General features: G+C 32.2%; 4 protein-coding genes and 1 pseudogene across 4 annotated transcripts in view; 4 read left to right on the plus strand and 1 right to left on the minus strand.

Annotated features, from left to right (window-relative positions):
• Positions 1–1,547, plus strand: part of LOC18053797 (coumarin 8-geranyltransferase 1b, chloroplastic) — a 3,879-nt gene extending 2,332 nt beyond the window's left edge. Inside the window, exons 7-12 of the mRNA XM_006450258.2 lie at positions 79–180; positions 368–466; positions 566–637; positions 919–1,014; positions 1,109–1,213; positions 1,314–1,547. Of these exons, the coding sequence (XP_006450321.1) occupies positions 79–180; positions 368–466; positions 566–637; positions 919–1,014; positions 1,109–1,213; positions 1,314–1,355 (516 nt within the window). The 3' untranslated portion in view covers positions 1,356–1,547. The remainder of the gene's footprint in view (positions 1–78; positions 181–367; positions 467–565; positions 638–918; positions 1,015–1,108; positions 1,214–1,313) is intronic.
• A 1,268-nt stretch (positions 1,548–2,815) lies between these two features.
• On the minus strand, positions 2,816–7,940 carry LOC18053798 (monogalactosyldiacylglycerol synthase 2, chloroplastic). Its single transcript, XM_024192444.1, has 7 exons — positions 7,656–7,940; positions 7,299–7,471; positions 6,846–7,007; positions 5,391–5,495; positions 3,339–3,368; positions 3,132–3,194; positions 2,816–2,885 (listed from the first exon to the last, which is right to left on the minus strand). The coding sequence occupies exons 1-7, from the start codon at positions 7,938–7,940 to the stop codon at positions 2,816–2,818; spliced, it is 888 nt and encodes a 295-aa protein (XP_024048212.1).
• A 19,835-nt stretch (positions 7,941–27,775) lies between these two features.
• LOC112101641 lies at positions 27,776–33,805 on the plus strand (annotated as a pseudogene).
• Positions 33,806–38,686: 4,881 nt separating this feature from the next.
• Positions 38,687–45,202, plus strand: LOC18053799 (coumarin 8-geranyltransferase 1b, chloroplastic). Its single transcript, XM_006450262.2, has 12 exons — positions 38,687–38,763; positions 39,708–40,021; positions 40,176–40,259; positions 40,337–40,411; positions 42,190–42,273; positions 42,403–42,492; positions 42,677–42,778; positions 44,103–44,198; positions 44,277–44,348; positions 44,558–44,653; positions 44,751–44,855; positions 44,965–45,202. The coding sequence occupies exons 1-12, from the start codon at positions 38,697–38,699 to the stop codon at positions 45,004–45,006; spliced, it is 1,227 nt and encodes a 408-aa protein (XP_006450325.1). The 5' UTR covers positions 38,687–38,696; the 3' UTR covers positions 45,007–45,202.
• Positions 45,203–53,422: 8,220 nt separating this feature from the next.
• On the plus strand, positions 53,423–58,298 carry LOC18053800 (coumarin 8-geranyltransferase 1b, chloroplastic). The gene is made up of 12 exons (XM_024192281.1): positions 53,423–53,474; positions 54,265–54,575; positions 55,264–55,347; positions 55,586–55,660; positions 55,749–55,832; positions 56,137–56,232; positions 56,406–56,507; positions 57,058–57,153; positions 57,694–57,765; positions 57,866–57,961; positions 58,054–58,158; positions 58,257–58,298. Exons 1-12 carry the CDS (start codon positions 53,423–53,425, stop codon positions 58,296–58,298), a joined length of 1,215 nt encoding a protein of 404 aa, XP_024048049.1.
• The last annotated feature ends 13,791 nt before the right edge of the window (positions 58,299–72,089 follow it).

Below are 72,089 nucleotides of genomic sequence, written 5' to 3' on the forward strand. Positions count from 1 at the left end.
CTTTGCATTTCTAATAGAAAGCTCGTCACAAAATTGGTTACTTCAAGTTCGTCTAATTGGTTCTTTTCAATATTGCAGCTTCCCCTTCTCAGATGGAAGGGAAATTCATTTCTAGCTGCTTTCTGCATGGTGTCACTAAACGGACTTCTAACACAATTTCCTGTCTACGTACACATCCAGGTACATTAAAATTGTTCATGTTGTTAATGCAGTGCATTATAATGACATAATTTGGTCCTATTAGGCATACTCTCTATAATGAAATCGATAATTATTATATAAATAGAACTGTAAAATAAAATTTATATTATAGTATCTTTTGATTTCTGTGTTTTCCTAATGAGGTGGATTTGAAACATGTTCACAGAAATACGTGCTTGGTAGACCTCTAGAAATATTTACAAGACCACTGATGTTTGCAACTGCTTTCATTTCCTGCTTCTGCGTTGTGATTGCATTTATCAAGGTAATTTAGAAATTTACATATATAACGTACTTGGGAAAGCTAATATAGCTAAAATTTATAAGTTATTTCATAGACTTGCTTGTTTTTGGCTTTTTGTAGGATTTACACGATGTGGATGGCGATAAAAAATTTGGCATTAAAACCCTCAGTGTCATGCTTGGGAAAGAACGAGTGAGTAAATTAGTATAAATTTCATCCCATCATTTTTTACATTTGCCGCAAAGTTGGAGGAAATTAAGTCATAAATCATTTGAATTAAGACTAAAGGAATTTTTTCCCTTGAGTTAATACCAGTAGTAATTGTATTCCAAATTTTCTTCTTTGTTATTTTTTAAAATTTTGTTTCTTCTATTAAAAAAAAAATTGTTTCTTTTTATATGCGTCTCAAATCTCTTAGAGAATCAATTACAATATTAAATTGACTTACAAACAAGCTATTCTTTCCTCAAAAGGTATTTCGGCTTAGTGTTTCTATGCTTTCAATTGCTTATGGCGCTGCGGTAGTAGTTGGAGCTTCTTCACCTTTACTGGCAAACAAGCTTATCACGGTAGGGTTTGTATTGATTTTCTCAAGATTTTTAGCCTCCTATATATATGCTCAAATGTGATCTTTATCACTTCAAAATAAAAAAATTCATGCAGATAATAGGCCACTGCATACTTGCTTCCATTTTTTGGCTTCGAGTCCGAGCTGTTGATCTCTCTGATAATGCATCAATACTTTCTTTCTACATGTTCATTTGGAAGGCAAGTGATTCTACTTAATTTGATTGTTAAATAATGAATCAAATTCATGCAAGTTCTATTATTTAGTTACAAACTGACTTTTTTGTTATCGCATCTGCAGTTATACTATGCTGAATACCTCCTTATCCCATTTGTACGCTGAGAGTGAAAGAAGGGCACGGTTTTCTGCACCTGCATTCCTTGCTTTTAGCAATGATGGTCGTGCTTTTTTAGTTTTATGATTTACTGGAGAATTACCAATTACATATTTAATGGTGTTGTTTTTGTATCGTTTGGCTAATCTCGCTCTAGATTATTCCTCTTTCTTAGTGGGATTCTACGCCTTCTGAGATTTAATAAAGCTCATCTCTCATGATACTAATGGTTTTTGTTGTTATCTATTTGCTGAACTTTTCTTGGTTGTTTTTTCTTAGTTTGTTAAGCTATTATTTTTTCACGTTGTTTCAATATTTCGTCTAACTTGAGCATTAAGGCTCACTCTGCTCCTCCTAATCAGTTTATCATCACTAGCATGGGGTTGTTCGGTGATTTTTGTAATACTCTGTTATGAAGCGCAAAAAACAATTTATGATGTAATGTTCAAAGCTCTATTCCACAGACAAACTATTTGTTGATCATATGCGAACTCAAACTGATTGAACAACATTATTGTTGTTTGATGTTTTGAGAATTAACTGATCAATCGCACTAAAGCAGATAACATAACATATGCGCCAAAGAATGATTATAACGACATATGTATATATAAGCAAACTCGCAAGACAAGCATTAACTTTATAAGGGACAAAAAGAAAAGAAATACAGTCCAAATGACATATCATGTGCGTTTGAGAATGATTACAATGATATATGTATATATAAGTAAACTCACAAGAGAAAAATTCGTTAGAGAAAAAAAAAACAAGGAAAGAATTACGGTCTAGGGAAATACAATGAGCTTTACCCCATAAGATATGCATAGACTAGAGTATCATCATCCAACTAAAGAAAATACTGTCCCAAAAGGCAGGACAGCAAAAACAATGGACAAAATATCTAACCAAAGCCGTATTTTAGAAAATTATTGGCATCAAGAGAAATAAAAAGCCGTACATTGCAATACTGAACGGTCCAACACTCATCTATTTAAGCAACGTGGTCTTATTCTCCGAGAAACCAGTTAAGTTGATAGACCTTTCAGCTTGACGATTTATCACAACAATTTGATGGGGTGGTGGCAATACAAAACAAGTCTGGTAAGTAGATTGCAAAACTTAAGTTTGATGTCCAATTAGTATTAATTATTTAGCGAAAATCCCATTCATTGGGTGAACTCCATTGTTTTCAAAGAACCAAAGATGTTTATTTTTTCCATAGTGGGTGGGGATGTTTCCACCCCACAATTTGTGCAAATTCACCCATTCTAAAAAGTTATCGACAAAGAGTTCACATTATTTTTTAAAATGCAAAATCAGAAATTTTTTAATTAATCAATTAGATTGTTCTCATAACCAATATATTTCAAGATATATAAATACTATAAATTTCATAACCAATATAAATAGTATAAATTTTTTGGTAGAACAAAGCATGCAACCCATCAACTCCAGGTGCCTTCAAAGGCTACATGCTAAATATAGTACTTCGAATCTCTTCATCATCAACCGAAAGATCAATCTCACAAAGCACACTGCTGTCAACAGATAGAAATATACCAGAACACGTATAATTTATAAAGTCCCCACCTTCAGCCTTGAACAAAACGGTGAAAAATTTCACAACATGCTTCTTTATTTCTTCTTTATCATACAACCATTGACCTTCATTATTTTTTATGGCTTCCACCTTGTTGTATCTCCTTCTGCTAATAGTTTTCTTGTGGAAAAACATTGTATTCCTATCCCCGCATGAAATCTAATCCCATCTTGATTTTTGAAACCATAATAATTCCTCCTGGGCAAGGACAACTTCCAACTCCTTCCTTAGCGTGGACTCAAGATTCGTAAGCCCATCAGAGAGTGGACAATGCAATTTTAGTAAACTAAATAAAACAAAATTAATGATGAGATTAATGATGAGCTAATGAAATTAACAAAGCAATAAACAAAATATAATAAAGGGAATCTAAGGTCAAATGCAAAGATATATAATGGTAAAGGGGTAGTTGGGTTCTAAACTCACTTACTGGTTATTGACTATCTTTCAATTGAGGCGCAGTTGTTGCAGCATTTACTACAGCGCTAGACAGAATCTCTAATGCATCCTCAGCTGTCGTATTTTAATTATCTTATATCTACATGCAATTTAAGTGTGACTAGTTGTTAAACTAACATTAGATATAACATTATACATTTTAGACTCTATTTGCCTTACATGGTGAATTTCTAAGTGTAGTTTTTCACTAATTTTAAATTAAACACAACCCTATTCAAATTGAGATTAACTCAACTTGGAAAACTCAATCTAAAATCATGTATTGTTTTAATTTGTTCCACTAAATCAGATATTTTTTAACCTCTTTCTTAGCTAGTATCTATTAAATTGGTAGTCAACCAAAATAGGGAATTGTAATAAGTAAAATTAAAACAAAATGTTATAACAGGTTCTAAGCAACATATACATGTCAGTCAAATAACTATTAAGCCTATTTAAAACCCAACTAAATTAAAGTTTAGCTCATAATGAGTTTAAAAAAAGTAATAACACAAGTGTTTGCCATTAAATATATTTCAAAGAGAGAACAAAATAAGCAAACAAAAGAAAAATTTGAGATACAAAAGAACCAAAACGTCACACTTTAGTCTTCAGTTCTCTCTCATTTTCTCCACGAATAACGCCTCTATTGCAGCTCTAAAATCTCTCTTTTTATTCTCTTTACCTCCGTCAACTGTCCTCCTCCTATTTTCTTAAAATGTGCTCTTTTATATCTTGGAATTAAGACAACAAAAAAGTATGAGGACACTTGTCTTTTCTTGGCATCTTAAGACCGCATTCTTTTTTGTGCTGTCTGCCACTGGTTTGTTTGCACATGGCAGTGGTAGCGCAATAACGGCTGCAGTTGAATTTGTCTGTTAGCATGTGAAGTCTGGACAACTTTTGACTGTATTTGACCCTAGATTGCTGCAGCAATTGCTACAACATTCTCTCTGGTTCATACTTGTTTTTGTTCATACGCACATTAGTCTTTTGTCATTTTCTACAGGCCTATGGCTGCAGCAATGCAGTCCTTCTTCTATAGCATTCCAAGGAAAAAATCCCTTTAATCTTAATTCAAATGATTTATGGCTTAGTTTCCTCCAATTTTGTAACAAATGTAAAAAATGATGAGATAAAATTTATAGTAATTTACTCACTCGTTCTTTCCCTAGCATGACACTTATGATATATTTACTTATTCGGAATGAGAATAAGAGTTAGGGAATGAGAATGAATAATGTATTTACTTGCTTAAATAAGAGATAGAATGAGAATTAAAGTAGTAGACCCCATTTAAAATTGAGAATGATTATTAGAGTTCTCATTCCCATGAGAGAGGTGGGAATGAGATTCACATTCCCTAAAGTGACTATATTACCCCAACTTAAATTTTAAAATTCTCATTTTATTCTTTTATTATTATTATTATTATGAAAAATAATTTTTTCATAATAATAATAATAATGATTATTAATATAATGATTATTACTATAATGATTATTATAGCAAACTAAGTAAACACATCATTAGTATTTTAATGCCAAATTTTTTATCGCCATCTACATCATGTAAATCCTGTAAAAACCAAAAACAAGTCTATGCAATAACTTATAAATTTTAGCTATATTAGCTTTCTCAAATACATTATATATGTAAATTTCCAAATTACCTTGATAAATGCAATCACAACACAGAAGCAGGAAATGAAAGCAATTGCAAACGTCAATGGACTTGTAAATATTTCCAGAGGTCTACCAAGCACGTATTTCTGTGTACATCAAACCCACCTCATTAGGAAAATCCAGAAGATCAAAAGATACTATAGTATAAATTTTATTTTACAGTTTTATTTATATAATAATTATCAATTTCATTATAGAGAATATGCCTAATAGGACCAAATTTTGTCATTACAAAAGACCCGTATCAAAAACATGAACAATTTTAATGTACCTGGATGTGTACGTGGACAGGAAATTGTGTTAGAAGTCCGTTTAGTGACACCATGCCAAAAACACGAATTCGTGACTCTTCTAGGCCAAAATATGAAGCCCTCTTGGCTACCTCCTTCGATGGGCAGTAGCATCTGTTTACCCTAGGATGAAACCTGAATACAAATTCAGTGTTAACACATACTCCGTTGTATCATTGATAGAAATGTTAACATAAATATGTTAATAATATTGATTTTGATGATAACAAACCTTAAATGGTTTTTTGATAAAAATGTTGGAGCTATTCCTTAATAAACGAAAGTCTTAATAATCATTCCATTCATTTTTTCATAAAAGATGGACTTTCAAATTAGAAAAAGATTTTCTGTAAAATCTGGTTTAAAATGTAATTCTGGATATAAACGGTGAACCGTTTATTTAAAACGGTTAACCGATTAACACCAGAGAGCAACGCATTGCCTAAGCTCTAACCGTTTATGAAAAACGGAAAACACAAAAGATGAGAAGGCTACTGGAACTTAACGGTGAACCGTTTATTTAAACGGTTAACCGATAACATCCAGAATTGAAGGTTGTCCTCCTTTGGCACTGATTAACAAAACCGGATAAGGCTAAATTGTTTTGCAGGTTACTGGAAACAAACGGCGAACCGTTTATTACAAACGGTCAACCGATAATATCCAGAGAAGTCACTTCATGCAAATCCTTAACTGTTTACTTTAAACGGATAACTGATATTCATCTTGCAGGTCCCTGGAATTTAACGGCGAAAGGGTAATGCTAAACGGCAAACCGTTTATTTGAAATTTGGCCTAACGGCAACTTTTGACCAGCCTAAACGGTGAACCGTTAATGGTTAATGGCGAACCATTTTCGGACCGACAGTTTGCAACATCTAATTTTTCAGCTCCATATATAAATAAGCTCATTCAAATTCAAAGAAGGTTGATCACAACACAATCATTGAGCTTATATTCGAGAATACAATCTTCATAAAGCTTTAAACACATTCTTGCTTCATCTATTCACACATTGGGCATTGATTTGTAATCTTAAATATATTGTGAGAGGCAAAACAAATCTAAAATCTTCTGTTTTGAGTGATTGTAAGTGTTGGGATACACTTGGGTTTAAGAGATTGGGATAATCTCTTGTTGTAAAGGTTATTGACACCTGGAAGTCAAGTGTAAGCATTTGAAGCCTTGGAGGCTTGCTTAGTGGAATCCTCAAGCTCGGAAAGCTTGGAGGCGTGGACGTAGGCAAGGTTGGCCGAACCACGTAAAAATCTCAGTGTTTGAATCTCTCTTCCTTTATCCTTTTTATTTAGGTTAATTCATTTGTTATTGCTTTGAATTTGTTTCATATTTGCGTTGAGTTTTAATTATAAATTGAATAATTTTTTAGAATTCCAATTCACCCCCCTCTTGGGTTGCATAACTAGTATTTCAAGAAAGAGTCACATAGATGAAAAAGCAGAATTCCAAATGACTTTGTTAACTCACCATGTTGGATGGCAGGTGTTGAGCTCTGTGATGACAGTAACAAAAATCACTTTCTTCTGCAGACCTTGCCATTTTAGAACCCTCAAAGGAATGTGCTGCATCAAAGGAAGAACACTAATGATAATGTTCTGCTTGTACTCCATGAGCCCCACCTCCACCTCCCTTCAGTCACAGAATACAACAAATTTAGAAACTTCCACAGCAATAAGAATTCACTTTTCACGTCCCCTCTACATCTTGCGTGCCTAAAATGTGTTTCCTGATCAACTCCAGCTACCGACGTAATTCATTTTTGCTTAAATGAATTTTTGTGCACTTATCACTGGTTTTTGTTGTTTGATTTGTGAATCTTAATCTATATACGTCCCACTTGTAGCTAATTTATCATCAGCAACGAACATGAACACTTTCAAGACTAAAAGTTAAGGTGTTTCGATATGAAGAAGCACATACTTGGCATAGTAAGCAGCCATGGCAGCAAGATAGCAGCTGTGTATCCATTTAGGAGAGGTACTACGAAATCCAACCTTCCATAACTGTAGATGTTTCACCATGAACTTGTAAGATCTCTCCAAATCATTCGACGGCCACCCGGCATACTCTTTGCAAACGTCTTTTACAAATATCTGAAATTAAAAAAAAAATGAAGAATCACATCAGTTGACAAAATCACAAATCAAACAAAAAAATTTCAAACAAGAACCCAGATGGAGATGGGAGGTAAGCTTGGGGATTCGAATTATGCTGAAAGAAAAATTTTAGAAATGTGTTAAAAAAACAAATAAGAAGAGAGAAAAGAAACGAAATGACCCTGTATTCTTCACCAAATTCAATCTTGAAAGCATCACGAATGGCCTCATCAGCAGAAGCTCTGTGACCACCACCGGCATCACTCATAAGAATCAGCACGCTCTTGGTCCTCTCGGCTCCAATCGGCATGAGCTCCACGGTGCTCTCATCATCCTCCTCGTAATTATCATCCCTATCGAACGAAAGATTGCCACTGCTGCTCGTGCTGTGATTCCCGTAAACTCTTTCCAACACCTTCTCTGTTAAAGAAACTGCCTTCTTTGGATACGCCACCGTCATCACCATGACTATTTTTGAGTAACAAGAATCAACAACGAATAGAATTTGAATGAAAAAATGACCAAACCATCAGATTTGCTTTTCCCGCCACCGGATAATAACGGCATTTTTTTTCCCGGCGGAGAGGGTGTGGGACAAAATAGACAGTGGTATGTTGAGTGTATTAAGGTTGTGGCAACACGTAACGTGCTTAGTTCGCAAAAATGCGTGTGTTGGTGTTTTAAAACAAAATGGAACAAAAAGGAAAAAAATAAAAATACGGAATTATGCTTTATGTTGTGCGAATTCGGCTGGAAGTGAATTGGATTTATAACCGTTTCATTTGCATTTTATTTTGGAATGTTCGGATGGGAAGATTCAAACCTTCACTAGAGTTCTGCCGTTTGTCCCAGGTCAAACCCCGAAATCAATAAACGAACGACGCCGTTTTAATCTCTTTTTTTTTTCTCTCATTCAAGCTGAACGACGTCGTTTTGGCAAAATTATTACAGCCGAAAGTGGTTTCTCTTTGTCTTCATCTCACAGCCCTTTTCCCCTTCGTTTCAGCTTGGTTGGGACAAAATCAACAACAGCCCCAATTCTCTTTCTCTTCGTTTTCTCTTCGTCTCACAACAGACCCAAATTACTTTCTCTTTCCCTTCGTCTCACAGCCCCTTTCTCCTTCTATTTCTCTGTGTGTAGGTGATGATCGATCCGATGAGGATATGTTTGAAGTAATCATCAGTTCCAAGGCAGGTCCATCCATTGCTCCTAGGGCAGAAGTTTTTGCATGTACTGTTGGTCGAAAACCCAGCAAAGCCAAGTATGATCTGGATGATACAGTGGAAATCGTCAGATTGATGCAGGGTTTGGCTTTTGTTGCAGATCAAATGGTTCTTGTATAGGCATATCATCAATGAAAAAACAGTCACCACTTTTCTTGTCTCGTGTTTGCAAGTTTAAGGATGTAGGCTGTGATTGGTTCCTCCATTTTGCCCTAGTTTCTTTCGTGATGTAAATTAAAAAAAGTTCCACAACTAGGAAACATTGTTTGGGTGTGTGTTTTATCTTTTTATGGTGAAAGCTGTAAATGCATGTCAGTGAAATCTGAGCACTAAATCTTTTATATAAGTTATTCAAATTATTTTCTTTATCAGCTCCTAGTGTGGTTCGCCTTCGTATTATATTCTTCTCTGACTTCATTTGTGTGAAAGCAACTCTGAAATTGATGTTGGCTGTTGAAACGAAGGAGAAGAGAAAGCAGTGGTTTTATAGAGAAATAGAAGGAGAAAGGCTGTGAGACGAAGAGAAAGAAAAAACAATTTGGGGCCGTTGTTGATTTTGTCTTAACCAAAAAAAAAAAAAAACGACGGCTTTTATTGCTTTCGGGTTTGACCCGGGACTTGACTCGGGATAACTAACATTTTCCATCTTCACTATGTCTGAAGTCTGTACGGCGAGTTATTTATTTATTCTTTTTTTATTGGTTTTGAGTTTTTAGGTTAATTTTCTTGCAATCCCCCTCTACTTTTTGGTTATTTCCTTTTGCGGCTGAGATTTGTACGATAGTTATTTGTTAGATATTTTGTGAAAATACTAACATACCCTTAGAGAGTTGACAGTTAGATGGCTGCAATATGGGGGATTTACAGGGAAAACAAAGACTAAGTTCAGTAATCGTTTATTGTCTGGTAACAAGATTACTCATGCAACTCGGATGTTTAGGCTGGTGTTTTTAGAACTTGCACTTTTGATTGAAAAATTAAAAATATTTTCTAATTTCCAATTTTTTTCATTAAAATTTACATATAAAATCAATAAAACCTCAAGCCGTCGTAGCTCGTCTTTATTATTTCTTTTTATTTGTTTACTTAATTTTCTCTCTTATGCGAAATTTTTTTATACATCTTTATATGAAATATATTTCATCCGAAAATCTTTATACAAATACTAGATTGAACTAACAAGCATTGTGCGTACCAAATTGCATACAATTTGTCGCCAAATTTTCCACTTACGTAACCATTTTCCTAAATAGATAATATTTGAATATTGGCATTTCTCCCGGGATACTTAACAAGTTCCAAGTTGGCAGCCCTGAAGGACAGTCCATTTAACAAGTACAACTACAATGATGGTCCTGCTTTTCTAACTCCAAGTCCCACCCAAAATCAATAGGTTGGACACCAAATTTCTTTTTCTGTTAAAATGTGTGTGGGTATTTATTTGTTCATTTGTTGTTCATAGATGCATGTGAAGATTTTTTTTTTTTTTTTTTTTTTGGGTTCCAGATTTCAAAATATAGAAATGTCATTTATATTAGTTTCTAAAGATAACATTTAATCTTCATTGAAAGTACTCAAGTTGATTAAGATGTACATGAATGTTTTCAGTAATTTTTTTAAATTTCAGCTTTTTTTGTAACAAAAGTTACAGGAGGACGTAAATTTTAAGCTCCAACTGTGAGTTGATATGTTAGTTGTTTAAAATTTTAAATGTTCCTTTCATAAATAAAATCAAATGCGTATAGAAAAAATCAAATGAAAACACGTCCATCGAATCAGTGTTATAATAGGATACCCTTTTATATACTCCAAAAAAATTTAAAATTAAACTTCTGACTATGAATTTCAGCTGGAAGATTGCTGATCACTTAAGTTTCAAATATGACACCAACCACACAGTTGTGTATTGTGAAAAACACCATTTTTATTATTCTTTCTTTAAAGCTAAAACACACTGCAGAAGACGAAGAACGCCTCGAAGGGCCCGAAAATGATGTGTTGGAAAACTGAATGGGAGATATAATTAAACAGTTGAAACTTTGCGAGGGACAAGGGGAGAAACATTGGTTTATGAAGGAACAAAAATGGCGATAATAGAAAATTACAAGGGTATTGGAGCAAAACACTGTTTAATAAATGAATATTATAAAATGTGGGACCCAGGCCTCGCTGGGAGAAAGGTGATAGGCTAATTTTGGATCATGTTGAGCTGGCGGGAAAAAGACCAAGTCAGCAAGTGGTCATTATTCACTCACATACCCATTAAGCGTTCTCATTTTAACATCACTTCCGAATCCGACCAAACAATTAATAAAACATATTCAGAAATAACCGAATACAGTAGGGGTAGGGATGTCAACTATCTAATTATGGATGGATAATATCCATCCAAACACAAATTCATAATTATTCATAATAAATATATCCATATCCATATCCAGTATTTAATATTGGACATAAATATAAATTTTATCCATATAACTATAGAGATCCATGAATATTTTATTTTTATTAGATAAAAATAATAATATAAAATAGTAAAAATTCTAATATTAAATTTGGTTATTAAACTATTTATATTAGTAATAATATATATATACACATATATATATATATATAATAAAATGGCGGTCCGGTGGTCAGTGGCGGCGGTCCGGCAACTTTCCGGCGGAGGTCCGGCGACTTTCTGGCGAATTCTGGTGGAGATCCGACGACTTTCCAGCGAAGCCGACGGTGGTCCGGCACTTTCCGGTGAATTCCGGCGGAGGTCCAGCGACCTTCCGGCGATGTCCGGTGGTGGTCTGGCGACTTTCCGGTGGATGTCCATTTATAATATTAAATTAATAAAATAAAATAAAAATTATTAATAGTATTAAATAAGTTAAAAAATTAAAGGATAATTTTGAAAACTTTAGTTTTTAATATAAGAGGAATTTAAAATTTTCACTAGTTAATATAATATTTTTACAATTGTTTGTTTATTATATTTTTTATTTTTAATTTTATAAAATTAAAATTTTTTAAACTTGTATTGGGTTAAACGGATATCCATTGGATAAAAATAATTATCCATATCCATCTGGATATAATTTTAAAATATCCATTTCAAAATCCAAAAATTTTTGGATGGATATTATCTGATCCAATTGGATGGATATTGTGGATATCCATTATGGAGTGATCCAGTTGCCATCCCTAAGTAGGGGTGTTCGCAAGTTGGATTTTGTAGATTATAAATTTTTAATTCAATTCAATTCACAGTTGGTGAAATTCAATCCAAATTCAATTCATACGTCTGCGGATCGGATGCGGATTTGACTCAATTCATATCCAATCTACTATTTTATGGGTTAAAATTTTTTATTCATGTCCTACCCACAAACTAACTAAATAAAAAATTAATATTATAATACTAGAGGCTAACAACATCAAGAATCTCAATATTTTTTGCTTACAGTAACAACTTAATATATGTCTCTCTAACAAGTGGGCATCTCAAATAACAACCAACAAGATGATAAAATAAAAATAAACACCAGTAGGATTGTAGAGGACGATGACAAGAACTTACTTTCTAAATTTAAGAGAAAACGGAGTTAAAATCACCTTCCGATCATCCAATCAAAGATTGAAATCCTAGCCCCCAAATTTAATATCAGGCCATTGTTCTCTCTCTCTCTCTCTGGTCTTTTCTTCACTTATCTTTTGCAATTATAGTGTCTAGGGTTGCCGCTTTTACTTGCTTTTATTTGTGATTATACTGTCTTAAGTTTGATGTCCAATTAGTACTAATTATTTAGCGAAAGTCCCATTCATCGACGAATTCCATTGCTCTCAAAGAATCAAAGATGTTTATTTTTTTCACAATAATTCTATAGCAGGTGGGGATATTTCCACCCGCAATAAATCAGCCAAAAAATTATCTATAAGGAATTCACATTATTTTTTTAAATCTAAAATGCGAAAATATTTTATACAATTAATCAATTAGATTCTTCTTATAGACAATAAATTTCAAGAGATATAAATAGTATAAATTTCATAACCAATAAATTTCATGGGATATCATTTACAAACACATTTGGTTTATTTTTGTTAAGTTAATTGAAGGTTAACAATCATATAAATGTGGATTTCATTGATTAATTGTTTAAATTTATTATTAATTTGAAATTATTAAAAAAATGTGATTTTTTTGTAATTAATTTTATAAAGTGGGGTGGGTTTAAACAACTTGAAGGGTGGAAATATCAGCAACCTTCTAAAGCTTTTTTTTTTTTAAAATAAAGAAATTTAATTTAATTTATTTGACTAAAAATATTACAAATATCAGATTATTTGATAAGTTTTGTGTACTATATTTATAAATATCATTCTCTTTTATTTTATAATTAGTGATTTACTAAACACTCAATAATAATTGTCGCTTTTTTCGCATGACATCTGTATATAGACCATTCAGTTGCCTAGAGGTTACCAGATCCTGCACAATGATATTTAACAAAAAGTCAAATACCGACGCTTTAATTCTATAATGATAACTAGCTTCAACATGTTTTTAAAGTGCTTAGTATCGTCGTATAAATATGAATAATAGTGAAAAATACATTAAATATACCATGCATACTTTTGTCACTAAATATAACATGCATGTTTTTGTTGATTATTATTATTATTATTATTAACTGTCACCAAGGCAGGCATATGCATGTATTTAAATCGCGAACTTATTATTGTCTTCCCAATCTTGAAGCTCGTTAACTTAAATAGCACAAGTCATCAACAAAAGATCAAGTGTTTAGATTTTTCTTAAACAACTTAAAACTGATTTCACAGAGAGCTAAGGATCGGAGAGAGAGGAAAATATGGTTCATATGCATTCATGTTTAATGTTCTCTCCAAAATATCATTATGGTAAGTTTTTTTTTTTTTTTTTGCCTCCATGGTTATTCTTTCCAATGGTTTTTAGGGAACCTCCCTCTTCATCGTCATTTGAGCAATGTTATCCAATTTCCTCCCCTCATATTTTAAAGTACCACATATTTTTTTATTGTTTTATTAATTATTAATAATCCTCTTAACAACATAATTTTATAGTATTATCATTATTTTCAAATATAATTTTATTGATAGTTATTATAAATTAAACAAATCGTATCAATAGAAATTAAAATAAAAAATTTAAGTACTAAAAATAAGAAAAATATGTCTCAGTGTGAATAAAAAGTTAATAATAAGATTCTTTTATTTTTTTTTATTTTTAAATATTTTCTTATAATGAATATATATTTTATATTTTTAAGATAAATTATCAAACAAATGACCCATTTATCCCTCTTTTCCTTTAAATTTTTCATGCTAAAGGGATTTTTAGATATTATAAAAATTACAGGGGGATAAATGGTATATATTAATTTTAGTATGAAGGAAATTAACAATCTCCCCCTTCAAGATTTTGAGACAGTGTATGATAACTTTTAAAAATAATAATAAAATTTTTAGAATGTTATATCTAACAACTCCATATCAGGCCTAAAATTTTTAAAGATGTAATTTATTTATTTTAAAAAATACATAAATATAAATCGACTCATTATCCCACCCTTGTTTACAAATTGTATGATTTTTTCGCTTTGTCATTAAGAATAATTTTTTATGATGCTATGAGGGTAATTTTGACATTTAACATTCTATCATATGCATAAAGAATACATGATTACGTTGATCCACATAATAATTGCAAAAACAATCAATTTTCCACCAAAATTATAAAAAAGGTATTAATTCTTCAATCATTGTTAAATTTTGATTTAAAGGTAAAATGGTCATTTTATCGAGATTTTCTAATAGGTAGTTAAAAAATTGATACAATTTATTGTTGTGCGCGGAATGCGGAATTAAGTGCACCAAATAATTACAAAAAAATAAAGGACACAAAATTTACGTGGTTCGGCAATATGTCTACGTCCATGGGAGTAAGAGAAAAGTAATTGTATTACTAACAATTATTAGAGTATAAATTTGAGTAACAAATCGCACTTCTCAGAAACCCAAATCTACCTAATACTCTCACACTCTATAAGAGAGATAAATTCCCAAACACACTTCTCTAAAAAACTTAGAAACTTATAAGCTTAACAAATTTTTGGGATGCTAAACAAATGAAAAATGCTTAACTATTTATAAGAAAAATATTGGCACTATTCATGAAACAAATATCAAGAAAATCACGTTCCAAACGTGTCCAAACCGTATGGTTGCCACCGTATGGCTTTGACTTTTCAACAAATCTCCACATCGGTAAAAATTTATCTAAATCTGAACTGATTGACAATGATCCTCCCAACTTCATCCCTCACACGATCCTCAAAAGGATCCACATTGGCTGCATCTATCCGACCCCCAAAGGAAACACCTTAACAGAATCGAAGGATCTGAATCAATTTCAAGCAATGTTGAAACTTAATTCCCGAAATCACCTTTGTCAACATGTCTGATGGGTCGTCCGAGCATGATACGTCTGATTTTTTTGGAAAGAATATCGTACTTTGGTTATCACAAAAGACCTCTATGTTCTTTTGGATCTTTCCAAAATCACCCAACAAGCCTCTCAACCATATAGCCTCCTTGACAGCCTCAGTTGCTGTCATATACTCTGCTTCCGTAGAAGACAGAGCAATTGTCGATTACAAAACCGACCTCCAGCTAATCGGACTTCCACCCAATGTGAACACGTAACCCGTTGTTGATATTCGCTTGTCTAGATCTTCAGCGAAATCAGAATCACAATACCTAACACATTGTTGACCACCATCCTTCTTGAACAATAACCTAACATCAATTGTCCCAAACAAATACCAAAGAATCCACTTCACTGCAACCAATGGTTTTTACCCGGATTGTGCATGTATCTACTAACCATGCTCACTGCTTGAGATATATCGGGCCTTGTACACACTGATAACTCTATGAAATGAGAGTTATTACAGTAATTCTAGACTTAAAACAAGATTACTTAGAGAGTAAATGATGTGTTTTTATTATATTTTGGTTATATTTTGCATAAACATTCATTTTAATGAGTCTTAATAAGTTTTGCTTGAATTAAAGTAATTTGTGCTCAAAACAGGTGCATAATTGTAGGTTTTCAGAAGTTTATAATTCGTGAAGGGATGCTGAGATATTAGACCAGCAAGAGGAGGAAAGAATATTGCCACAAAAGAAGTTAAGCACAACCGAGAACACTACAGTGTTCTAGCCATTTTTAGAGCAACCATTGCTGTAGCAATCCTAGAGCACTGAGGGAGAAAACTTAGTGCGGGTCAACTGCAAAATTGCAATATGAAGTTTTCTAATTTAACTCATGCGCGCCCGAGGCCTTTATTTACCCTAATTTTAAGTTATAAAAGGAGGCACGCATCACATAAGAAAAGGAAAGAAATTATCATTAAAGACTTTAGAGAGAAAAAGAATGAGGAGATCAGAATTCAAGAGGAAGGCTTCAGTAGCATTGAAAAATCCCGCAGAATTATTTGGATTTACTTATTGTTGTTCTCAACTTATATCTTTCTTCTTTCTTCGTCTGATTTAATGAATCTCGTGAACAATATGTTGATGTTTGTTTTTCTCTTTGAGAATATGAACTAAATTTACTTGTAGTTGAGTGACGAACAATCTAATGGGTTCTTGACTGTTCTTATGAGTTGTTATATCATTACTGTAGCATTTTACTCTAGTAACTATTATTATAACTGTTATTTCGGTTGACCACCCATTTAATAGTTCAAATTAAGATAGAGCCGCAAAATGACATGTCTTAGCAGATATTATTAGAGTAATACTTGATCTTAATTTAAGTTTTCTAGATTAAGTTTATCTTGAATCTCATAAGAGCTATACTTGAAGTTAAGATTTGTGACACACTAGATATATGTACTCACCTTGTAAAGCGGAGAGATTAAAAGGTCATAAGGTAATGCCATAGGTAGAATAGCAACTGGTCATTGTTAATATACTTAAGGGTGTGAGAGTTCTAATACACGACAGCTGAGGATGCAGATTAATTCTGCCCGTGCTGTAGCAATTGCTGTAACAACTGGTGTTAACTTGATGAAAAGCAATCAACCCATAAAGAGAGTTTGATCATTCAACTACCATATTCTCAATTGAATCTTAGACACATTTAATTTAGTTTATTTTATTACTGCATTGTTTTATTTCATTCTTTCACAATTATCAACTTCGATAGAACCTACTTTACATTTGTTAACTTCGGACTTAAGTTAGATTGCACTATTGTGATTGTTGTAGCATTTCTAGTGACATCAATCCATATGGAGACGATCTTTAATATCCATCACTTTATTACTTGTTGTGTACACTTGAACATTGGCATCAATAACATTTGATTATAAAACTTTACCAACACACACCATAGCATACATAAAACTATCCACAACACTAGCATATGGAACACGAGCCATGTAATCACGCTCTTCTTGGGAAGAAGGACATGAAGAAGAGCTCAATTTTAAGTGAGGAGATAGAGGTGTACATATCGATTTAGTTTTATCATCCATACCGAATCTTTCTAGCACTTTATTCAAATAAGACTTTTGAGTCAACCATACCCTCATATTCTTCTTATCTCTACAAATCATCATCCCAAGTATTCTCTGTGCATTACCCAAATCTTTCATCTCGAACTTAGAAGCCAGTTGCTTCTTTAGTCTCTCGATCTCATCTTTATTCTTCGAAATTATAAGCATATCGTCGACATAGAGTAACAAATAGATGAAAGCTCTATCTAGTAGTCTTCTAAAGTAAACATAATGATCGTGTTCACTTTTGGTAAATTTCTGCCCTTGTATAAATTGATCAAATCTTTTGTACTACTGCCTTAGCGATTGCTTCAGTCCGTACAAAGATTTAATCAACCTACACACATGATTCTCATTTCCAGCAACTTTGAAACCATAAGGCTGAGTCATATAAATTTTCTCCTCCAAATCTCCATATAAGAACGTTGTCTTAAGATTCAATTGAGCCAACTCTAACTCATATTCTGCAACTAAGGCAAGTAGGATACGATTGGAAGTATGTTTCACAACTGGAGAGAATACTTCATTATAATCAATACCTTCCTTTTGAGCAAACCCTTTTACTATGAGTCTTGCCTTGTATCGAGGAGTTGTTTGATTTGGAGATCCTTACTTCTTGGTGTAGACCCATTTATTGTCAATAGCCATTTTCCCTTTTGGTAACTCTACAAGTTCCTAAATCTAGTTTTGATGGAGAGATTTGGTCTCTTTTTCCATGGCTAACTTTCATTGATCATTTTCACTGATGTGTAATGCTTCACCAAAAGTGTTAGGGATGTCATCATCAATAACTGAAAGTACATATGTTACCACCATGTCTTTAGTAAGCCATCCGTGTTTCTTTATCTCTCTTCTTGGCCTCTTTATTGCTATAGAATCATCATTATCTACACCATCAGTTATTTCTTCATTTTGTGGGACATCAGAAAAAACAATCTCTTCTTCAACTCTAAGTGTCACCTCTATAGTTGAACCATTCTCTGATGTAGCACTAATTGGTATATATGAGTTGCATTAAACTCCACCCGCTGCAATGCCTCAGTGGTCTTGTTCTACACCTGCTGAGAACTTGAATATTTCATCATTGAAGTTTCATCAAACGTGACATCTTTACTACACACAAAATTTTTATCTTTGAGATCCCAAATCTTGAAGCCCTTTACTCTACCTTTGAATCCCGCAAAGATAGCTTTTCTAGTACGGAGATCTAATTTACGTCCTTTGACATGATAATAAGTTGGACACTCGAATATACGAAGGGAATCATCGTCTTATGCATGCTTTCCAGACCACATTTCCATAGGAGTTTTATCTCCAATTGCAGCAGAAGGCAACTGGTTTATTAAGTAATTTGCGTAACTCACAACCTCAGCCCAAAACATTTTATCTAAACCAGTATTAGATAATATACATTGTACTTTCTCCAGCAAAGTACGATTCATACGCTCAGCCACACCGTTCTATTGTGGAGTATGTCTCACCGTGAAATGTCTTTTTATACTCTCACTCTGGCATACTTGCAAGAATCAATTAGAAGTATATTCACCCACATTGTCAAAATGTAATACTTTGATCTTTCTGCCAGTTTGAGTCTACCAATTTCTTCCATTTCACGAAAATCACTAGAACCTCATATTTTGCTCGCATGGTGTACAACCACACACGTCTAGAGAAATCATCAACAAATGTAACAAAATATATGGCTTCCATCAATTGATGCAATCTTAGTTGGTCCCCATACATCATTGTGAATATATTCAAAGATCTCACGAGTATCGTGATTAGCCATACCAAATTTGACCCTTGTTTTCTTGCCTACTACACAATGCTTACAGAACTTTAATTTATAGGTTTTGGTACCTTTTAAGAGTTCATGTCTCATCAGAGTTTACAAAGACCAGGTATGAATAGTTTGTTTTCTATAGATGACCAGGTATGAATATATATTACCATTTCAATTTGTAATTATCAAATGTGAACCTACATAACCAGTTTGAATATCAAAAGATACTTATCAACATATCTCACCATCAACTAATACATCAATCAACAATGCATAACCATGTCATCAATTTCAATCTCAATCAAATATTAATATATAATCATCAAGATACATGAATTGCATATTACTTCTCTCCATTTTTACATCATGAATAAAATAATATATGCACCAATATGCATATCTGAAATTGGGAATCATTCCTAAATTTTGTTTGACATCTAAGCACGTGCTCTCTTGTTAACCTCCTTTCGATTTTTGCTGCTTTGTTACCAAGATAGCTTTTTCAACTGATCAGAGATAGGGTTTATCATTGCAACATGCTTCGTAAACTAAATGTTGGCTTGTTCAAGCAATTTATCTTGATTTTGATTCAATGGGGAATTAGTAGTTAAATGTCTAACCTTCCCTCTGCATATTCCGAATTGTGCTATTCAAATTTAAATATAATAAATTATCTTCATATAATTAACAAGTTTGCAAAAAAACTGAAGTTTACATATAAAAAGCTTGACGAATTAACAAGTTTAGCAAATTTGTACCAAAGTCGATGGCTTCTTCGGGACAAATTGCGGGCTCTCCATAAAGTTTATGACATACACCCTATAATCATATCCATTCATTTGTTTTAAAACTCTCATGCCATGACTAATTGGGAATTAAAGGACCTTCATATGTCCTATATTGCTTGGCATTTTTGGCTGGAGAATTGAATCAAGGAAATAGAACGATCGAAAATATCAAAAAACAGTGCCGATTGATATGAAGTTTAACACAATATAAGCATGTACTAAAATGGAATTGATACTTTAAAATAACATAAGTGACATATGATGCACAACGCTTGATCGTGATGTCTTCTATTACTACGAGGATCCGAAAAAGGATTACATATCTTAGAACTTTGATCTTTCACATTCACAATCAGCAGAAACCAATGCATGATTCATCATTTATTAAATTGTAAATCTATCATAACAATTGCAAATGTTTTATAAGAATAATCCACTTTAGCTTCTACCATTAGAAATGATTGCTACACAAAATAAAGACATAAGCGTGAGAAAATTATCACTTCAGAAAACAAAAAGAAAAAAATTGCATAATTTACAAGAGATACAGAATATATGGTTGGTAAATGCCATTTAGTTGGCACATTTTTCTCTACCTCCTGCTCAATGAGGGTTAGCTAATGTGCTTTCATGGAAATCACCTGAACATAATGAAATTGAGTAAAATATATAACATACGGCAAACATATACCATGACATGACTACATTAACTAGAGACTACAAACATATGACATGACTGCAAACATATACCATGACTACATTATCTGGTTGGTAAATACCTCTCCACATAGACATGTCCCAAGCAAAAGGCTCAATAAAGAATATTGATTTACAAGTTCACCGTAACTAGAGACAATGATTTTACTAAAGACAATACGCAATAATTTTTAGTAATACTTTATAAAAACCATTTGACAAAAATTATTACATAATTCCATGAATACCTTCCATTAGTATCTATGTTAAAAGCATAGTGAATAAGTTTTAATTTAATAGGATCATTAACTTGAAACAAACCATATTTGTACTTGGGATTTGCCCCCTGTGACACTTGATCGTAGGGTGAAAATTGATACTGGCCTAGCCTATAATTTCTAATTGGTTGCGTTGGCAGAACACTGACATTAGTAGATGTTTGAGGTTCTTGTCTGCTTAACTAGTTCGTATATATCCTATATAAAATTAATTTATATGTAAATTCATTCATTAGTGAATTATCATGTAAATAAAATTTACAAAATAAACTATACCTCATCTTGGAGAATAAGTGGTAGAGTAAGGATATAACCTCCAACAAAGTAGGAGGAATATCTACAAATTTCACTTACTGGATGACTTATCCCAACTTAGGCCATCAATTTATCGAGGTTCAAGTTCAATTTGTGCTGCACAAAGTCCTCATCACTGACGATAATCATTTTGTTTTTTCTATCACTAGTTGCCTGGGTTTTCCGAGTGGACTTTTCATGATCGAAGATGGCAACCGATCACATGGTTGTTTTGATGGTGCACTAATCAAGCATTGTGATCTCGATTCCTCTAAAATCTTCTCAACCATTTCCATTCTCACATTGAATGAATCCATTTTCTATCAATTCTTTGTACTGGCTCTATAAGCACCCTAAAAGTTGTCTCCATATTAACAGCGCACAGGCTAGCATCTTGGATATGTTCAAAATGAGGAAAATGACTTTGGAGTTGAAAAAAATTTGATTTACGCATCGGAAACTAAAATAAATGAGAACAACAATCATAAATACTGACAATGAAAATGCACGCAATTTGGTTACCATGCATGAACAAGATAAAGAATAATACAAACCTCTATACTTGTAATGTCCCCATACTTTTTCTTTCATTTCAAGAATTGGCAAATCTCTTCCTCAATCCATACACTAATAGGACACTATTCTATTGATAGAACAACGATCATATAGAACAATAGTGAAGTATAATAGTTGTTCATAACAAACCAATATTTATATCATATTATTTTTCATACCAAAATGTCAAAATTTGGCAAATTGTTTTTCCCAATTGACTTTACATTTTTAAGGGCATGGAGATATATCAAATTAATGTAAGTGGCATTTGTGGGACATAAAGTTCCTATAACAAACAGAGAAAACAAGATCTTAAAGTCATCATTATAGCCCTTGTTGGCTATCAGTTTACCACTAACTATTGATATTTCGATTCCTCTATGTCTGATTTTATACTTAGTACGTAGTTCGGTGATATCACCCACTTCTTCCTATACATCCATGGGTTCACCCCTATCTTTGATCCCTATTATGATGTTGAAGGTAATGGGGTTTAAACAATACTCTTTGCCATGTAAAAATATTGAAAGCCTTTTCAAGTCACATTGTTAGAAAAGTGATTCACAGAACTCATGTCTCAACCGAGCACAATTTAAGTGTAGGATATTTTGAAGCCAATTCATTTAATTGCGTCTTATTGCTCAGATGAGATGATAGAAATAACTTCAGTGAATGCACTCACACAACAGTGAGATATAAGAAAGTGGTCATGTTTATCCTCGAATTTTTAGCCTTTATTAATTTTTATACCATTGTTTTCAGCAACATCCAAAACAGGGTCCTCCGGCATTGTCTAGAATTGACGCTTCTACTCATTCGTTAATTTGTTCTATTTTTCAGCAATCATGGCTCTACGAACCTTTCTGACCTTAGCCTTTTTGCTTTATATTTACTGTAACCAATAGTCAATGTTACTTCAATAACAAAAACAAAACTAACTGCTAACATAACTGTGAAGCCGAGAGTTAGTTGCATTCTGTTAAGTTAGTTGCTGATGAGGTGGCATGTGGGCCAGCATGTGGTAAATTAGTTATGACCAGGAGCTGTATAAAACACACACTCGAGGCTGATCATTATGGATTCTTTTCTAGTTGAGTTAAGAGGCTATTACTAAGATTTTGAGTTCTTGGTAAAAGGGGATTTGTTCTCTGTAATCTGTAGTCCAGTAATCAACTATACACAATAAAGTTTCACGCCCAGCTTGGGTTTTTTTCTTCAGCCGTGGATGTAGGTACTCTGGTACCGAACCACGTAAATTCTTCTTCATTGTTTTCTATTTGTTTCTGGTTCTTCCTCTGTTCTTGGTTTTTTCTTGGTGAATCTTGGTTGTTAGATAAGTGTTGTTATCTTCTTTTCTCAACAAATTGGTATCAGAGCTACGAAGCACTCTGTTCTTGATCTTCAAGGATGGGAACCACTAGGTTTGACCTTGAGAAATTCAATGGAGAAAACGACTTCTACCTATGGAGTCTGAAAATGAGGGCCATCTTGATTCAACAGGGCTTAGACAGTGCCCTTGATGGTGAGGAAGAACAGAAGTCCAAGAAAGAGAGGGAAGAAGGCTCTTCAAGTTCAGGTGGAGACTTGAGGACCTTAAACAATAAAGCCCACAGTACGATCATCCTTCACCTGTCTGATGAGGTACTGAGAGAAGTAGCAAAAGAGAAGTCAGCATCTGGGTTATGGGCAAAATTGGAAGAGCTTTTCTTGAAGAAATCTCTGGCTAAGAGGTTGTACATGAAAAGAAAGCTTTACACATTCTCAATGAAAGAGGGGACAGCTATGAGAGACCATGTTGATGAGTTCAACAAGCTCATACTCGATCTTGAAAATGTTAATGTCATGCTTGAAGATGAAGATAGGGCTCTCATCTTGCTAAGTTCCTTACCAGATTCTTATGAACACTTCGTGGATACTCTGCTCTATGGTAGGCAAACCCTCACCTTAAAAGATGTCAAGAATGCTCTTGAATCTAAAGACTTGAAGAAAAGAGCAGATGGCAAAGATCAGATCACTGGGGATGGATTAGTTGCCAAAGCAAAGACAGAAAAGAAGATGTACAAAGATAAGAAGAACAAAAATCAGAAAGAGAAGACTGATAAGATGAAGAAGAAAAGAAAATGTTACTTCTGCCAAAAGGAAGGACATTATATAAAAGACTGCTTTGAGAAAAAGAAGCTGGAGAAACTACAAAAGGAGACAAGTGGGAAAGCTGATATCGTGTCAATAGATGAAGGAGAGTCAGAGGATGCAGATGTTCTCATTGCTGCAGATAAGAAATTTTCTGGTGAGTGGATACTTGACTCAGGGTGCTCTTTCCATATGTGTCCCCAAAAGGATTTCTTTATAACCTTTGAAAAGGTTGATGGTGGAAGAGTCTTACTTGGGAATAATCTTGCTTGTAAGGTTGCTGGTATAGGATCAATTAGCATTAAAATGCATGATGGTAGAGTCATAAGCTTAGAACAAGTTAGATATGTTCCAGAGCTTAAAAGAAACCTCATATCCTTAGGGATGATAGACCAATTGGGCTGTAGCATAAAGGCTGAAAATGGAGAACTACAGATCATTAGAAAGGGTACAGTCATAATGAAAGGCTGTAGAAGAAATGGATTGTATGTTCTTAATGGCTCTGTAGTTTCACCTGGGGCTAATAGTGTAAGTAGTGATAAAACCAGGCTGTGGCACATGAGGTTAGCTCACATGAGTGAAAAAGGTTTGCGAGAGCTCAGTAAACAAGGACTGCTAGAAACTGATCAAATTTCTTCACTTCAATTCTGTGAAAAGTGTGTGTTTGGGAAAGCAACCAGGCAAAGATTTAATCCAGGAAAGCAAGAAACCAACAACACCATGGATTATATCCATTCAGATCTATGGGGACCCTCTCAGGTTTTATCTCATGGTGGTGCCAGATACTTCATTACATTTATAGATGACTTTTCTAGAAAAGTCTGGGTTTATGTACTAAAGCAAAAGAATGAAGCACTAGAGAAGTTTAAGGACTGGCTAACTCTAATGGAAAACCAAACAGAGAGGAGAGTGAAAAGGTTAAGAACAGACAATGGGTTAGAATATTGCTCAAATGAGTTTAACCAGTTCTGCATCAAGAAGGGGATTGCAAGGCACAAAACTGTAAGGCATACACCTCAGCAAAATGGGTTGGCAGAAAGGATGAACAGGACCCTAGTTGAAAAGGTGAGGTGCATGTTGTTCAATGCAAATATGTCCAAACATTTCTGGGCAGAAGCTGTCACTACAGCAGCTTACTTGGTCAATAGGAACCCTTCATCTGCCCTGCAGTTCAAGACTCCTCAAGAAGTTTGGTCAGGAAAGCCACCAGACCTCAGCAATCTCAGAATCTTTGGGTGTCTTGCTTATGCTCACATAAACCAAGGAAAGTTGGAACCAAAGGCCATAAAGGGTTACTTCATTGGGTATCCAGAGGGTGTTAAGGGGTTTAAAATTTGGTGCATTAATGGAAAACCATCTAGAACCCTTATAAGCCGAGATATTGTGTTTGATGAAGAATCAATGCTGCATCAAAGGGTAGAAACTGAGCTTACAGCAACTGACCTGGACATAAATGAGGAAGACAACCAAAGGGTGGAGACCAGTGAGGAATCTGAGGTCACAGAGAAGGGTTCCAGAACTGATCAGAGAGTACACAACAACTTGAAATTGGATGATTATCAACTGGCAAGGGACAGACAGAGGAGAGTCATTAAGCTACCAAAAAGGTATGGCATAGCTGATATGGTCTCTTATGCCCTAGCAGTAGCTGAAGAAGTTATTGGTGAAGAGCCTACAAACTACAAACAAGCCGTGAGCAGTAAAGATAGAAAAAAGTGGTTGGGTGCTATGAATGAAGAGATCATCTCACTCAAGAAAAATAACACATGGATTTTGGTCAAGAAACCTCAGGACAAGAAGCTGGTAGGATGCAAATGGATCTATAAAATTAAAGAAGGGACTGCTGATGGAGAGCTTCCTAGGCATAAGGCAAGACTTGTGGCTAAGGGGTTCACACAGAAGCATGGAGTGGACTTCAATGAGGTATTCTCCCCTGTTGTTAAATATAGTTCCATAAGAGTTCTATTGGCAATAACAGCATTCAATGATCTGGAATTGGATCAAATGGATGTGAAAACTGCCTTCTTGCATGGGAGTCTAGTAGAAGAAATTCTCATGGAACAACCAGAGGGGTTTGTTGAAAAGGGGACTAAAGATATGGTATGCTTGCTAAAGAAGAGCTTGTATGGTCTGAAACAGTCCCCAAGGCAGTGGTATTTGAGATTTGATGAGTTCATGATCAGCCATGAATTCAGCAGAAGCCAATATGATAGCTGTGTGTATTTTAAAACCTTACCTTCTGGAGATGGTATTTACCTCCTTCTTTATGTTGATGACATGCTTATTGCATGTAAAAGAAGAGAGGAGATAGAAAAACTAAAGATAGAGTTGAGTTCAGTTTTTGAGATGAAAGACCTGGGGGCTGCTACAAGAATTCTTGGGATGCAGATTGTGAGGAACAGAAGTTCAAGAACTTTGTTTCTTACTCAAGCTCTATATGTTAAAAGGGTACTCAATAAGTTTGAAATGAGTCATGCAAAACCTGTATCAGTACCATTGTCAGCACACTTCAGACTTTCAAAGTTCCAAGAACCAGAAGAAGAGAGAGATATTAAACATATGATGACAGTGCCTTATTCTAGTGCAGTTGGCAGCATTATGTACTCCATGGTTTGTACACGACCTGATATAGCTCATGGAGTAGGAGTTGTGAGCAGGTTCATGGGGAATCCAGGTAGAGAACACTGGAATGCTGTCAAGTGGTTATTAAGGTATCTAAGTGGTACATCTAGTCATGGAATTTTGTTTGGAGGTTCTGAAGCTAAAGTATGCCAAGTATCAGGGTTTGTAGACTCAGATTTTGCTGCTGACATAGATAAGAGAAGGTCTATTACAGGGTATGTTTTCATTTTGAATGGAGGGGCAGTGAGTTGGAAAGCATCTCTCCAGTCAGTTGTTGCTTTGTCCACAACTGAAGCTGAGTACATTGCATTGACAGAAGCCGTAAAAGAAGCAAAGTGGCTGAGTGGACTAGTGTCTGAGTTTGGATTGAAACAGGATTCAGTTTGTATTGGCTGTGACAGCTCCAGTGCAATTCAGCTCAGCAAGAATCCCAAGTATCATGAAAGGACAAAACACATTGATGTTAGGCTGCATTTTATCAGGGATGAGATTGCTAATGGTGTAGTTAATGTTGTCAAGGTTCCTACTCTAACAAATCCAGCTGATGTTTTGACTAAAGCAGTTCCTGCAGTCAAGTTTAGAAACTCTCTGAACTTGATTGGTGTTGATAGTTTGTGAATCAAGCTAGTAGTTGCTGAAGATTTAAGTGAAAGTTTTAATTTACAGAATGAACTAAGGTGGAGATTTGTGAAGCCGAGAGTTAGTTGCATTCTGTTAAGTTAGTTGCTGATGAGGTGGCATGTGGGCCAGCATGTGGTAAATTAGTTATGACCAGGAGCTGTATAAAACACACACTCGAGGCTGATCATTATGGATTCTTTTCTAGTTGAGTTAAGAGGCTATTACTAAGATTTTGAGTTCTTGGTAAAAGGGGATTTGTTCTCTGTAATCTGTAGTCCAGTAATCAACTATACACAATAAAGTTTCACGCCCAGCTTGGGTTTTTTTCTTCAGCCGTGGATGTAGGTACTCTGGTACCGAACCACGTAAATTCTTCTTCATTGTTTTCTATTTGTTTCTGGTTCTTCCTCTGTTCTTGGTTTTTTCTTGGTGAATCTTGGTTGTTAGATAAGTGTTGTTATCTTCTTTTCTCAACAATAACAACTTGAAACAAATCAATTAATTCATACTTACAAAAAGTGTATCCATGCTCTCTAACCAAGTCTTGCACTTGTATCATCTTTAGTATCATGTTATAAATGGATTCTATTGTTCAAGGCCTGTAATAGACAAGATATTTGAATGTCAATTTAATTATTAATACCAGAAAAAGTTTAAAACAACAACAAATAACAGCATATAACGATGTGATAAATACAGGGGAAATCACGATGAAAAGCAAGCGAACTGACTTGCCAGATAGGTTTAAGCAGCTAGCTGGTTAGTCTCTACCATCCAAGAGGCTAGTCACATCTATCAAGCGGCTAACCACTGGGATGGCAAAGACCAAGCGATTAGCCACTTAAACCCATCCAATAAGCCGGTTCTCCTACTTTTCATTGTCTTCTTCCTTCATCTCATCATCTTCTCTCTTTAAAACTCAAAACCCACTCCTTTTTCTCACTACAACCCACTATTTTCTTATGCTTTTCTTCCTAATTTCATGCTCCCAACCCATTAATCATCTCTTCAGTAACAATTTTTCATTATCTAAACACCATTTTCCACTCAAAATTTACAAATCCCTAATTATTTCATATAGCACAAACAATTTAATCCAAGGCATAAACCTCTAATTGTTTCACGTTGCATTTTCAGTAGTCACCACAACAAGCACAAGAGTGAAGATTACACCTTTACCTCATCTTTAACTCAAAAATTAAAGACAACGAAAGGCAGATGTGTTCAACTGCTCCGAATGACAGCAACCGACTGATGGATTTGATTTGTTGTTTTCTGTGTGGGAGATGGTAGCTTCAATTTTATGTGCTTAGTGAAAAAAAAAAAAAAAAAAAAGAAGTAGGAGAAAAATTAGTGATTAGAGAGAGATGGTGAGAGACATAATAAAGGGAAAAAATTTGAGGAAGGGAAAACTATTTCAGCAACTAATTTAACAAGTTGCCCGCCCTTTTTTCACATTCAATCTCAACCGGTTGGATTCATTTTACTTCAATCCAACGGTTACAAACCAATAATGGCATGGTGCCGAGCATTGAGACCTAGCATTGTTGCTTTTGACTATAAATTGAATATAATAGCTAACACTAATTGGTTTCAAACGATCATGATATTATATCATTTTTATATTTAAAAAGAATAAAATTACTTCAACTTTTTATTTAAATTTCGTTAATTTCATTGAACAATAGAGTGAGGGAGATCATGTACTGATTTTTTAATTCTTAGATTCAAAAAAAAAATCTAATTGTTTTATGTTTATAGTTTATTAAACGAATAGATGATATTATGATTTTAATAAATAAAATATAAATATCATGATTTTATAAAATGTATGTATTAATGTTATTATGAACTATGATTTATAACTTTATGTAAGTCCAAGTTAATACTAAATTAACTCTTAAGAAAAATGTATTATTATTGTTCTTGTCATTGTTAAGTATTAGAAAAGAATTCTAATATCGTAAGGTCTAATTTAGTAGTTAATATCACTTTCTCTTACCATTATTGGCTGATTATTATTGAATATGAATTGAGTTTTGAATTTTTTATTCTTTTAATTGAAGACATTTGGACTCAAACAAAGTACTTAGGTTTGAAAAAAATATACTAACAACTTAACATGCTCTCTTAAAAAAAATTTTAAAAAAAATCTTATCGTGTTTTTTTTCGTTAGGCAAGGCACGGCTCAAGCCACAATTTGGCACACATCTCCGGCCGGTCCTAAGTAAATCCATCCCGTTAGCCATATCTAATACAGAGCATGATAAAAAACGGCACCGAGTGCACAGTTTTGACTTTTAACCACCTGCCTCTCTGCTGCTTCTGTTTTGCTTGTGAGTGGGGGCCAGCCAGTGAGGCAGTGACTCTCGAATCTAAAAGAAATACTCTTAACTCCAGATATTACAATTAACTAATTTCCTTTTTAAAGAATAAAAATGGTTAACTTTTTAACCTGATTGCGAACGGTAGCTACTAAAATAGCTGGCGTTAAATAGCATGCCTTTCATAGAAAAATTACCCGGTTTTTTTTTTGTACTTTTGAATATTGTTTGCGTGACAACAACAATCTCGTTTTCTTTCGCCTTCACCATGTACTTTAACAAAGCGTGAAAACCGTAGAAGTCTCATATGCAACAGATTTGGTTAATTTTTGTGTGGACGACACAAATGCAATGCGACAAACTAAGCATAAATGTCGATCAGTGCCATGTTTTTTATTTAAATCTTAATCAACTTTGAATAGAACCAAGAATCTTAATCAACAGATTTGATTAACATTTTCCATTAATTAACGCTGTTTCTAAAGATTTGTATCGACAAATACAATGAAGAAAATTTAATCTCTTTAAACGACACTTTCGTGGTACAGTCCATGGTATTAACACTAAATAGTTTCTTCATTGCCTTTTGTGTCCTCAACTGCATCTTTTGTCTTGTCATTTTTCTATCCATTTTGGACGGAAGTTTTGATTTACATAATATTTTTTTTATATACAATATTCTTTTTTCTAGTTGTTATTAAAGCTCGAACATTAATTAATAAGCAATATTATACAAATTAAACATCCATTTTTTTGCTTTTTGATGTTGATTTTTGTTAAACTCGTTGTCATTACCTAAGAGAGCGCTAAGGAGAGATAGAGAATTATGCTTCACATGATATCGCGTTCAAGCTTCTCTCCAAAATATCATCCTTTACTTCAGCTTTTCTAATTCTTCTTTTATTAGCTTTTATAATTCACAAAGAAAATAAATGAAAATATTAATTAATTATCTAAACAGTCAGTCAATTATTTTGTTGATTGACAATCAATCTTGGCATTGATTGACAAAGGTTGAGCTTTGTTTTTGCATACAATTTTCAATGAGAGAGGGAGATTCACAGTCAATTTTGACTTGGGCATGACTATATAACTTCATATATACAATTTAAGATCCTCGCCATTATATAATATCCGCGGTTGGTAGCCAGCCAACAGTAGTTATCTATATTTTATTATCAGATAAAATTGTATCTTTTGTGGCCAGCTCAGGTTGCATTAAAACGCTTCAATTGCCTTTGACACAGATCCATTGCGTCCTAAACGTAAGTCCATGCAAAAAAGTACTCTATCAAATGCTTTCAAAGTTCATTTAATGTAACCAACAATGTTAGAAACAGTGAGGATATAAGCAGCAGAAACTGTAAACAGTTCAACAAATGTCGTTGTGTTTCCACATTACTAGATGGTTATGAACTAAAACAGCTATATAACAATTATTCGACAAGCTTTTAAGATGTTTTCTTCAGGAATTTTAATGCACTCTACCGTCTAAATCGTCCCTATACATGGACTGGAACTGCGGTTGCTTTTTAGCTGCAATATTCTTCTTAATCAAGAACAAGTATATCTGCAATAATGACATGCGGTTTCCATATATTGTCATATCTCATGAGTATTCTTTTATTTTTTTCCCCTATTTTTGATGTTTGTCTGATTATAGCCATAAAATTGGTTTCATTTCCTCCAATACAAAATCTTGCTGATTTGACTCCCACATTTTTCATGGTAATATTGAAGGTAAATTTAAGTGACAAAGAAAGTAAATGTTAGTAATGACTAAATATTTTCGTGACACTAATTCTTCTCGATGCTTCAGGCATTGGTGCCCGCGGTACTAATGGACATTTATGTGGTGGCCGTAAACCGATTGTATGATGCTGAAATGGACAAGGTAAGGGCATATATAGATTGAAAATGGAACCTTAATGAAATCATATGGTATAAATTCTCCGAAAACTATGCAAACAGATTTAATTTTCAATATTATATGCTTTCAAGCTTAAAAGCTTTTTTTTTTTTTTTACTGTCTTTGCTAATAATTTTACTTAACATTGTTAAAGGTTAACTGACCTGATCTCCCACTTGCTTCTGATGACTTCTCAATGGGAACTGGAATCTCAATTGATTTTATATCTTCATTGACAGTGAGCAACTGCCAACATAGCAAACGCTTCTAAATGTTGTTGGGTGGCTAAATATTTTCACTTTTGACTTTTCAGTTTAGAATGTGAAAGTGGAGGGTTCTCATTCTATTAGTTTGAATTGGAAAAACTATCAGTTCAAAATTATCTCAAAATTAAAACGACCGACAAAGTCATTTGATAGTTGGATTTTGTACATGAAATGTAACTTTTAATACTCCAAAATAGGTAAAAACCTGTAACATTTAAGTAGGATCTACTTAAATTTTAAGACTGTAAGTTATATCTTATGTGGCACCTGTGAAGACAGCTTGTTGTCTACTTCGCATACTCTTCAAAACGAGTCAGGAAGCTGCTGTTTTTGGCCATTGTTTATGCACGCACAAGTATAAATTCGTTATAGGTAGGGCCATGTTGTTGTTTAGAGATCAGCCCTTTAGAAGTCCATCCAAGTTTAGGCACACACAAGTTTTCATTATCTTTTAATAAAGTAGATCAAAAACATTTCCCATTATAATCCTACACAAAATTGAATTTAAAAATTAAATTTTCTGATTACAATTAGTTTTAACAATAATTGAATTACAAAAAAAAAAAAGAGAGAGAGAAGAATGGATGCGTGCTGGTGCTGGTTTGCTGCTGCGTCGCGTGCAGGGTTCGCGTGGCTGCGTGCTGCGTCCGAATGGATGGAAATCAATCGACGATCGGTGGACGACAATGGCTGCAATTGTTGGGTGGGTGTGCGTCTATCCCTTATTCTGTAAAGGCCCTTATTCAGGCCTACATGTATTTATATTTTTTAGCCTTTGTCCATGTCTTTAGCCCGTGATTAGGCTTAAAACCCACGAGCCTAAACCAGGTTGGCCCGGATTGTTTTACCAACCATGATCATAATTAAGTCTTTTAGTTGCTAATCAAAGTCTTGTGTGATTCGATTGAGAACCAATGTTTATTGAAAAAAAAAGTCTATCTTTCTTTACTAATCTGTATTTATTCTCAATAGATAGATGCCATCAAAAATTTTGTTACCATAAATTTCTCAATTTTTAGAGTCTGGCTATGGGAGTCATATCTCGATCTCCACCACTTCTTTCGGCCCTCATCATATGGTTTCTACTTGGAATCGCTTATTCCATCCAACTGCCCAAATTGATCTAGCATTTTGCTTTACAATAGTTTTTTTCTTTTTCAATTTCTTGCCTTATAATTGCTATTTGATCCAAATTCAGTTAGTTGTTGGTCCTCAATCTTGCAGCTTCCCTTTCTAAGATGGAAAGGACATCCATTTCTTGCACCGTTCTCCATGATGATTTTGATGGAACTTGTATATCATTTGCTATTCTTCATTCAAATCCTGGGATATATAAATACACGCGCACAAATTTTTCATACACACACACACACACGCACAAATTTTTCATATTTAATAATTGGGAACTCTTTTATTTCTTAATAAAGATCTAGAGAAGATCATTTTAAGCTTTCATGTATCTTCAAATTGATAATCCAATCGTTTTGACCTCTTGCAGTCAAAACAGGTGGTCAAATATTTAATTCCAAGTGGTACATTTAAATTGTTAGGAAATTTCTTATCAAAAAAAAATGTTAGGAAATAAAAGGATTGCTGAGGAGTAAGTAGCTTCATTCAAAATCTACCTTCTTCAATTGGAGTTCTAAGCAGACAAGGAAAGGTTAAATATGATATATTAATTATAGGTTATGAGAGAAAGATATGTGAGGGGTTGCACTATGTGCGTCCAATAAAGAGATGAGAGGAGATTGATGGAAACAAAGGGATTAATTTTGCTAGTATACCTATGAGTGGTAGTGAGTTTTTGGTGTTTATACTCTTGTGATATCTATTGCAGTGAATTTCACTACATAGCTCAATTGGATAAACTATGTTAAATTATTGCATGTCCGTATGGTATGTGATTGGTCTTATATTTACTTATATGTCATATCTTCTTTCCTTGTAATTTCTTTCGGTTTTTTTAATGAACATTTTGACACAGAAATACGTGTTTGCAAGACCTGTAGTAATTACAAAACCATTGATCTTTGCAACTGCTTTCATGTGCGTATTATCCTTTGCAAATGGCCTTCTAAAAGTAATTAAAAAATTGAATGCTCATAGCAAAAAATATAGTAAATCTAGTTCATTTTCCTAATTAGCAGCACATACATTTCCTTGTTTTGATCTCTTTAAAGGATTTACCTAATGTAGATGGTGACAGGAAATTTGATATTCAAACGCTCAGTGTCATTATAGCGAGAGAAAGAGTGAGTAAATTAGGAAAAAAAATTAACTACAATAAATTTTTATATTAAAATTTTGAAATTAAAAAATATTGAAGTATTATGAAAACTTTAAGGTAGTGAGTGGTAGAAACTAAAAAAAAAATGGAGGAAATTTAGCATTTCCAATTAGTAATATTTCATTTCCATCATTTATTTTAAGATTTGACCAGTAATCCATTGTGAAAAATGGCAAACAAATATTGTCTTTTTTCTCAAAAGGTATTTTGCCTTTGTGTTTATATGATGTTAACTGCTTTGGAGCTACTATAAGTTGGAGATTCTTCACCTTTTCTGCTAACCAAGCTTATCGCTGGAAGAATTGCATCATTTTGTAAGATATTTAGCATTGGATATGCTTGTGGTTTAATTTGATTCAGTTACATACGAAGAGCTTTTTTCTTCTTTTTTTTCACCTTCTCTTGCAGGTAATTTGCCACAGCATACTTGCCTTTATTCTGTGGCTTCGAGCTAAAACTGTTGATCTCTCCAGTAATGCATCAACACAACCCTTTTACATGTTCATTTGGAAGATAAGTGATTCTTCTCTCTCTCTTTCTTTCTTTTTTTTTTTTGGATAAATCTTTGCCAAAACATGGAAAAATTTATGAAGTGATTTTTTTTTAATATGAGAATATTGAATCAAATTCAAGTAGGTTCCAATCATTTAGCTCGAAACTAGCTTGTTATCTAAATGCATCTGCAGTTACACTATGTTGAATGCCTCCTTATTCATTTTGTACATTGAGAAAGTAATGAAGGCTTCAAATTCCTGTAGCAGAGAGCAATGGCCTCTTTTCATCTATTATTTTGCATTATACTTCGAAATAAAGGGTTCAGATTCCTATATGTTTACAAATAACTTTTTGTGGTGGATTATTTACATAATAAAGTTTTGCAGTATATCTAGTATAATTTATGCTTATTCATTAGCCTCAACAAGCAAGTCTATCAATTACATTGTTCCAAATGGATTGCTTTTTACGTACAATATTGTAAAGAAATAGATTGAAATGGAAAGGTGTATAATGAAATCGGAATTAAAAAGAAAAGAAAAGAAAATTACTCTCAGAATGAGAAATTTCAGTGAGACTAACATTTTACCTTATGAATAAGGGAAAAAGTTAGGGGCTAGCTCAATTAGGGAGATATTTTGTGTTTTTTTTTAAAATTAAGCTTTATAGTTATTATTTTTCCTGGATTCTTTACTTTGTTAGTATTATTGTCATCCGAACAAACATTTAGACTCTGTGAAAGCATGTGTTTCCGATTTGAATTAGGATTCAATACTTAGCTGAATTTTCATTAAGCATTGAATTATTGGTCAATATTTATTTTATTTTTATTTTTATTTTTTTACTTGTCAATATTATTGATTTAGTGAGTGGCAAAAAAATAGTTGATTACTGAATTCTTATCTTTCTTGGTCAATATTTATTTTTATTTTTTTTACTTGTCAATATTATTGATTTAGTGAGTAGCAAAAAAATAGTTGATTACTGAATTCTTATCTTTCTGATTTTTACCATTAGGGCTTTTGTTGCTGTTGTGAACATATACTTTATCAAGGATTAGGATCTTCTTTTGATCTTAGCACTTTTGAGCTTTTAATAATCTTATGTCATATGTCATGTAGTAATAGTATATAGATAGAATATAACTTCTTTATATTTTAAATTTATTAACTACCGATCAACATATGAATTTTTGCTTAAGAGAAGTTCATATCAAGAGAGGACTTTAATCCATTTATCAATAACTTAGATTAAGAAAAATTGTATGATTAATGATAGGTACAATTTGAATTAAATAATGTAGTGATTCAGAAGCACTCAACACAAGCTTCACAAACTACAGGCCAAGATCTTCAATTCAAATACAAGAAGATGCTTTAAAGGTGATCCGATAAGCTAATTGTGAATCTAGAGGTGAACAGAATAATGATTAAAGCAGTAACAATCAAAAGAAACACGAAATGTCGAGAAATCACAAGACACTGTCAATTACATGGTTCAGCTAATTTACATTGACCTGCGCAAATGAGAGGAATAGATTGATCAGTTTGGCTGATGGATTCAAGTTTTTTGTTACAGAGATAACAGAGCTCACTACAAAGAATAAGAATGCTCTCTTCTCATAAGCTCTCCCTCTCTCTCAATGACTGGATCTCTCTCAATGCCACACCAGAATCAGCTGTCAAACGGCTTTTATAGCAAACCCAGAAGCTTCCTGTCGTGAGGTGCATATGCCGTGACGGTCTCGTATCGAACTTCACACGTCATTAAAGAACCACGTGCCTTGCTTGTGCTTCTCTAATTCGAAACGGCAAAGCTTCCTGTCGTTCTAATCAGCAAATTCAACATAACATGAAACGCAGACTTAGCCCGTTGTTTTGCCTGATTACTTAATCTCCAAAACGCACCTAATCTCTGTCGTTTCAGCATTATTTGATTTGCTTCACTGGTTACTCAGCAAACAAGATAATGTTACATATATAAAATTGGATGTAAAGTTTGTACTGAAATAGATGTGACGATTAATATCAGAAGCTGCTATGTACGAAAATAGTGGTTGATTGAGTCTGTGAAGTTAAAAAACTATTTGAAGAAAATTTGAAAACCCAATGTAAATGAGAAAAATGTAGAGATAAGGGAAAAAAAAAGTGTCGCGTGTCGTGTTGACATGGTAAAGAGATAATAAAGCAGAGTGGTTATTTTTGCGAAGTCCATGACTCAAATGTCTTCAGAATTTTACTCTTTTAACTACTCCACGTTACTTTCACTTCCTTCGCATAATGAAATACCATAATTTACATATTTATCATCAAGATAATACAGTTGCTAATAGTTTATCAAAGAGTAATGATATAACCACAAATTCTTGTATAAATTTATTTTATACAAACTAATGTGGCGTGATAAAATTGGTTGAATTAAATATCTCTTAGCCCACATGATTTATATTTATTATTTTATATTTTCATTCAACCAATGAATTAATGTCACATCAGTTTGTACAAGGTAAGTTTATTAAGAATTTGTGGTTGTATCATCACTCTTTATTAAATGATGGTCTTAGGTATTATTCTTTTATTCAATGGAATTCACCCCGCTATTCAATTCAAAAACTTCTTGTAAATTCTTGAGGCGCTCCTAATTTTCGTTTTATATATACAACAACTTCTATCACTATCTTATACTCTTTTATGTTATAATACTATTTCTTTTTTTTTTTAATAAGAGCGCTTATGTTTGGTCTGCTTTTCACTTAGAAATTAAAATCTAGATGTGGGCCGTTAGTTTTTCCTTTAATTTGTTTTTTTATTGTTTATCTATGCTTTTGTGTTTCGTTCTTTGTCTATTTCTTTTTTATATTTTATTCTTTTATTTTTCTTCCTATTTTTTTATTTCAGACATTTGCCATATTAAAATATCCAATATTTTCATAACTTGTTAACATGAAAAGATCCTCCGCTAGGATTTTTTCTCTTCTAATTCATGTAGAAGATCATATCCTTAACTCATGCTCAAAGTTATTTCAAATATTTGTCAAATTTACTAGAGTGTAAAATGTCTAATCTATCTCTGTATCTTAATTATTAATATTGAAGACTTAAGTGATTGCCACAGTAATTCTAATATCATATAAAAGATTCAAGCTTATCTTCTTAGCCCAACATATAATTAATCTCAGCCGATATTTGTGATATTTTCAAGTTTTTTAGTTTTATTATAGTTTTTTTCCTTTGTTTTGAAATGTTTATTATACATTTAATTTTCTTAAAGTTAGACAGGCACGCAGAGAAACATAAATTACACGGATAAGCATAGTGTATTTGAAATACATCTTGTTTGATTTTTCAAAGGAAATAGAATTCAGTTATTGAGAAGACTAGGACAGTCAAAAAAAAAGGGAAAAAACCATCATAAAAAGAGTAAAAATTAAGATGACCACTAGTATTCTTTGAAAGACTAAAATTGAGATGACTAATTAGTATTCTTTGAGAAGACCAGTGAAGTAAAAAAAAAAAATGGAAATAGAATTCTACTTGTGCGAAGACTTGTAGAGTCTTCTTTCCAATGTTTTTTTAATAGCCTGCAGCTCCTGGAATTAGCACACTATTGGTCGGGCTCTCAATCAGCATAGGCGGGCGGCGCGGATCTCAGAAGTCTTTGGTGACATCTCCCCCCTTTTCCTTTCGCTTCAACTCTTGACTCTCCCCTTTACATGTACACTGATGAGAAGCCAAAACAGGGGTCGGTGTTTTGTCTTCACATAGACGTATTTTTTAAAATCAAACCTATGACCAATCATTCAAAGATCTGACCATTTTCATTCAAACTTGACGAAATTTGCTATTTATTACGCCGTGTCACTATCTATTGATGATGCAAAATTTGGGGATAAACGGTGTGTCCCATACCATTAATTATCATTTCATTGTTTTGTAGATTTTAATATTCAACGCGAATTGGTAATAAGCCGTTTAATTTCCAACCACGTGGAAGGAAAATGTGTTAATACCCACCTCCACTTGTTGCCTTCGACCCCTCACACTGTCCTATCATCTTCTTTCATTTATGATTTTTTTTTTTAATTTTGACTAAATCAAATTCTGTCATTTTCTGAGCTGCCACTTGCCACAGTAAGACCTTCAACTCTTCAAACTATCTTATCATTTTCTTTCATTTATGATTTTTTTTCCGTTGACTATCAAATTCTGTAATTTTCCGAGTTGCCAGAGTATTTTTTTTTTTTTCAGTGGGTTGCCAATTGCAGTGGTCATCCGCATAGCACCGGCCTATTTATTGAGTGTTTGAAATAACCATTTGCAAAATAGTAGAATAGAGTCTAAGAGAGTGAAAATGATGCTTCAAATGCATTCGAGTTCAAGCTTCTCTCCAAAGTACTACTATCCTTTGCAACATGCTGGTTAGTCTATCGCTTCCCCATGAGTTTTTCTCATTCCTTTTTTTTTTTAACTTTTTTGTCAATTAGCTTCATTCTAATACAATTTTCATTTTGTTATATACAATTTTTTTTTTTAACTCTTGGCCTTTTTGCTTCCCTATCTAAACAATTCATATGATATTTTTTTTTCATAAAGGATGTATTTCTATATAAGGATTTGACTCTATTGTATTCAAATATAATAAAATGGACATTAAAATACTTTTATATCTTTCCAAAAAAAGTTTTACTTTAAAAATAAAAATAAAAGGAGTCATTTATATTTACTCACTATAATAGAATGATGATAGATATCTCAAATTGTATTACAAAATTTTATTTTAAATAATAGGACATGTAATGTGTTATTTATCAAGTGATTGATAGATTTTTATAAGTTTTAACTGAATTAATTATATTATCACACCATCCACTTGATGAATATCATATTATTTGAGATGAAGTTTTTAGGATTTTCTAGCACTACTTTTAAAATAATTACTTGAAAATTTTTACTTTGATACTTTTAGATTACAACTCACTGTAGTCTCCCCTTGATTTTTTTGTGTTTAGATTTTTAAGGAGAAATATGAGATTCTATTGGCCTCTTTATGATAAAATTATCAACTAATTATAAATCATTAAAATTATGGGTTCTGTTTGAAAGTTTAGCAATTTTTAGATTTTACTTTATGGCATATTTCAAAAGAGTAGTGTTAAGCACTACAAATTTTTATCATAAATTTCATCTCAAATGAGGTGGTATTAATTAAACAAATGGATAGTGAAACAACATAACTTATTCACTTAAAATTTATGAAATTATTATTAATCATTTTATAAATTTAGAAAGACAAGTATATATATCCCGTTAAAGTTTTTGTTCTGCCAGCTCTAGATTATTTATTATGTTTTGACTATTTCAGGTTGCGACAAAACACTTCAATTACCGTTGACAAAAGTGCATGGCGGCTTGAACAGAAGTGAAAGCAAGAATTACGCTATCAAATGCACACAAAGTGATTCGTTTTATTCGACCAATAAAATCAAAAACAATGAAAACACAAGCAGCAGAAATTGTAAACCGTTCAACAAATACCGCGTTGCTGTCACATTACAACAACAAGGTTGTGCATCAAACAATGAGGATGATATTAACTCGACGAGCTTTTGGGATGTTCTCCTGAAGAAATTACATGCATTATATGTTTTTACTCGTCCCTTCGCTATGATTGGCACTGTGAGTTCCATCTTGTTGTGGCCAATTTTTAGGCAGCAACGCACTTGTTAACTACTATATTTCTTCAGAAAAATATGAACAAGAAAAAATGATGTGAAGTTTTTTTGTAGATTGCATGACACAATTTTTTCTTTTCCCGAATTCTATGTACCAGATTGTTGGGATAACATCAATTGCCATTCTGCCACTGCAAAGCTTTGCTGATTTGACTCCAAAATATTTCATGGAATTCTTAAAGGTAAATTTTGGGTACTAGAGAGGACACCTACTTGTAATGCTTTTTTGGCTAACATTAAATCTTTCTTGACATTTCAGGCCCTGTTGTCCGCAGTACTGATGAACAATTATGTAGGGACTGTAAATCAGGTGGCCGATGTTGAAATTGACAAGGTATTTCATTAGATATTTTAGTAGAGACAGTTGTTGTTTGGATTGTGGCTAATAATCTAAATTTTAGTAATAAAGTGAGCAATTAATCAGGTAACATATTAAATTAAACAACAAATCACCTAAATTGGACTCTGCATGAGGGGGCCCAATTGAGCTTCACGAAAAAAAATAGGATGAAACTATTGGCACCCTCTAAAATTCTCATCAAGTTACACCACTTTTCCGTTAATAAATCTATATTTATTTAAAATTATATAAAAGGACAAATAGAGTTACAGTTAAACACTTTAATATGTTCAGAACTTTTTTTTAATTATTATTTGGATTTTTATTTCATGTTGACTACTAACAAATATATTTCAGATTCGAAGACAATTTCTTTTTAGCTTATTTATATCTTCAATTTTCAATTAAACTCCTTTCATTATTATATTTTCTTTTGGCTTAGTAATAGTCCACTTAATTGGTTTGTTGAGTTAAAAGAAGTTGATAACAAAGGTTTTTAAAATACTTGTGCTAACCTAGTGAATTTTTGTTTCCGTCTCCAATTTTGTAAAAGTTAAATAACCATGATAAAAAGGATTTTTGACTTGAAATCCTTAAAACAAATAATTAAAAAATTTATAATTATAAGCATACATTTGGCGAAGATAGATTTGTTGTTGAGAAAGATTTTAAATTTTAAAAAAATGAACTAGGATTTAATTTAAGTTATTTAACTATTCTTGTAAATGTTCTTAAATGTAATTATCTTGTGGTGATTAAACTATAAATATAAAAAGATGGGCGTTTATGAGGATAATGAGGTGGCGCCACCAGCTCTACTAAAAAATTTAAAAAAAATGAAAATGGGTGGAGCTATTAGCACGTACCCTTGAAAACTCTCATCAAACCCCTTTCCTTTGCCCACATAACTAGAAATTTTAATATATTTGTTTTAATTCCATAAAAATCATTAGCAACATAAACGATTAAAAAAAAAGAAGAAGTCCTTAAACAACTAAAAAAAAAATAGTAAGCAACATAATCTACTAAAGACTAATACTTTTATTGCATAAATTACGAACTCTTCCTTACCCCATGAAGTTTAGGAGTTCAATTTGACAATATTCATTATCAGCACCAAAAAACTTATATAAATTGTATTTTAGAGAAGCCAACAAAAAAACAAATTAATTAAATGGAAATACCTTACATTAATTAATAATATATTTTTTGCATATAGGAATATGAGTATCTGTTCTTCGCTCAAAAGAATAATTGAGAATAAAATATCATTCATTGATATTGAATTTGAATAAGTATGCTATAGTTTTTTTTCTCAAAGATGAGAAATGAAGAGAATGAACTTTACAATGTAGTATTTGGATTTTGATTAAGTTTTTAAATACCAAATCATTAGAATTCTTATTGGGTAAAAAATTTGAAAAAACATAATTATGCATGAAGGAAAGATATCTCTCAATCGTGGGGTTTATTAAAAGAAGAACAAAATTTATACTTGTAAATAAAGTATTTGAAGATAGAATAATGATTTTTTAAAATTATTTCATGGAATTTTCTCAGAATAGGGGTTTTATGAGAGTTTCAGGGGGGTACCGATGGTATCACTTCTAAACGTTTGAAAAAAGAAAAATGAAAGCCCTTAAAAATCTAAATTGGGTTGGGCTCTTGGCTATTCCAGGAAATATTGGTTGAGACTGGCACATATTATACTTGTTTTATGGCTTCAAACTTTTTAGCTACTTTGCCACTAATCAAGGACATTATTGCCAAAGGTTAACAAGCCCGACCTCCCACTAGCTTCCGGTGACTTATCAATGGGAACTGGACTCGCAATCACTTTAACATTGTCTTTGACGGTACGTATTTTCTTCCATTCTCTCCCCCTGGCTTTTAACGCGACCTTCATGTTAATTAGTGACATTAGCATTTAGCATTTGAAAAATCTGTCTTTAGTTTCTAATTAATTCGTTGATCTCAATTTTCAGAGCCTGGCTATCGCACTTAGCCTTCAATCTCCACCACTTATCTTTGGCCTCATTGTATGGTTTCTACTTGGAACTGCTTATTCCGTCGACGTAAGTGCTTAAAGTGATTCGAGATATATATTCACATCTTTCGAAAAAGAAAATAAAGCTCGAATAGATTATAAATTTATGTGTCTCAGTTTGAGAGAACTCAAGCAAATTTAATATTACTATTGTAGAGCACTTTGCATTCACTTGCACAAGTTCATTTAACTGGTACTTCCCAATCTTGCAGCTTCCCTTTCTTAGATGGAAGAAAAAACCATTTCTAGCCGGAATGTGCATGGTTACTGTGTTCGGACTTGTATACCAATTTTCTTTCTTCATACACTTCCAGGTATATATAAATTCTTTATCATGTTAATTATGGGATTTTGTCCGATCTAGAGCAATTTTTTTTTTTTTTTTGGGGTAAAATTTGGCAGTACAAAGAATGGTTAAAAAAGAAGAAAAAGGAGAAAATGACACGTAATCAGGGAACATAATGAACCTTAATTACATGATTCAGAGCAGTTGATTACATTTTTTCATGTTATAATTTAGTCGTGGGTTTTGAGGTGATAGTATTTAGTTTTATTAGTAGAGAAAATGACAAGTAACCAAGGAACATAATGAACCTTAATTACATGATTCAGAGTAGTTAATTACATGCTTTCGTTTTATAATTTGATCGTGGGTTTTGAGGTGATAGTATTTAGTTTAATTAGGAGAAAGGGATGTGGAAACAAATACACACTACGAATTGAATGATTATAAGTGAAATAGAATTACATTATTGTTGGAAAAGAGAATCTTTGATGAGAAGAAATCATAAATAAAAACAGGAAAACGGCCCAAAATTCTCGTATTTACAAAATTAACTATGTTTTCGTCATGTTTCTGACCACACAAAAACCCCTTGACATTACCAATAGTTCATTAGCTATCTACCTTTTTACTTCAAAATTAGCTTTAAAGTTCATTCATTTTATCGACTGTTAAATTTGTCTTACACCGAGAAAGATTGCTCTCCAAAAGTTTAAAATATTAATGTCATGGAAGTTGGGAAAAATGAGGATACCTATGCTTTATTTGATAAAACAAATGAAATTTTCCGATATTTTAAAGTACATCCAAACCTTCTAGAATGTCAATTTTTTATTAACTTTACTATTTTACCTTTGATAGTTGTTTGATATTGGAAATATGAGTAACTTTTAATTATTTAATTGATTGACTAATTTTTTAATCATAATTAATTGAAAATCAAAATTATGGGAAAAAGTAAGGGAATTTCATAACTTTTTGTACTATTTTTCATAATAAGAAGTCTGTGTGTGTGTGTAGCATTTAAACTTTTGAATTAATTCTAAATTTTTTTCAGAATTAATGGAAAGATTATCACAATTCCCTTACTTTTTTTCATAAGTTTGCATTTAATTTTTCAATTAATCGTGATAAAGATTATTTAATTAATTAAATAATTGAAGGTACTCATATTCCCAACATCAAACAACTATCAAGATAAAATAGTAAAATATCATGTATAATACAATTGATTATATTATTTAACAAATTAACTAAATTTTATTTAATTGTTGCAGTTTAAGAAAATGATTTAATTTTTCTACTTTTTCTTTAGGGTTTTTTTCATCTAAAGTGTGTTATGTACATCTATACAGAAATATGTGCTTGGTAGACCGGTCGTAATTACGAGACCATTGATATTTGCGGCCGCTATCATCAGTACCATTTCTGCTGTAATGTCACTCCTCAAGGTAATTCACAAATTGTGAGTGTGTGTGTGTGTTGCAAATTATTTCCATTTGCTATAACTTGTTTTGAACTTTTAACAGGATATACCCGACGAGGATGGCGATAAACAATTTGGCTTTCAGTCAATATCTTCCAAGTTAGGGAAAGAAAATGTGAGTAAATTAGTAAATATGTCAGGAAAAATAACGCTTAAGTTGCTTTTTTTCCCCTTTTTACCGTTTAGACCTCTAATTTTTAATTATCCATTAATTTCATCTTAACATTACAATAGTAACAAAAATGAAAAAAAAATATTGTTGGGGTTCTTTTACTATTACACTTTTATTCTTCAACAGCATAATGTGTTTTGTCTTCTCAAAAGGTACTTCGGCTTTGTGTTTATGCGCTGTTTTTTGCATATGGAGTTTCTGTCATAGTTGGAGCTTCTTCGTCTTTCCAGTTAGTCAAGCTTGTCAGTGTAAGAACTGAATTTACTTTCAACAACAAATTTTGCCTTGTATATGTTGTCGAAATGTGTTTTAGATCACTTATTTAGACATTTTTTTATCGTGTAGATAATTGGCCACTCCACACTTGCTTTCTTATTGTGGCTTCGAGCTCAGACTGTGGATCTCTCCAATAATGCATCTACATATTCTTTTTACATGTTCATTTGGAAGGCAAGTGTGATTGATCTATTTAATTTAATGTTTGAATTCGAAATCAAATTCACGCAAGTTCGATTATTTAGTTCTAGATTGACTTCTAATTATTTTGTTGAATTTGCAGTTGTTCTATGCTGAATATCTCCTTATTCACTTCTTACGATGAGAATGAATGAAGGCACTAATGATGCATTCACCAATCAGTAATCGGAATGGGGTAGAATCGAAAAGAGCTGAAATCAGAATGAGTTGGAATGGAAATAAAGAATAGAAATCAGAATAAATTATTTACTTAAAATGTATCACCAATCAGTAATCGGAATGGGTAGAATCGAAATGAACTGAAATTAGAATGAGTTGGAATCGGAATTAGGAATAAAAATCAGAATAAATTATACTTAAAATGTAAGAATCGAAATTAGAATGAGATTCATTTCCATTGATGATGTGCTTATTTTGTCTTCAAATCAGAATGAACTACTATAATGTACTAAAATGTCATTTGTTAATTATTGTCCTTTGGTAATTATATTAATAATAATAATAAATTTAATAATAACATTATGAATAAAAAATAACAACAATAATAATAGAGTAATGATATAGCCACAAATTCTTGTACAAATTTATTTTTCTACAAACTGATGTGGCATGATAAAATTAGTTGAATTAAATATTGTTTGACCCACATGATTTATTTCTATTATTTTATATTTTCATTATTAATGTTATATTAGTTTGTACAATAATTTGTAGTTGTATCATCACTCATAATAATAATAAAGAAGAAGAACATTAATAAATTTTAATAACAATAATAATAATTAAAATATAAATAATTAATAATGATAATTCCATTAATAAACAATAAATCAAAATCGGAGCTGTGTGACAGACATAGCTAACGACGACGCAGGATAGCTAACGACAAACACGATGAAGACAACGACGATGACGAGTATGACGACAATGGGCTGCCAACCAAACAGATAAATAAGTAATAAATTATAAGAGATCATATCATATAGATTGTTGCAGCATGTCAACATTGTCAGATTAAAGCAATCTTGGCCTTCAAATTAATCAGACGGTTGAAATTATGGAAGCAGTCTTAAATTTATATCGGGACATACTAATATATATTTTACCCAATTTTGTTCCCAATTTACTCTTAATATTCTTCAGATCTTATGTGTTGAAAACCCAAGATCACACAAGATAATTAATGGTAATGGTAGAATAATCTTAGTGATGGTATATTTTCATGAGTAACGATACACATTTTAAATTTTTTATATCAAATTTTATCTTAAATAATGTGTCATTTATTGAATGATTGTTAATTCTTCATAAAACATCTAAGTAAATTAAATGTATTTTCTTACAACCTAATTAATAAATGTCATATTATTTAAGATAAAACTTATAGAAACTTAAGATGTACATTAACCCATTTTTTGAGCTAAAACATTAAAGAAGATTCGCCTTTTGAGGTGATTAAGGGACGAGAAAATGGCTTCTTCTTAAAGCATTTATGATGGGATAGGTGCCTCAGCGACGTGTAAAAGAAAACATTATTAGAAGTCAATGTCGAGTTAGCCAACGATTGCACTCGGATGGTCAAGTTAGACTAGTGAAAATGATTAGTCCCTTTGTCACTACAGAGCAAGTCAAAATTTTCTCTTTATATTAGAATGACCTTTTATACAGAGTGCCCTCAGGGCGTCCTTAAGTCCATTTGGACACGAGGAAGAAGCAGGTTAGTCTAGCCCCTCTTCAGGTTGGGGCATAATGGTGTGTGGACATTACATTCAAATATTAGAGCCTTGAGATATTTCTATTTTGTTTGACGCCTGTAACTCCTCGATTAGTAGTTTCTTTTAAGTTTGGTGGGAGTTTTTTTTTTTTTTTAATTCTGTTATACACATATTGTTATTGATATTACATCAGACATTACAATTATAATATTTACAATCGTACTAAACAACTGGAACCACCGCCATACATATAGTTACAATCATACTAAATAACTGGGATCACCGCCATACATTAACCTACTGAAGCACTTGCTCAAATACTTTAAACCCTCTCTAATATTTGAAGGGTGCCTACTCCACTCACATTTCGTAAGGGAGAGACTGTCTCCACTCAATTAATTAATAATTGAGAAATAACTGAAACTAATATCCATAATGCTCTTATGGAGGCTCGAACACTTGCACTCAACATTGTAAGTGCAAGACTTCTTTCATTGGACCAAAGGCCCATTGATAAGTTTGGTGGGAGTTAGGACCACTTGATAGGTGACATTTCTTTGTGGGATCCTGGGTAACTTAGAGTCAGGTGCCCTTTAATCCTTGGGGGGCTTGTCATCCTTATTGGTCTCCTTAGGTCCACTAACTGAAATGCTATCGAGCCTGCTTGGAAAAGAAAATGATTAGTTGGAATTATGGATGAGCTGTCACGAGTGCATTAGAAGCCTTCTCGCACCAAGGCTACAAAACAATTTGGAGAGAGAAAGACAAATCATGGAACTTAGTATTGCCTAAGGTAATTGTGGTCCTCGTTCTCCTTTCTTTCTTATTTGATGCTTTCTTTGCTATTCTCTATATCCTTAAGGATTTCAAAGGGCAAATGTAATAAGTACTCCAAAAAAGAAGATTACTGAGAGTCTTAACTTCTGTTATCTCAGAAATTAACCACCACAAGAAATTATAGCACTATTATATTTCCTTAGCTTCCTCCGTCCAACAGGTAGCGTACTTAACAAGATCACACAAGATATTATCTAAAAGTGCTCTAACAAAGCCAAACATAAATCGTATTACATAGAAAAACTCGTATAAGGACATTGCCAAGACCAACCCTTAAAAAAAATATCTTAATGCTTTTCTTTGACATCCATCATTAACTAGTGACCATATATATAAAAATGAAGAATGTATGTTCTGCGCAAGCTAACTGCAGCAATATCTATCAAATTGATGTTTCAGAGAATCTCTTATACTATATACACACACATATACATACATACATACAAATATGCTCTTTTTGGTAATTCTTTGTAAGGATAAAATTGCAATTACAAAGACGGGTCTGATGATACATAGGACATATTCTTATGGATCTTTTTGAAGTAGAGCAATGCTAGGTATCCCGACATATATTTGATTCCCAATTGAGGTGGCATTAATTCATTAGATGGTGGTTAAATAATTTTATTAGTTATGAAATCCATCACCTAATAAATAAGTAACACATAACATTAGAACAGAAGTGAAATTCCAACGTTGGGATCCCAAACATTATTGTTTTGTAGTAATGTCGGCTCAATTTGAAAGCAGCCCCAGCCAGGCTGTAAAATACTTGCAATATAGGTAACTTGTTTGTTGACCATTCAAAGACAATGTGCTAGCTACACTATAATTGGTCAAATTATTAATGATCTTCAAGTGTATATATCAATTATATGGGAAATTTACACCAATAACCATAAAAATTTTAGTTTTTTCCATCTTAACCCCTCAAACAAATTTCTATCAACATTAGCCATAAAAGAACCGTTGAGACCAAATTACCCCTCTCTCTCATCTCCCTTTCCTCTTCCTCTTGCCTTCTTCTCTCCAGTTCTCTACTAATTTCAGCATCCACCTCTTTCTTCTTCTTCTCTCTCTTATAATCCTCGTAATCGTTCGGTCTAGCGGGGTTGTGCCCCTCGATTACGGTCGAAGTGACGTCAACCAATGCCGGTTGCGGCAGCGCTACCACGTCGTCGAGGGAAGGTGCGATTGCAGGTGAGGAATGGGGTCTAGTCGGGAGAGAATTTTGGGTGGTTTTGGGTTTGGATTGGGGCTTGAGGATGGTTTGTGGTGGCGCGAAAATTGACCAGACAGTGGTGGTCCTGTTGGTGGGTTTGTCCTCATCGGAGGGTGGAGGTAGGTCTCCGTACTGCCCACCTAGCATTTCGCAACGTGGCTTTTGATGGAAAATCCCGGGGAATTTGAATTCCGAAATTGGATTTTGGAGAATTAAAAAGCTTATTTTGTTTTGTTGTTTGGGCTGTCGAATGAGATTCGATCTAAGGTAGAAGAAGATATTACATACGAATAAGAAGAGACGAACAAAGACGAAAGGACCGGCGAAAACAAACAAATACTGAGGTAGAAGAAGGCAACCTGTCGCACCAAAGCTTGGTGCGACAGGTGCCTGTCGCACCAAGACTTGGGCCTGTCGCACCAAGACTTGGGCCTGTCGCACCAAGCTTCTTTTCGTTTGCAAAGAAGGGTAATTTGGGGAGAAAAGCGTGTGTTTGGCTAATATTGATAGAAAAAAGTTGAGAGGGTTAATTGTGAAAATAGTAAAAATTTTATGGTTATTTTCGTAAATTTCCCCAATTATATGGAGAGGGAGAATGAAAGTCATGCTAGCTACCTTACATATTAGACAATAGTACACAACTTCACAGTAACAGATCCAAAAAAAATTTATCCAAAATTAAATTACATAATAAGAAGTTATAAAAACTGAAATTTATTTCATGTTGTAAAAAAGAGTCACCGTAAAAAATAATGACTAACTTATAAGTTTCATAGATCATAAATATCTCTATCTGATAGACTAATTTTTCGAATTTATGACCAAGTAATCTTACGTCCAACCCCTACCCCTTCCCTCAACAACTACCACATATTGACATATTGTATAGTATAATAGCACTATAATTATAGATCTATAATTATATAAGCTCGATTTAAACAGACTACTGCATATATATAAATGTTGTTTAAATTTCACTATCACATTCAATTCTCGAACAAGGAATTTTGGTTTAGAGACCAAGGTCTAACTCCACTGTTTACGTTCGTAAACTTTCAATGCAGTCCTTTTACATGCATTTTTTTCCTTTTAGTTGGGGACTTAGGGTAGGCAATCTGGGTTAGAATTTATTTATTTGATTTGATGCAAAATAAATGGGTTTAGGTTTGAAAATTTTGATTCGTATAATAAATAGATGAATTCGATTCGATTTGCTAACTAAACGAATCGAATTCAGGTTTTAGGATATTGATTCGTTTATTTGTTTAGAATTCTTTTAATAAATGGGTTATAAACGAATCAAATATCATCCATTTGTTTAAAATTTGTTTAATTAAATTATTTTTATACTTAAATATGCATGAAAAAAATTTAAAGTTTGGAGGCTATTATAGTAATTATCAATGATAATAAGTTTGTATTTTGTAGGATGTTAAATTTATAGTTTTTTTTATTTTGCTTAATTTTTGTTTATTAATTATATTTTTGTAAACGAATTCATATTCAATTCGATTCTCTATAGGATAAAGGAATTGTGAAAGGATCTAAATTTAATTTGATTTGTTTATTAATTCTACTAAACAGATTAAATAAATTGAACCAGATATTCGTTTAATAAATGAATTGAATCCAAATCCTGAGATTTCAATTCGTTAAATAAACGAATCAAATCTGAGTCAGCAGAATTTTGACCCAATTCATTCACGATTCGATTCGAATACGATTCGTTTATTCGTTTTGTCACTCCTAGTTGGGGCCAATATAGTGAGTTAGTTCTAAATAACCAAGACTAGACTACCTCTTCAGTTCTTTTCAATTGCCATCTTATCACTTGATTTAGCAATTTTCAAGTTATAAATTTTCTTAAGCCCCATGTATTTACTGTAATTTACAATCATAAGAAACTAGACAAAAGTAGAGATTGGTCTACTTGTCCCACTTGTTTGTTATTTATTTTTATAATATTTTTAATGGTTTTAAGGTACACTAAATGTAACTTGGAGATTACCTTTTCCTTAAAGTTTGCTCTTTGTTATTGTTTTTCAGGTTCATCGTAAATTATATGCAATTTACAATTTGGTTATATTGTAACTTTCAAAATAATTGTTATTAATTGTACTATAAATATAATCAACTGCGAAAATAATCAGTCAAACATTGGTAAAATTTATTTTTAAAAGTAATCTAATGTGTTTAATAAATTAGATATAATGTTGAATAAAATTTATTTAAACATTTATAAATATGTATGTAAAAAAAATTTTTTTATTGTGTACGCATAATAATTGATAACTAAAATAAATATTTTTATATTATTAATTTTATTTTTTATTTAGTTATCTCAACATATTATTATTTGGTTTTAAAATCAAATTTTGAGAAATTACTCTTTCATTACTTTTCAAAATCTATTGTAAGATAAAGTGATTTTGTAAAAAGTGATTTCCAAAAAAAAAAACTACCAAACAGTAAAATTAACTTTTAACTTTCATACATAAACTTTTGAGACTCAAGTAATTTCAAACAAGCCCTAAGAGTTACACTTAATAAATTAAATATTATTTAATTATTAACATGTTTTACTAGGTATAACTCTTAAATTAGATATAAGTTATATATAATGTTTGTTATAGTAATATAGTTATTTTAAGGGGTAAGGCTCAGTCCCCTAATTAGATGCAACTGTTTCTTATGTAAAAAAAAAAGAAATAAAGTTCTTTGGATGCTGAAAACCTGTAAGTGCAAACAAACCAGATCATGACAATAATATCATCAAAAACTGTTATATCTATCGCAAATTTAAATTTAGATCTAAGTGGATAAGGACTAATCAAAATCTAGAACATAGAAAGTATCAATATTTTTAAATATATATATATATATATATATGACAAAAATCCCACCAAAATCTGCTAGTTTGGTGGTTGTCGCACAAGGTGGGGGTAGCTATGATAAATTTTAAGAAAAAAGATACTTATATCTCTGAAACTCTGGAAGTTTGGAGAAATAATACTATAAATTTTCAATAGATTTTTAAATTTTAAAAGAGAAAATATATATAGTAATAATTTCTGCGTTCGCAGTTCGAGCCTCCCTCGGCCATCGGGAACCGGGATAATTGGCTTTCCGTTTCCTGTTGAAGATAAGCTATTTTAATCGTGTAGAGAGTGGGAAGGTGGGTGGCACCGAACAAAATTTAAGACTTTTGAATTATTAAAATAATTTATTGCACTTTTTATTTTTTATTTTTGGTATAACGTTATTTGAGATAAGGCTGTTAAATTATTAAACAATGATGAACATCTAAATTTTTTTATTTTACATTTTATTTAAAATGATGTATTATTTATTAAATAATTAATAACTATTTATAAAATTTAATTAAATTAGTTGTACTATTTTATTAATTAATTTATAAATATTATATTATTTAAAATATAAAATATAAAATATGTACAACTACTCTAAATGATTACACTTTTGGAATAGCATTGTTTAAGATAAGATTGTTAAATTATTAGGATTGAATAAATAATGTTTGACTTTACAATGATGAGCTGTGAGCCTGTGAGTGGATTGTAAATTTCACTTGAAATGAAAAAAAAATTATTTGATATTTGTGGGAAGGAGATTAAGTTGGTGTTTATTTTTTTGTTTGAAATCTAAATAGACCTGAATTAGTTTGAATTGTGAATAAATCTGAATATCTGAATCTGAATAATATATTTTTTTTTTGTCTGAATCTCAAAAAATAAATATTAAGTTGTTTGTTTTTTTCAACTTAAAAAGCTGAAAATATGTACTTTTACATTTGTATCCTTATTAAATTTGAATGTCAAATAAATCATATATTAAATATCACAATATTTTAACATTTATAAGTAAAACTATATTCAAGTGAATACATAATTATTTTAGAATTTTAATATGTAAAATACTATAAATTTCAAATTTTATCGTATATAATATAAGAAAGAAAAAATAGAGATATTTTTATGTGGGGTAAATGTCTATGGGTGAGTTTTGAGATAGACATGAAAAATAAATTATAAAGCAGGGATATTTTTGACATTAGCAAGTAATTAATTTAATTCAAATTTCTCCATTAAGTAAAAAGTCAAAAAATTGATTTATTTTATTAAGTTAAAATTATTTAAAAAGTCTCATTAAGTTATAAAAATAAACATCTCTAATTAACTTAATTAATTAAATTAAATCACTTTAAATCATTAAGTTAAAAAATAAACGCCACTTAAGTTATTACGTTAGCTTAAAATTTTAAAAGTAAAAATAAAAAACAATAATAAGCCGTGTGCAAGGAAAAGTCAAGAAAACCGTCTGATTTTTCGTCCTCTCTTTTCATCGCCATTGCTGACCATTATCTGCCGCATTGCTGACCATTATCTGCCGCATTGCTGACCATGCTGTTAACACGTGCTTCCTTAACACTCTCTCTCTCCCATATATATATATATATATATATATGGGAAATGTTTTTAAAATAGTCAATTTAATTAGGGGTAAATTATAATTAACCCAATCAATTTAGATAAATGATCTTTTATATAATCTATGCTGGTTAGTCGCATTTTAATATTCTTTTAATAAATGCTGGCGGGCTGCTTCGTTCACTAGAAGCAAAGGACAAATATATCTATTAAGTGTATGATCTTGTAAACTTTGTGAACCTCACTGCACAATACACATTGAACATTACATACGAAGTTTAGAAGAAAGATATAAAAGATCAAATCGCGCTGCTTCAAATGAATTCTGCTTCAACCTTCCTTGTCAAACTCAATCCTTTGCAACAGCCTGGTAAGTCTCTTCTCTTGTTTTACTTCTAATATATTCTGATCTTAGTTCAACGTATACTTTGTAAAGCCATTTCGATGGCGCATTTTTATAATGAGTATGTTCTTCGGTAGTCTCTTGTTCTAATCTTGCATATCCTTATATCATATGGCCGCTTGCACTGTCTGAGCATGATTTGTGAAGAGAAGAGTTGAAGGAGGAAAAAGATGAGAAGAGAAGAGAAGAATTGAGGTGCCGGCTAGGTTGTGAAAGTGTGAAATTAGGGCATCTCTTTTTTTTTTTATATTAAAAAAATAATTTGAAATTAAAGATATCCAGATCTGAGTTTCGGATATACAGGTTCATCCGAATTCGGAATCGGACCCGGATACATCTGGGTCAATAAAATTTAATCCAAATACCGTATTTATTTTAATCCGGTATGGATTGAACCCGAACCGGATTATTCAGGTTTGTTCGGATTCGATCCGGGTCCAGATTAAATTACCATCCCTAATTATAATAGTTAAATAAGTTCTTAAACTATCCTTGAATTGAATGCAAAATTAAAATGTAAAATGCCAGTCGACCGACAATCGTCTAATCCCTATCAATAAGTCCTCGTTATTAGCAACTTATTTAAGTATTCAAATGTACAATCACAATTGACCATAATTGACCATTAGGAAACTTTATACTGAATGCGAGAATATCGTTTCAACCTTACAATGTGTAAAAGACCAGTGAAAAAACAAAAAATCATCAACTTTTTTATATTTGTTTGATAATATTTTATATTCTCTGGCCCTTTCAGGTTCTACTAAAACATTCTGGTCGCCCATGACGCAAAGACATGGCTTGGTATACAAAAGAGAAGGCAAAAAGTATCCTATCAAATGCTCCTCCCAAAAAAGCCCCTCGCAAGGTTCACTTTATTTAACCAATAAAACAAGAACCGAGGAGGATATAATCAACAGAAATCATAAAACATTGAACAAATCAACAGTTCCTCTGGCGTCACAAGATGATAATACTAAAATTGTTTCGACAAGCTTTGTTGATGTTTTGAACAAGAAGTTAGATGCACTCTATCGTCTTACTCGTCCTTACACTTGGATTGGCATTGTGAGCTGCTTAATTTTTAGCTATACATACATACATACATACGTACATGTACACACACATTTCCACTTTAATATATTAAAATAACGATGTCACTAATACAAAAAGTAAGATTTTAATACATTAAAAACTATATATATATTTTTGTATATTAATAGCATTCTCACTTAAAAAGTATAAGGACGCCCTCACTAAAGAATGATTATATATATAAGATAAAAGACAAATCTCAAATCAAATTTTTTTTTTTTTTTTTGGCCTCTTTTGATCCCAAGATTTGAATACAAATAATCTTAAATAAAGAAAGATGTTTGAAAATCATTTAATCAAGTATTGGGGGCTTTCGGCTATATAATATCTTCTTTAGAAAGTTATTATCTAATAAGAGATTCATTACTTTATTAAAATGGATAAACTAAAAAACAAAAAAAATGAATATTCTAATACAATGTATTTTGTTGTAGTGTATTGGAGTGATTTTTTTTTCTTCCAAAAAATCTCTCATTTTATTAAAGTTTTATTTGAACGTTACTACTTATTTAGAAGTATACATATAGAGAGTGCTTATCAGATCCAGGATTAGAATCCTCCGTCCTGAATTTTAATTCCAGATTTAACAAGCACTCATAAATATAGTGATAATAAGATTTTGTAATTAATAGATATAATTAATTTTTTTTTATTTGATCAGATTGTAGGGATATTGTCAACTTCTTTACTTCCAGTACAAAGTCTTGCTGATTTGACTCCCACATTTTTCATGGAAGTATTAAAGGTAAATTTTAGGGAGCACTCATATTTAAGATAGAAATATTGTCACTGTTCACTGAACAATAACACTAAGACACACCAAAACGACACTGTTCGTGTACAGTGCTATATGTTTCTGTTATTTTGATGTCTCTGTAATATTTAAATATCATTTTCCAATTTTAAGTGATCGAGAAACTGCCTGCTTGCTTGTCATAAATTATCACAGTTATTTGTGACACTATTTTTTGTTGATAATTCAGTCCATGGTGCCAGCGATACTGATGAATATTTTTGTGACTGCCATAAACCAATTGTCTGATGTTGAAATAGACAAGGTATTTCATATTATGATTTTAAATTTGATGCATACTTCAATGTTATTTTTTGCTGCTATGTTAACAATTCAGCATAACATTGTCAAAGGTTAACAAGCCTCATCTCCCCCTTGCTTCTGGAGACTTTTCAATAGGAGAGGGAGTTGCAATTGCTGTAATATCAACAATGACGGTAAGCATTGGCTAACAATTGCTTCTAATCAGTTCACTCTTATTAATTCGCACAAGTGATTTTGGACTTAAAAGATTAATATAATTTGGGAATAATGATTTATTAGTGAAGAGTCAATTAATCTTTTTTAATTAGTAATCAGGATGGATGATATCAATCTTTTTGATTTATCGTTTGATCGGATGGCTCAATTATTAACTTTTCAATTTAACCCGTGAAAATGGATCCGTGATTGATTAAGATAAAGGGACTTTAATTTATTGGGACACTTTACGTTACTTTCATCTGAATGATCTCAGTTTAGTTACAGAGTGTTGCTATGGGGATTATGCTTCGATCTCCTCCACTTTTTATCGGCCTCATCACCTGGTGGATAGTTGGAGCTGCTTACTCCATCGATGTAAGCATAATAAAAATCCAAATTAATCAGAAATTCAAGTGCTTCAGTTCTAAGAGAACTAAATTCAATTTAATCACTTACTATATATGATCTAGCATTTGGATTACTTATTTTACAAAATTGATTATTCGATCAAATAAAGTTGCATCTAATTGTTCTTCTCGATCTTGCAGCTGCCCCTTCTTCGATGGAAGGGAAGTCCACTGATGGCTGCGGTGACCATCATGATTCTAAACGGACTTCTGCTTCAATTTCCTTACTTTGTACACGTTCAGGTATATCTACACAAATTCTTAATTTTGAATAAATCTTGCCGAAGCAAGGAAAAATTGATTTAATAAAAATTAAAAATTAAAAACAACTTGACTCCAAACAATCCAACAAAAAAGATAAATGACAAACTAAACAGAAGACGAAAGGCCAGAAACAACAGTAGTAATAGCGGAAAAAACATCGCCTTACAGAACCTATAAGACCGAAGGCCATGAGCATCTCTTTGAAAAAAAGATAAAATCCCTCTAAATAACTATATGATGCCAGTAATGCTCACGAGCCTGCTCAATAGCTAAAATCACAACCATTAGTTCTGCAAAGGGGGTGGGGGAAGGCCACCCCAAGAATTGCCCTTATCATTACGAAACAAAACCTCACAAGTAGCCTTTCCCGGCTTACTTTTCGACATGCCTTTGGCATTCACCTTATTCAACCAATAGAAGGAGGAACCAACCAGTGGAAATAATACGAGGAGCCTTGCAGATTTCACGTCATCATTTGGTGATATTTTCAAACCAATTAATAAAGTGGGTTTGATATATGTCTATTCAGAAATATGTGCTCGGTAGACCTCTAGAATTCACGAAACCATTGTTGTTTGCTGCTGCTTTCATGGGGATCTTCAACATTGCAATTGCATTCGTCAAGGTAATTTTAGAAATTGAATGTACAGACATATAATATATATCTTTCTATTTAAAATTTTTACATAAATTTTGAGCTATTGATTTTGTACAATTTAATGGTGGATGAATTGACATCACTAAATGCTATTTTGACTTTCAATATATACCATTAAAATATATAAAATTGATGGCTCAAAATTTGTGTCAAGTGTGTGTGTAAAAGACAACCTAATTGATCTAAAAACAAAAGTATACACACACATACACTAAAATACAGTTTTTTTTTTTAATTGCAATATGTATTTTGTATCTTTTAACTTATCGTAAGGGATTTGATCCCCTTACTATAAAATTACTCCATATCTATATATATAGCTAAAATATTTTAATCTAAGATTAAAATTTGAGATGAGTCCACAACATTGTAAAACAGAAAAATGACAGTTTACAATGATGTAAACTCCTAAACTTTAATTTCAGACCGAAGCTAACTTTATATATATACATATCATATTCACCATCAGCAACAGGTTTTAGTTTACTTGTTTCGGACTTATAATAGGATTTACCTGATGTGGAAGGCGATAAAGAATTTGGCCTTCGAACACTCCCTGTCATCTTGGGAAAAGAAAAAGTGAGTAAATTATTTTCTTTATCACTTTTAGATTTCTATAGATAATCAAATGAATCACAAAATAAGAATTTGCTAACAGATGATGCTTTCTTTTCTATAGGTGTTTTCAATTTCTGTTTGTATGCTATTAATGGCTTATGGAGCTGCTATACTAACTGGAGCTTCTTCGCCTTTCTTGCTATGCAAACTTGTCACCGTAAGAATTTTAATAATTTTCTTCCAAAATTTTAGCATGTGCTTGAATGTGATCTTTATAACTCATTAGTTAACACTTTTTTGTCCTTGTAGATGATAGGCCACTCTGTTTTGGGTTTCATTTTGTGGCATCAAACTCGAACGATAGATCTCTCCGATGCTAAATCAATGCAATCTTTGTATATGTTCATTTTTAAAGTAAGTGATTCCCACTTCTATGTGTGAATACAAAATGAAATTCTACCAAGTTGTATTATTTACTTACAAAGTAACTTGTTATTTTATCACACTTGCAGTTATACTATGCTGAATTCTTCCTTATACACTTCATACGTTGAGGGAGGTGCCTTTTAGGGGATGTCAATTGTAATGTTGCTATTCACTATAACCATGTCCATGCCTATGGCAGTTATTGTGCTACATATTATATGTTATTGTGCATCCGATCTCGGTGTTCCTTATTGGTCTGCGAGTTTGTTTCCTTCTTTACTTTGACTCGACAGTTGAAGATTTTTTTTTTTAGTAGGTGATATAAAAAGATCTACTTCTTTTTTGTCCATTTATATTTTTCTTACTATTTTTATTAAAATTGAAAGTAAGTAATTTGATTGGTATAATCCAGGTTTTTATTCTATATGCATTATATATATTAGCTTAACCCACGTCACTTTTATTCTATGTATTTGTCTTATTATTTATTGCGAGAATTACATTTTAGTCCCCTCGGAAACTAATTTTAACACTTTAATTTCAAAAAGATTTTTTACAATTAGAACCTTGTGACGCAACAAAAGTTTAATGTTTAAATATTCTGTTGATTCTTGAGAATATCGAAATAAAGGAACAATTTAAATTCACATTCATTCAAAAGAATATCGTGAACTTAGGGGTTAAAACGCTTTGATTCCACAGAATGCCGATAATTAACTAAACTCAAAAACTTGCATAGAGTTTTCAAGACTAAAATTATTATTAAACTTAAATATGTCTTCAAAGGCTACAAGAGAGTGTTATTTATATTAGTAGTAATTATCCTAAATCAAGAAGTAAAAAGAAAACAAAATTATAAACTAGAAAGGAAAACAAAAGTCCTAAACTTTAGATAATAAGGAAACTAATCCAAATATGATAAAGATTCTTAATCTACATCATTCCTATCAGGTTGGAGAGGATTTGCACTCGAATTCGAATTGTCAATAACAACATATGCATTATGTTCGCCTCTAATAGGAATAAGATACTTGACATTGAATACAGCTAAGGTGCGGACATGACTGGAAAGCTTTAATCTGTAGGCATTAGGATTTATTTTCTCTATAACTCCAATGGTCCAATTTTCCTGATGGAAAGCTTGTTGTACTCGCTAATTGAAAACTTGTTTTTGGTTAGCAGAGCCCAAACAAGATCTCCCACCTAAAATTTTAAAGCTTGACATCTTTTATCTGCCTAAATTTTATAACCTTTAGCAGTCTTCTTTAGAGACTCTTGTGTAGCTGTATGAATCTTTTGAAGCTTCTCAATAAAGTCTTTTGCCTTACTACTTTGGCAAACTAAATCTAAAACTAAGGCTAAGTCGATAAGTACTCGTGGCTTATTGTTGATGCATATTGCTATAGGTGTCAATGAGTAAGTGTACAATTCGATGAGTGCACGTGGCTTATTCTTGATGCATATTGCTATATGTGTCAATGTGCAAGTGTACAGAATAAGTAATATAATTATTGGTATCCAGATCGTCTCCACATGAATTGATGTTATAGGGCTTGCTACAATAATCTTAACAGTGCAATCTAAGTCTAATTAAAAATAAAATTATTGATGTATTTAATGATCTAATGAAATTTTAAAAAAAAATACAATAAACAAAATGCAAATTAAGAAATCTTAGGTTAAATACAAAGATATAATCAATGGGAAATGAGTAATTTAGTTTCTAAATTTAATGGTATTAACTATTTTTCTTCAATTACAGTACTGTTGTTATAGCATCTACTACAGCACTAGGCAAAATCTCTCATGCATCCTCAACTGTCGCATGTTCCATATCTTATATCTATATGCAACCTAACAGTGACTAGTTGTTATGCTAATATTAGATATAGCATTATGCGTTCTAGATTCCAATTGTCCTACAAGGTGAATCAGTATATCTAATTCTTCACTAATCTTAAATTAAGCATGGCCTTATTCAAATTGAGATTAACTCAACTTAAGAAACTCAATCTAAAACCATTTATTGTCTTGATTTGTTCCACTAAGTCAGATATTTTTTATGCTCCTTTTTAGTTAGTATCCATTAAATGAGTCATCAATAGAAATATAGATTTGTAATAAGTAAAATCAAGATAAAATGCTACTACAGATTTTGAGCAACATACCTATATAAGTCAAATAACCATTAAGCTTGTTTAACACCCAACTACATCAAAGTTTAGTTCATGATATGCGATAAAACAGTAACAAAACTCGTTTTCGCCATCCAATACATTTCTATAGAGAGAAGAAAATAAGAAAATAAAGATAAGAAATTGAGTTCCGCTAGGTTTCTATGATTTCTCCTTATTTTTCTCAAAAAATCCCTTACTGCAACCCTCAACTCTCTCTTATTCTCTATATTTTTCTTTTTCGCTCTGTTATTTCTTTGTGTGACGGCCCTCTCTTCTTTTCTTTCATGTGTGCTCTTTTTATATCTTGAAATTCGGGCAACCAAAAGCATGTGGCCACGTGTCTCTTTTTGGAAACCTCGGATCGCATTTCTTTTAATGTTACATGTCGCTGCTTTGTCAGTTAACATGTGGGAAGTCTTGTTTGTAATTACTCCTGGATGGCTGCAGCAGTTGCTACAATATTTTCTCTGATTCAGACTTATTTTAGTTCATATGAAAACAAGTTCTTTGTCATTTCTGCAAGTCTATTGCTGTGGCATTCCATCCATAAAGCTCGAGCTTTTTGATCACCTACAATAATGCATATAATCATAGCACAATGTGATCTAAAACAAAATCAATTTATTAAAATTAAACTTATAACAGATGCTCATGCAAAATGTAACTAAAAATGCAATAAAAACACATCATTTACTCTTTAGGTAAAATATTAGTTTAAGTCTAAAAATGTCATGATAACTCTCATTTCATAGAGTTACCACTTATATCCGTAATTCACCTGAAAATGATGTAAACCAGTACTACGCTTTAACGGAACAGTTATAAGCAAACTTGACTTGGTATAACTTCTGATCTCATGCCTTTAAGTTATCACCATTTATACTACGTAGATATTACCCTAAAGAGCAGTTGACAACCTCAGTTTAATCATCTATTTATGGGTGGTAAGTGCTTTTAAAATTTAGGCGAGTGTTTGTCAACTACTATAATGTCCTTGAAAAATGACTAAGAAACCATATATCTCAATCAAATACTATAAAAAGTTGTAAACCATGCAATCTAGAGATTTCTTTGAATGATAAGCAAGCAACAGCTAAGGCGTCTGTAGTTTTCTTGCATGCAATAAAGTGAGCCATTTTCTAGAATCAAACCATAATAACAAATATTAAAATCATACCCCTTTAAATGCGGAGTGACCCCAAAACAAAATCCATGCTAATATCTACCCAAGGTTATAGTGGAACTAGTAACAACTTATATAATTTAGCATTAGTTGCAGTACCCTTGGAAACCTGACAAATGTAACTAGTCTCGACATAGTGATAGACATCATAACTGATAGTAGGCCAAAAATAAATGTTGACTATTAGAGCCAAAGTTTTGTCACAACCTATATGCCATTCGTTTTGTAGTTCTGCAATGATATTTAGTCTCAAAGTTATGTCACGTACACATAATTGATTAGCTTTTAAAAGAAATCAACATACAAACGATAGTATGAGTGGAACCTTGCAACAATGTTTTCTACGAAGAAAGAGTCAGCAGTATATAATTCTCGAAATGTATCAAGTCCAAGAACTTAATTATGCATTCATGCTAATAAGGAAGTTTGTCGACTAAGTACATCTACTACCCTACTGGATTTGTTAGAAGTATACTTTACTATAAAAGTAAACTATTGAAGGAATGTTATCCATCTAACGTGTCGATAAGAAAGTTTATCTTGATTATTAAGATGTTTTAATGCGAAATCATCAGCGTATAAAACAAAGTCTCAATAAATCAGATAATGACGCTGATACTTTAATGCTTGGACTACTACATAAAATTCTATGTCATAACGTGTGTTTGCTCCAGTCAACTTCTCACAGAAATAATCTATATGCTTATTCTGCTAGCTGAGAATAACTTCAATGTCTATTCTGGATGCATCGCAATGCATTTCAAAAGTGAGAAAGAAAATTGGTAAGGCAAGTACTGGGGCAGTAGTCAATTTCTTTTTTATAATCTTAAATGCCTTAGTAGTTGCGTATGTCCTAGAGAATTGTCCTCATTTCATGCAGTTCGTGATTGGCACCATAATAATACAAAAATGAGGAATGAATTGCCAGTAAAAAGATGTCAATCCATGAAAACTTCTAACGGCAAATAAAATAGCTGGTTGTGGCCAATCTCAAATAGCATCAACTTTTGACACCATATGCCCTATAAATAATATTTTCTCTGTCAAGAAAATACACTTGTGTACTGTAGTGTATTAACTTACTGCTTTTAAAGCTAAAAGTACTTCTCTCAGATGTTGCGAATGTAGTTCCTGGTTGGTACTATATATGAGTATATCAACAAAGTAAACAACCATAAACTTTCTAATGAAAGGACGAAGAACTTGATTCATAACTCACATGAAAGTGCTCGAAGCATTAGATAAGCCAAATGACATTATTAACCACTCATATAACCATTCACGAATTTTAAAGGTTGTATTCAAATTTGATGGTAACCATACTTCAAATCAAGTTTGGTAAAAATTATTGTCTTATTGATCTGATCCAATAAGTCATCTAATAGAGGAATTAGAAAATGATATCAAACTGTAATTTTATTGATAGCTTAACTATCCACACATATTCTCCAATAACGATCTTTCTTTGGAATCAACAAAGCAAGGATTGCACAATGACTCAGACTTTCATAAATAAATCATTTTTGTAGTAACTCTTCCATTTGACGCATCAATTCCTCATGTTTTGCAGAAATCATACGATAATGAGGTCGATTTGGTAATGTAAAACTTGGTACCAAATTAATTTGGCATTATATATCCCTTAAAGGTGGTAAACCTTGTAGTGTCTCATTAGAGAATAAATCTTGAAATTCCTCCAATATAAGAGTCATATTTTCATGTGCTTTTGAATTATTGTGACTTCTCACCTAGTAAAATATGGATCCTTTCCATTTTTGTTACAATATCTATAAACAGTTTCTTACTTAACAAATAATTACTCAAGTCTTATTTGAAAATGATCTCCTTGTTAGGTAGAAGAGCGATCTTAGTGTTATTAAATATAAAGTTGTTGTTGAGGTTATGGGGCCCCAACAATTCTTCTGTGCGCTTGTGAGTGTAACATCTTTCTGTGTAATTCCATTGAGGTGGCAGTTGTTGAGTGTTAGAAAATGCATATTTATAAAGGAGAAAATCGTCATTTTACATTTCAAGTCTTACTAACAACCCTTACTTTTATGTATTTAACCTTCTTGTAATTTAATTACATGTGTTTTATTTTAATTAAGTATTTTATGTATTTTAGGGGCATTATAGTCATTTCACAATAAAGGAGAAATCAGACGGCAAAACGAACATCACTTTTGAACTCAGGACGGTCAAAAACCTTAGGAGGAGCATAAAAAGAAAAATGATACTATTCACATGTACGGTACTATTCACGTGTACGGTACTGTATATGTTACTGTTCACGACACTGTTCACATAGACGGATGATGACGTGGCATTGACCGATGATGTGGCATTGACTGATGAGGTGTCACGATCCTGTTGGACTAAAATTCTTATGTACTGTTGATGGTGACGTGGCAGCATATCAGTGGACGAAAAATCTCGCGTACGGTGCATGCATCACACAGGATTATTTTCAACCAAACCGCGTTACTGTTCATCCGGGTCAAACCGTGTTACTGTTCATCCGCGTGGTCAAACCGTGGACTGTTGACTGATGACGTAGCGCAATCCTGAGCGTCCAAACTGTTTTTAATCCGATGGCCATGATTTATTCCATGTATCTATAAAAAGAGGGCCTCCCCCCCCCTAATTTGATATCTCTGAATCCATTTTTGGGATCCATTTTCTGTAATTCCTTCTCCATCTTGTATTTTCTTCATATTTTAATAAATTTCCATTTTGCCCCTAGTTCAATTATGAGTGGCTAATTTTCTTTCAAGCTTGGGTTGAAGGTGAAGTCTCAACATGTGTCATGGGCTTTATTTGGTAAATTTATTTTCTCTTCCCCTCTAGTTTTTGTGGATGTTTTGACTTCTCGTCGACAAATAATAATAATCTTGTCTAGATACCGCCTTGGTTACACCGGCTCTCTAGTATAAGGTTATTATTATTTGGCACGATAAGCCCTTAGCACCATATTGATTAGAGCGTGGTTCATGAGGTGTGGATTCCCCCCTCATGATTTAATTGGCATTAATACGGATTATTTAGCCCATGATGCATGTTGATACGGATCCGAATACCCAAGTACGTTATTTCAATAGAATTATCTTCAATTTATTCTTGCCATTGCAATTCCAATTTTAGAATTTATTCTCGCCATTTTAAATTAAGTTTTAGCATATTCCAAACCATTTCCACCATAAATCCAACCACCCATTTACAAAATTAATTATACACATAATTAAAATCCACCTCCTCGTGGGATCGACACTCGTCACCATTGATCTATACTACAATAGATTCGTGCGCTTGCGAGTACATTAAAATTTGCACAACAGCAGTAAGGTTACCTAGGGAGTAACTGGCTGGCTCATTGGCACAATTACAAATGTGTGCATCCCCTCATGTCCATCCACCGCTTAGTGTGAGGCTCTGCGCTTCCATTGTATAAGGAAATCAAGTTGCACCTTGGCTATCAGCTTAAGATTTTAACCCAATGGTAAGCGCTTGATCCTAACAATTGGTATCAGAGCGAGGTCACGGGTTCAAGCCGCCACAGAAGCAATTTTGTGGGGGGGGGGGGGTTGTTGAGGTTATGGGGCCCCAACAATTCTTCTGTGCGCTTGTGGGTGTAACATCCTTCTGTGTAATTCCATTGAGGTGGCAGTAAGGTTACCTAGGGTGTAACTGCCCGACCCGTTGGCACAATTACAAATGTGTGGAGCCCCTCATGTCCATCCACCGCTTAGTGTGGGGCTCTGCGCTTCCATTGTATAAGAAAATAAAGTTGCACATTGGCTATCAGCTTAAACTTTTAGCCCAACGGTAAGCGGTTGATCCTAACAGTTGTAAGCATTTCTATTTCCATCATGCACTACGTTTCAATCATACTGCCAAGGTCTACCCAGTAATATATGACAAGTATCCATAGCCACAATATCATACCAAACTTGGTCTTTATAGATTGGTCCAATGGATAAGAAAACTAAGTAACATTTAAATACTATTACTTGATTTCCTTTCTTCAGCCATGTGAGCTTGTACAGAGTTTAACGGGTTTATCTTTAAGTTTAGTTTCATTACAACACCTCTGAAATAACATTCTCACAACTACCACAATCTATGACCATACGACATACTTTTCCTCTAATTGTGCAAGTAATTTAAAAAAACATTTATTGTAACCACTTATCTTTCTCTTGTCTTTTAGGAGTGAAAAATGTACAATTTACCATCATCATTAATCCGTTATCACCATGTTCTTCAACGAATCGTGCATTGCCACTACTATAAAAAAGTGATCCTTTAGCAAACTCTTCAGTTTCCTCTTCTTGGTACTCTTTATTTTCTTTAGTACCTAAAATAAGCCTTTGCCGTAGTTCTCTCTCTTTTTACACTATGCCATTCAATGCATGTTTTCCCTGCAATTAAAATAGCGTAAATTTGAACCTAAGGATTGCTAGTTTTATTTAGAGGATTTGGAAGAGTGAAATTACAGAGCTGGAAAGCCGAGTTTAAACTTTGAGAACCCTAAAAGTTTAAGTCACTTGTATGTCAATTAAGTTGTTTTTCTAAATGCAAAGCCTATTAATGTGCTTCTGAGACAGAGTATAGATCAAGTAAATTCAACTTATCTTAAAATTGTGATCATGTTGTTCTTTTATCTCTGTCAAGTTATTGCGCGCTACTAACCAATGAAATTTTATGGTGTAATCATCTACTAATCAATTACCTTGCCTCAAATTATGTAACTGTTGGTATAACAATTTGGCATAATTTAAAAGCAAGAATGCTCCACGCAAGTGCTTCTTCAACTTTTCCCAATAGTTAATCTTCTTTTTGTTTTATCCCATCCTTGTGGGTTTTGTTTGTTGCCACCAAGTTGCGGCCCTTCCACGAAATCAAGCTACAGCAAGTGAGACTAGTTTGTTATTGAGAACTTATGTGTATTCAAAAACTTCCTCAATGGCATTAATCAAATCCAATAATTATTATAACTGGCCACTTCCTTGGAATTCAGGAATGTCAATTCTCAATTTAGATTCTCATCTTCTATCATCGATAGATTTAGTTCTATGTTGATACCTAAAGAATGGGTTAGCAAAATTTTCACTGCATTTATCTTCTCGTTTTGGTGAATGATGACATTCAGCGAGTAACTCTGTTATTTGTGTAGTTGATATATCAATCCTTGCTACCATGCTAACCATAACTTCAACTCTAAGAACATTATCTTTGTGATAAGTTTTTGTATAAAGGGCTTAACACGTATAGGCTTTTCTTAGAGGCATTTTTCCAATTCGGTTTTAAAAGGCCCAAGGTTAAATTGAAAATTCAATAAAATTCTAAGTAAAATAGTAATTAAGTGAAAATTTAGGCTTCCAGTGACAATGGTCGGAAAATCAAGCAAGGATGAATGGATCTGAAAGATTTCAGGTCAGTGATATGATGAAGGTGGTCATTTGATCGAAAATGTGGTGTTTTGGTAGGAAAAATGGAGATATCAACGGCGATTTTGGTGATAGATTGGTCGATCGGCGACGAAGAATGATGAGAATAGACAAGATAGTGGAGAATAGTTGATTGATAATGGTGTTGTGGGATAAATTGTAGCAGAAATTGGCGATTGGCCAGCACAAATCACAATTGTGATGGCTATTTTTCCGATGATCTATGGCTAATCACCAATGATCTTTGCATGGGGTTTAATAGTCGGTTCTTTCTGGTCCAAATGGTGGTGGAGAAAAATGAAATGGCCATAGAAAATCAACGCTACCAACCTTTAATGTTGGTTGACGCAGGGCTGACTTTTCCATTTCTTTTTTTTTTTAAAGCTAGAGGGAAAAAAGAGAAAGGGTGGGTGGTTAATGAGAGTTAAAAACCAGGATTTCAGCTCTAATACCAAATTAACTCAGCGGAAGTTTAACGTTCAAATATTCCATAGATTTTTAAAAATATCATAATAAAAGAACAATCTAAATTCATGTTGATTCGAAAGAATACCATGAACCTAGGGTTAAGACTTGTTGATTGCGCATAATGCTGAGAATTAATTAACCTTAAAAACTCACACAAAGTTTTGAAAACTGAATTATTATTAAACTCAAATCTACCTTCAAATGATACAAAAGAGGGCTAATTATATTAGTAGTAATTATCCTAAATCATTAAAGGAAAACAAAGTTAAAAACTAAAAAGGAAAACAAAAGCCCTACACTTTAGATAATAAGGAAATTAATCCAAATATGATAAGGATTCCTAATTTGTATCACCTTGCATGTTTCATTACGCATAATGGTGTTGCTCAACCTCAACATACCACATAAAAATTTATAACACATAAAATTAAGAAAATTTGTTGAATCCATTGTATATTTATATCTAGATTTAGGTGAAGAGACGCAAATATCAGCCTAAAATAATCTAAATACAAGTGAATATCAACTTCAATTTTGTCGACATTAGTAAAAAGTTAAAATGAAAAGCTAAGCATAGACTATAATAATTATAATAAACTATTGTCACCATCATTTTTTTATAGAGGAAGCATTGGGTATAAGTCTAACAAAAAACAAAAGTATCACAAAAATTATCTTACTAAGGCTACATAAATAATGTACCTCAAAATAACATGCAATTATTGTAATGGCATTGGTCATATGAGTTATGCATGTTCAATTAGGAAGAATACATATTTTGATATTGAGTGATCATAAGACTACAAGCTTATTTTGTATAAACTGATGTGGTAAAAATTTATTGGTTGGATAAAATTACAAAATAATAAAAATAAATTATATGGGTCAAGAGTTATTTCATCCAACCAATTAAATTAGGGTAAATTATTGTTTAGTCCCTATATTTTGACTTAAGTGCCCATGTAGTACTTATATTTAAAAAATTACCTCAAGATACCCCCTTTTGTTAAATATGTTACAATCCTACCCTTGCCTTTTCTTTTCTTTTATAATAATACCCTTTCAATAATATTTTTGCTTTTGATAATATTAATAAAAATTAAAAATATATATTAGTTATCATATTAGCCTTAAAAGTAACATAAAAAATTCCACAAATTTTTATGTTATTATTTCACTTTTAGGATTAATTGACAAATTAATTTTTATAAAATAACTATTAGTAAATTGTTCCAAGGATATCGAACATTGCTTTAAGTTAGATTGTATTAATTTCTTTATAAATAAATTATTAGCAAGATTGTTGTATGGGTATAAAAAAATACTAGTTCTTTCATGATGATATTTATTGGTTAATTTGTTAATTAAATTTTTATAGATAAATTAATTAATATCAAGAATTGCTAGGGTAAGAATATAATATATTTAAGTACAAGGGCATTTTGAGTTATATTTTAAAATATAGGACTAACGAATACTTAAGTCAAAATATAGAGAATAAACAAGTATTTACCCATGAATTATGCCATAATAGTTTATACAAAATAAGTTTTTACAGTTGTTTATAGCACTATTATTACTCTTTGGTATTAAGGAAATGTGGGTTTCAAAGGAAACTACAACTAACTACGGCTAACATTCTAAGACCCAAAATGGTAAAGAGTTCCTTAGTGAAAGCCTGTGAGGTGATCACTTGACCATTTGAAAGTCTCGTAGACTTAGACAAAATGATGAAAAGATTTTTTGTTTACATTTGCAACTATTTTTGTATTATGTTTATGTGTTGAGTAGATCTTGATGAATGGAAAGTACGCTTTGAAGTGTGAATTGTTTGATTGATTTCGATGATCATTTGGTTTGTTTTGGATTGACTTGTATATGTATGAATTTTTGTTATTGATTGATTTGCATCATCATCATGTATGAAATTAGCTTATATGACTATTTGTTCTTACGGATCTGATCACTTGTTCTATTAAATTATGATTATGGCTTATCTTGATAACTATCTTGGATTCATTGATCTATTGATATTATGAACTTATGCTTTTCTTAAGTCTTGATGATGTAAAAATGGGGAGAAGAAATGTGTATTTTGAATGTGTGTTTCCCCTTGACTCTTGATGGTTATACTTGATATGTTTAATATGTCCACACTTGATAAAGTTTGACCCTATGAGTTCAACAATTGATGAAAATGCATATTTAGACTTTTTTGACTTTTTTTATGCATTAATGTCTTGTTTCCTTTTGATTATGTCAAAAGTGGGAGAGAGATATATGTATTTTGATATATTAATGCATTTGAGATTATTTTAGTTGAATTCAAGTGTCACGTTAATCTTTGTTGAGGTTATTTATCTTGATTTCTTAAATATGATTATGGACTACTACTTAAATTACTTTTTAATGATGATGTCCAAAGGGGAAGATAAAGGATGTATTTTGATATGATCAAGAACTTACATGCTTAATAAGATGAGATCATCTTGAATACTTGTGTGCTTAATAAAATGAGATAATTTTGAAGAGTGCTTGTATGCTTGATGACATTATAATGAAGTGATTTAATTAGGGTTATTTCTTGATTCATTAACCTTGAGCTTCTTGTAATGCTTTTAATGTTTTGACATTTCATAAAGCCCATATCACACATAAGGGGCACATTTTATGGATGTCAAAATTTTATTTTATAAAAAATTATCAAAATCTATCAAAACACATTAAGTGTTTGTCATCATTAAAAATGAGGAGATTATTGACCCAAAAGGTCTAAGAAACTTTAATTTTAATGATAATAAATAGTACGGTAAGCGTAATATGGGAAAAATATTTTTGAATCTCATTAGTTCTTGAAAGTTAAAAGTAATTCATGTGAGATTAAGTTCAAATTACTCAAGGACATTTTCATCAAGTCAATACTCAAATGTGAAGAACATTAGCTCAGATCATGTTTCATTTTCATAATTCTTGTAAAGATAGTTTATTGGAATTATGCACGATTAAGCACTTAAAGCTCAAATTTATAATGATCATGGCATTTAATTCTATCTTTATTTTCATAAATTATGTTTTTAATCTTTGTTTTCATAAATTATGTTTTTATTCTTGAAAAAAAATGGAAGCTAAATATTTTATCAATATGAATTTCTTCTAAGTATATGGATTGATTTGAAAAGATGTTGAAAAGTTTTGATATATCGAAAAATATGGAGAGTTTACATAGTCTTAATGCCATTTCTATAATCTTTAAAAAAAAACTATTTGATAATGTTTTAATTTTTTTGGGTATTTTTGTAATTACAAAAAGTTTGCAAACATGGACCAAATGCAAAGCCTTTAAAAAGCAAATTTGTTTGTTATTATTAAATATCTAGTGAATAATTGGCTAATCAATTTACCTAAAGGAATAATTGGCTAATCAATTTACCTAAAGGAATAATTGGCTAATCAATTTACCTAAAGCAACAGACTAGTTTGTTTGAAATCCTTTAACAATAACTAGCCACATCATTAAAATGGTCAATCAGTTTGATTAAAGCGATAAACTGGTTTCACATAGAATTTTTATTTTATGCTTTAGATGGCTAGTTTTTTTATTTATCTATATAAAACTAACTCCAAATCATTTTCTAAGGTCAATCTGAGTTAAAACTTGATATTTCTAAGCACTTCTGAGCTTTTACTTATTCTTACTTGAGCTATCATTTGCATATATACTCATGTGAGAAGTATGTTCTTTAGAAACTTCATCTCAATCTTTCAATTAAGTGATTGTAATTATGAGAAAGATTTGGGCGAAAAGGCGAGGAATGTACACCTCATTGTGAAGGCATATTGACACCTTAAGTCAATTGTAATTTTTGGAGCCTCATGATATAAGGCTCGTTTTAATAGAATCTTCAAGATTGGATAGCTTGGAGGCATATACATAAGCTGATTGCTGAGCCGTGTAAAAATTTGGTGTATTTATTTTTCTCAACTATTATCTTTTAATTTACTTCTTTTTGTGGTTATTGTTGGTATTGTTTGGTGGTAGTTGTTGGTATTGGATTATGGTTATAATAAATGGAGAAACTTTAAAACCCAATTCATCAGTCCCTCCACCTCCCCCCATAGGTGGTTTCGCTAGAATTTCAAATATAAAGTATGAAATGGGGTGGCTTGAAAAGTTTGTTTAAAGAATAATTTATCCAAATGTCTAATTAAATTTTCTTTCAAAACAAGGAAAGAATTAATTTATATTTGGCTATTTAAGTTTATTTCAATTAAAAAAGAGTTTCAAGAGGGATTTTGATGGGTGCCAAAAGGTTATTTTTCTTTATACTTTGGCTTTGCTTGCTGTGGTTATATTGTATATTACATGAAAAGAGGAAAAAAAAGAAAGAGTATGGTTGCATTTATTTATTTATTTTTTGTCTGAAATCTAATTAGGCCCGAATGCAAATATCTAAATGACATATTTATTTTCTTTTTTCAATGTCAAGCAGAAAAATCTAAAAGTCGGTATTTTGATATAAATATTCTTTTAAGTTGTACATATATTTGTTCTTTTCATTTTAGAAATTTAACAAATTGATTAGTTTTGATAGGATTAAAAAAATACTACTATCATGGTTTCTTATTTTGGTTTTATAATAAAGG

The sequence above is a fragment of the Citrus clementina genome, unplaced genomic scaffold (assembly GCF_000493195.1).
Source record: "Citrus clementina cultivar Clemenules unplaced genomic scaffold, Citrus_clementina_v1.0 scaffold_1, whole genome shotgun sequence".
Classification (NCBI taxonomy): domain Eukaryota; kingdom Viridiplantae; phylum Streptophyta; class Magnoliopsida; order Sapindales; family Rutaceae; genus Citrus; species Citrus x clementina.

Bases quoted from the DNA above. Each gene is read 5' to 3' on its own strand.
- LOC18053799 (XM_006450262.2), top strand. From the start codon at position 38,697: ATGATGCTTCAAATGCATTCGAGTTCAAGCTTCTCTCCAAAGTACTAC. The intron at 40,022-40,175 runs GTGAGTTCCATC...TCTATGTACCAG, and splicing joins CCTTCGCTATGATTGGCACT to ATTGTTGGGATAACATCAAT. The intron at 44,856-44,964 runs GCAAGTGTGATT...TTGAATTTGCAG, and splicing joins TTTACATGTTCATTTGGAAG to TTGTTCTATGCTGAATATCT.
- LOC18053800 (XM_024192281.1), top strand. From the start codon at position 53,423: ATGAATTCTGCTTCAACCTTCCTTGTCAAACTCAATCCTTTGCAACAG. The intron at 53,475-54,264 runs GTAAGTCTCTTC...TGGCCCTTTCAG, and splicing joins CAATCCTTTGCAACAGCCTG to GTTCTACTAAAACATTCTGG. The intron at 56,508-57,057 runs GTATATCTACAC...ATGTCTATTCAG, and splicing joins CTTACTTTGTACACGTTCAG to AAATATGTGCTCGGTAGACC.
- LOC18053798 (XM_024192444.1), bottom strand. From the start codon at position 7,940: ATGGTGATGACGGTGGCGTATCCAAAGAAGGCAGTTTCTTTAACAGAG. The intron at 3,369-5,390 runs GTCACTAAACGG...CCAGTAAGTGAG, and splicing joins ATTCGTGTTTTTGGCATGGT to TTTAGAACCCAACTACCCCT. The intron at 2,886-3,131 runs GTTTCAAAAATC...ATCTGTTGACAG, and splicing joins GCCCAGGAGGAATTATTATG to CAGTGTGCTTTGTGAGATTG.